This window comes from Rhinoraja longicauda, chromosome 21 (genome assembly GCF_053455715.1).
Source record: "Rhinoraja longicauda isolate Sanriku21f chromosome 21, sRhiLon1.1, whole genome shotgun sequence".
Taxonomy (NCBI): domain Eukaryota; kingdom Metazoa; phylum Chordata; class Chondrichthyes; order Rajiformes; family Arhynchobatidae; genus Rhinoraja; species Rhinoraja longicauda.
Window position 1 is genome coordinate 20,700,823 of NC_135973.1, and position 68,933 is coordinate 20,769,755.

General features: G+C 51.4%; 4 protein-coding genes across 5 annotated transcripts in view; 3 read left to right on the forward strand and 1 right to left on the reverse strand.

Moving 5' to 3' along the window:
• The first annotated feature begins 6,225 nt into the window (after window positions 1-6,225).
• On the forward strand, window positions 6,226-21,008 carry mfsd13al (major facilitator superfamily domain containing 13a-like). Its single transcript, XM_078418076.1, has 7 exons — window positions 6,226-6,274; window positions 10,851-11,110; window positions 13,775-14,503; window positions 14,834-14,988; window positions 16,397-16,480; window positions 17,304-17,447; window positions 20,039-21,008. Exons 2-7 carry the CDS (start codon window positions 10,949-10,951, stop codon window positions 20,181-20,183), a joined length of 1,419 nt encoding a protein of 472 aa, XP_078274202.1. The 5' UTR covers window positions 6,226-6,274; window positions 10,851-10,948; the 3' UTR covers window positions 20,184-21,008.
• An 8,120-nt stretch (window positions 21,009-29,128) lies between these two features.
• Window positions 29,129-46,205, forward strand: mettl9 (methyltransferase 9, His-X-His N1-histidine). The gene is made up of 5 exons (XM_078418047.1): window positions 29,129-29,327; window positions 31,043-31,233; window positions 32,289-32,498; window positions 33,328-33,512; window positions 45,031-46,205. Exons 1-5 carry the CDS (start codon window positions 29,235-29,237, stop codon window positions 45,231-45,233), a joined length of 882 nt encoding a protein of 293 aa, XP_078274173.1. The 5' UTR covers window positions 29,129-29,234; the 3' UTR covers window positions 45,234-46,205.
• Window positions 36,407-44,228, reverse strand: LOC144604028 (immunoglobulin superfamily member 6). Of its 2 annotated transcripts, none has more exons than XM_078418049.1 (6): window positions 44,108-44,228; window positions 40,782-41,144; window positions 39,725-39,810; window positions 38,664-38,720; window positions 37,652-37,738; window positions 36,407-36,670 (listed from the first exon to the last, which is right to left on the reverse strand). In XM_078418049.1, exons 1-6 carry the CDS (start codon window positions 44,217-44,219, stop codon window positions 36,611-36,613), a joined length of 765 nt encoding a protein of 254 aa, XP_078274175.1. In that variant the 5' UTR covers window positions 44,220-44,228; the 3' UTR covers window positions 36,407-36,610. The 2 variants fall into 2 exon arrangements, with proteins under 2 accessions (XP_078274175.1, XP_078274174.1); XM_078418048.1 differs by having other exon boundaries at window positions 37,652-37,741.
• Window positions 46,206-47,242: 1,037 nt separating the features above from the next.
• The window catches only part of LOC144604026 (otoancorin-like), a 40,028-nt gene continuing 18,337 nt past the window's right edge, over window positions 47,243-68,933 (forward strand). Inside the window, exons 1-15 of the mRNA XM_078418046.1 lie at window positions 47,243-47,365; window positions 49,304-49,416; window positions 51,222-51,250; window positions 51,336-51,366; window positions 51,758-51,785; window positions 52,636-52,714; window positions 57,078-57,215; window positions 58,929-59,161; window positions 62,583-62,686; window positions 62,787-62,896; window positions 63,729-63,868; window positions 64,902-65,025; window positions 65,734-65,949; window positions 67,083-67,250; window positions 68,482-68,622. Of these exons, the coding sequence (XP_078274172.1) occupies window positions 49,335-49,416; window positions 51,222-51,250; window positions 51,336-51,366; window positions 51,758-51,785; window positions 52,636-52,714; window positions 57,078-57,215; window positions 58,929-59,161; window positions 62,583-62,686; window positions 62,787-62,896; window positions 63,729-63,868; window positions 64,902-65,025; window positions 65,734-65,949; window positions 67,083-67,250; window positions 68,482-68,622 (1,623 nt within the window). The 5' untranslated portion in view covers window positions 47,243-47,365; window positions 49,304-49,334. The remainder of the gene's footprint in view (window positions 47,366-49,303; window positions 49,417-51,221; window positions 51,251-51,335; window positions 51,367-51,757; window positions 51,786-52,635; window positions 52,715-57,077; window positions 57,216-58,928; window positions 59,162-62,582; window positions 62,687-62,786; window positions 62,897-63,728; window positions 63,869-64,901; window positions 65,026-65,733; window positions 65,950-67,082; window positions 67,251-68,481; window positions 68,623-68,933) is intronic.

Below are 68,933 nucleotides of genomic sequence, written 5' to 3' on the forward strand. Positions count from 1 at the left end.
GGGAGGGGCAGGGGGTAGAGAGAGGGACAGAGAGAGAGAGGGGCAGGGGTAGAGACAGGGAGGGGCAGGGGGTAGAGAGAGGGACAGAGAGAGAGAGGGGCAGGGGTAGAGACAGGGAGGGGCAGGGGGTAGAGAGGGAGGGGCAGGGGGTAGAGAGAGGGACAGAGAGAGAGAAAGAGAGGGGCAGGGGGTAGAGAAAGGGAGAGAATGGCAGGGGGGTAGAGAGAGGGAGAGAGAGAGGCAGAGGCTTGAGAGAGAGAGGGGAAGAGGGTAGAGAGAGAGGGGCAGGGGTGAGAGAGAGGGGGGCAGGGGGCAAAAAAGTGAGCCGAAGAGCCTAATCGATAATCCCGATTCTCTCAGTTGCTGAATCCTTGTAGAATAAGAAAGAATTTCTATCACAAACACCAGAAATTCTATCACAAACAAACACAGAAAAATTCTACTCATGGAACCATTATCAGGCAATTGAACCATCCTATCAACAACTAGAGAACAGTCCTGAGATACCATCTACCTCTTTGGGGACTCTTGGACTATTTCTAATCAGGCTTTACTGGACTTTATCCTGCATTAAACGTTATTTCCTTTACGCTGTATCTGTACACTGTGGATGGATCGATTGTAATCATGTATAGTCTTTCCACTGACTGGATAGCACGCAACAAAAAAGCTTTTCACCATGTAGGAAGGAACTGAAGATGCTAGTTTATACTGAAGATAGACACAAAATGCTGGAGTAACTCAACAGGTCAGGCAACATCTCTGGAGAAAATGAATAGGTGACTTTTCGGGTCAGAAGCCTTCTTCAGACCCTACGTTTTTCACTGTACTTTAGTACACGTGACAATAAACTAAACTAAACATTAGTTTTTTTCCCACAGAACCTTTGGGATGATGTTTTTCCAGGGATAAATAGCAAGTAGTATGAATTTCAAAGCTTATTTTGCTTGATTCAGCAGAACTAGGGCTGACCTCTGCATGATCTGACGTGTCCTGGTGAAAGTCCTTCCCTCTATCGCCAGCTGCTTACTGTTGCTCAGCAGTCCACCGAGATATTGTCTGATTCAAGGTGTGGCAGAAACACTGCCAGGAGCAAGCTCCAAAACCCAGTAACCCGCAATGAAAATCAGCTGGTCAAAGGTGAAGGTAGATGGTTGGACAAAGGCCAGAGATTTAAAAAAACAAGTGTGAGATAAGGATAGAAAAGATGTGAATTGTTAAAACAAGAAAGGAGTAAAGGTGGGAGGGGAGAAATCGATGTGAATCCAGGTGGGAGGGGAGAGATCGATGTGAATCCAGGTGGGACACAGGGAAGGCAGCCTCAATCAGGCTAAAAAAGGGTCTCAAAACGAAACCTCACCTGTCCATGTTCTCCAGAGATGTTGCCTGATCCACTGAGTTACTCCCAACACTTTTTTTGTAAACCAACATCTGCAGTTTATGTTTCTATGCTTGACTGTTGACAAGAGTGCTGGCTTGGATTGGGCACCCAGCCTCATTGATCAATTCAGGTACGAACACAAACAGTTCTGCTGTACTACCATGGTCAGATAGACCCTCCACCCACATCGAGCGGCAGGAGGCGATCTCAACAATCTCTGTTTTTTGGTGCCTGGCATTCAATAGATCTGTTATCCTGGCATTCATAGGATGGCATGGAATAGGGCCTGGGTCTGTGTTGCATAACTCTATGTCACACGGGGGTGATGAATACAGGGATTGTGAGACCTTGTACACAGAGCTGAGAATTGTAGACACAAAGAACAGCTTGTGCTGATTTACAAAAAAAAGAAAGTACTGGAGTAACTCAGCAGGTCACGCAGCATCTCTGGAGAACATGGACAGGTAACATTTTGGGTCAGGGTTCAACAGACCAATTATGCTGGTGGGGGGGGGGGGGGGGAGGACAAAGCCTGGCAAGTGGTACAAGCAGAGATTTGTGTTGTCAAAAAACATTTCCTTTCACACTTTATTGGTTTGTTTGTCTCCAGCGTCCTTTCCTTGGTTTAGAGATAGACTGAAGGGGAAATTTGTACATTACTGTACATGAATCCTGATGTGTAAGAAGGAACTGCATTTGCTGGTTTAAACCAAAGATAGACACAAAAAGCTGGAGTAACACAGCGGGACAGACAGCATCTCTGGAGAGAAGGAATGGGTGGTGTTTCAGGTCATAGATAGAAAATAGGTGCAGGAGGAGGCCATTTGATCCTTCGAGCCAGCACCGCCATTCATTGTAATCATGACTGGTCATCCACTGTGCTTGCCCTCCCCATATCCCTTGACTTCACTAGCCCATAGAGCTCTATCTAACTCTTTTAAATTCATCCAGTGAATTGGTCTCCACAGCCTTCTGTGGCAGAGAATTCCACAAATTCACAACTCTCTGGGTGATTGTAGCCCCTGGTTCTGGACTCCCCCAACATTCGGAACATTTTTCCTGCATCTGGCTTGTCCAGTCCTTTTATAATTTTATACGTCACTATAAGATCCTCTCTCATCCTTCTAAACTCCAGTGAATACAAGCCCAGTCTTTCCAGTCTTTCCTCATATGATTAATCCCGGGGATTAACCTCGTGAACCAATGCTGCACTGCCTCAATAGCAAGGATGTCCTTAGGAGACCAAATTAGGGGACCAAAACTGCACACAATACAATAGACAATAGACAATAGACAATAGGTGCAGGAGTAGGCCATTCAGCCTTTCGAGCCAGCACCGCCATTCAATGCGATCATGGCTGATCACTCTCAATCAGTACCCCGTTCCTGCCTTCTCCCCATACCCCCTCACTCCGCTATCCTTAAGAGCTCTATCCAGCTCTCTCTTGAAAGCATCCAACGAACTGGCCTCCACTGCCTTCTGAGGCAGAGAATTCCACACCTTCACCATTCTCTGACTGAAAAAGTTCTTCCTCATCTCCGTTCTAAATGGCCTACCCCTTATTCTTAAACTGTGGCCCCTTGTTCTGGAGTCCCCCAACATTGGGAACATGTTTCCTGCCTCTAATGTGTCCAATCCCCTAATTATCTTATATGTTTCAATAAGATCCCCCCTCATCCTTCTAAATTCCAGTGTATACAAGCCCAATCGCTCCAGCCTTTCAACATACGACAGTCCCGCCATTCCGGGAATTAACCTAGTGAACCTACGCTGCACGCCCTCCATAGCAAGAATATCCTTCCTCAAATTTGGAGACCAAAACTGCACACAGTATTCCAGGTGCGGTCTCACCAGGGCCCGGTACAACTGTAGAAGGACCTCTTTGCTCCTATACTCAACTCCTCTTGTTACGAAGGCCAACATTCCATTGGCTTTCTTCACTGCCTGCTGTACCTGCATGCTTCCTTTCATTGACTGATGCACTAGGACACCCAGATCTCGTTGAACTCCCCCTCCTCCTAACTTGACACCATTCAGATAATAATCTGCCTTTCTATTCTTACTTCCAAAGTGAATAACCTCACACTTATCTACATTAAACTGCATCTGCCATGTATCCGCCCACTCACATAACCTGTCCAAGTCACCCTGCAGCCTTATTGCATCTTCCTCACAATTCACACTACCCCCCAGCTTAGTATCATCTGCAAATTTGCTAATGGTACTTTTAATCCCTTCGTCTAAGTCATTAATGTATATCGTAAATAGCTGGGGTCCCAGCACCGAACCTTGCGGTACCCCACTGGTCACTGCCTGCCATTCCGAAAGGGACCCATTTATCCCCACTCTTTGCTTTCTGTCTGTCAACCAATTTTCTATCCATGTCAGTACCCTACCCCCAATACCATGTGCCCTAATTTTGCCCACTAATCTCCTATGTGGGACCTTGTCGAAGGCTTTCTGAAAGTCAAGGTACACCACATCCACTGACTCTCTCTCCCCTGTCAATTTTCCTAGTTACATCCTAGTTACAATACTCCAGATGTGGTCTCACCAGGGCCCTATAAAACTTCAGAAATACCTCTTTACTCCTACACACAAATCCTCTCGTTGTGAAGGCCAACATGCCATTCATTAGACCCTTCTTCATGAATCATGATACAGGGTTGGACTAAATAAGCATCCCAAATCGCTGCTGTAAACCTCACTGATTAAATGTGCAGAGGCTGACACCTCCTGGCTCCACGTTGATACTGCACCCTAAAGTGGGTCAAAACACGACGTGTTTATGGCCAAAAGAATGCTGGAGCAACTCAGCTAGTCAGGCAGCATCTCTGGAAGAAAGTTTCGGGTCCGATGGGAGTTCTGCAACACCCTCTCACTGTTCTCCCTCTGTGATTCTGATTTGTTCTATACCTTTTTGTACCTCTAGTTTCCCTTTCCCCTGACTCTTGGTCCGAAGAAGGGTCTCAACCCAAAACGTCACCCATTCCTTCTCTCCCGCTGAGTTACTCCAGCATTTTGTGTCTCTCTTCTGAGTAAACCAGCATCTGCAGTTCCTTCCTACACACAAATTGTTTTGTTTCGTTTAGAGATACAGCAATGAAATAGGCCCTTTGGCCCACTGAGTCCATGCCAACCATCGATTGCCTGTTCATACTAGTTCTATGTTATCCCAATTTCTCATCCACTCCCTACACACTAGGGAAATTTAAAGAGGCCAATTAAAGTACAAACTTGCATGTCTTTGGGATGTCGAAGGAAACCGGAGAGCCCGGGGGATGAGTCAAGTGTCTTATATCCTGAAACAAAACAATGAAATTCTAACTTGCAGCAGCACAACAGATATGCGAACAGAGTACTCTATACATATATATAACACCAACAATAACAGTGCAAAAACACAAACAATGCCCCCAAGTCTATGTAGTTTGGTGCTTATTTGGAGGTTGTAGTGTTTAATAGCCTGATGGTAGTTGGGAAGAAACTGCTCCTGAAACTGGACATCACAAGTTATAGGAGTAGAATTAGGCCATTTGGCCCATCGAGTCTACTCCAACATTCAATGGCCAATTCACTGGATGTTTTCAAGAGTGAGTTAGATTTAGCTCTCAGGGCTAACGGAATCAAGAGATATGGGGAGAAAGGAGGAATGGAGTAGTGATTTTGGATGATCAGCCATGATCATATTGAATGGTGGTGCTGGCTCAAAGGGCCAAATGGCCTCCTCCTGCACCTATTTTCTATGTTTCCATCTCTGCATTTTATAATCCCGTTTTCCTGCCTTCTCCCTTAACCCTTGACACCCGTTGTAATCAAGAATTTGTCTATCCTTGCCTTAAAAATATCCACTGACTTGGCCTCCACAGCCCTCTGTTGTTATGAGTTCCACAGATTAGCTACCACTAAAGAAGTTCCTCTTTAAAAGGGTAGTCAGTTCCACTACCTTCCTCCCGATGGGAGGAGTGAAATGAGAGTGTGGCCAGGGTGGTGTGGGCCTCTGATGATACTGGCTGCCTGCATGCCTGCCTTTCTGAGGCAGTGACTACAACAGATCCATTGGATCTACACCCACACGGTCCAGGGAGAACATGCAAACTCCGGCGAGATCCTTCAGCGCTTTTTCTTTTGCTGGGAAATGAAGTGTGTGTGTGTGGGAGGTGGGGTGGAGAGGGGGTCGGCTGGGGAGGGAGGAGCGGGGAGGAGTGGAGAGGAAGGAGTGGGGAGGAGAGGGGTGGAGGAGTGGAGAGGGAGGAGAGGGGGAGGAGTGGGGAGGAGGAGTGGGGAGGAGTGGAGAGGAAGGAGGGGAGGAGGAGGAGTGGGGAGGAGGAGTGGGGGGGAGGAGGAGGAGTGGGGAGGGAGGAGGAGGGAGGAAGAGTGGAGAGGAAGGAGGGGAGGAGAGGGGAGGAAGGAGGAGTGGAGGAGTGGGGAGGAGGAAGGGTGGAGGAGGGGAGGAGGAGTGGGGAGGGAGGAGGAGTGGGGAGGGAGGAGGAGGGAGGAAGAGTGGAGAGGAAGGAGGGGAGGAGAGGGGAGGAAGGAGGAGTGGAGGAGTGGGGAGGAGGAAGGGTGGAGGAGTGGGTGGAGGAGGGGAGGAGGAGTGGGGAGGGAGGAGGAGGAGGAGTGGAGAGGAAGGAAGGGAGGAGAGGGGAGGAGGGAGGAGAGGGGAGGAGTGGAGAGGAAGGAGGGGAGGAGAGGGGAGGAGGGAGGAGAGGGGGAGGAGTGGCGAGGAAGGAGGGGAGGAGGGAGGAGAGGGGAGGAGAGGGGGAGGAGTGGCGAGGAAGGAGGGGAGGAGAGGGGAGGAAGGAGGGAGGGAGTCACGGTGTGCGCTGCACTTCCGGCTCCGGGAAGAGTTTGTGGAGACGGAGCCGCGGGAGGTTGGAGAGGGAGAGAGTGTGAGTGAGTGGATGGATGGGGGCAGAGTGGTGGGGGTGGGGGGGGGGGAGAGAGTGGGGGGGGGAGAGATGGGGGGGGAGAGAGAGTGGGGGGGAGAGAGAGTGGGGGGGGAGAGAGAGTGGGGGGGGGCGAGAGAGTGGGGGGGGAGAGAGTGGGCGGGGGGGGAGAGAGTTGTGGGGGGAGAGTGGGGGGGGGAAGAGAGTTGGGGGGGAGAGAGTGGGGGGGGGAGAGAGTGGGGGGGGGAGAGTGGGGGGGGAAGAGAGTTGGGGGGGGAGAGAGTGGGGGGGGAGAGAGTGGGGGGGGGGAGAGTTGGGGGGAGAGAGTTGGGGGGGAGAGAGTGGGGGGGGGAGAGTTGGGGGGGAGAGAGTGGGGGGGGGGGGGGGGGGGGAGAGTTGGAGGGGGGGGAGAGATGGCGCGGTCCAGTCCAGTCCAGTCCAGTAGCCGTCGTGGTAGCTCTGCGGGAACTGTGCATTTTTTTTAACTAGTATGATTATTTTAAGATGATCTCTAAGTGCTAACACGCTAGCACTAGCATTAAACAATGTACGACCGGGAAACGCTCGTAAAATTAAACTCGATTAAATTAAAATAGTACCAGAGGACTATTATACTCACCGATTCAACGTGGCCGATAGCGATCATCAAAGGAGCGCACGGCGGCGGCGGCAGCAGTGGGAGCGCGGGTCCGTGGGAAAGTCGGAGAAAAAACATCGAGGGAAGCGAGGGGGGATTGGGAACAGGCTGAGAACCCAAGCCCTACGTCCACCTCTGCCCAGCATACTTCTGGCCAATGTCCAGTCCCTGGAGAACAAGCTGGGTGACCTGAGGGCGAGGATCAGATTCCAGAGGGACATAAGGAACTGTAACATCCTTTGTCTGTCTGACTGAGACATGGCTGACCCCGCTGGTGCCTGACCAGGTGATCTGCCCAGACCCCGCTGGTGCCTGACCAGGTGATCTGCCCAGACCCCGCTGGTGCCTGACCAGGTGATCTGCCCAGACCCCGCTGGTGCCTGACCAGGTGATCTGCCCAGACCCTGCTGGTGCCTGACCAGGTGATCTGCCCAGACCCTGCTGGTGCTTGACCAGGTGATCTGCCCATCCAAGTCCTTCACTGTTTTCCGGGCGGACAGAACGGAAGAATCCTGGAAATCCAAGGGCGGAGGAGTCTGTTTCTTGACCAATAATAACTGGTGCAATCCTGGAAATATTAAGACGCTTTCCTGTTCCTGCTCGCCGGACCTGGACCATCTAACTATCTCATGCCGACCATTCTACCTACCCCGGGAGTTCAGCTCGGTGATCATCACAGCCGTCTATATCCCACCGCATGCGGACACCGACGTGGCACTGTCGACCCTGCACGATGTGTTGTGTCGACACCAAAATAAGAACCCTGATGCGGCTGTGCTGGTGGCTGGAGATTTCAATAGGGGAAATCTCAAAAAGGTCATGCCCAACTTCTACCAACACATCACGTGTGTCACCAGGGAGGAAAGAACTTTGGACCACTGCTACACGCCGTTCAGGAAAGGCTACAAGGCCGTTTCTCTCCCTCCTTTTGGAAAATCTGACCACGCTGCCATTTTCCTGTTGCCAGAGTATAAACAACGGATAGTACGGGAAGCGACCGTGACAAGGGACGTAAAGCGGTGGGCTGACCATTCAGAGGCCATGCTGCAAGATGCACTGGGCGATGTTGACTGGAATATGTTCCAAGCAAGTTCCAGAGACGTCAATGAGTTTGCGGAAGCGGTTACGGACTTCATTGCCACAATAGCCGATACCATCATCCTCACGGTAAGGGTCGGTATCTTTCCTAACCAAAAACCCTGGGTGGACAGGTCTATTCGCGTGGCCTTGAATGCTCGCACCGCTGCTTACAACTCTGGCCTGGCATCCGGCAACATGGACGACTACAAGGTAGAGTCCTACCGACTGTGAAGGGCAGTGAAGGAAGCAAAAAGGAGGTACCGGGACAGGATGGAGTCACAGATGGAGCAGCAGGACACCAGGCGCCTTTGGCAGGGGCTACGGACTATAACTAGCTACCGGTGCAGCCTCCCCTCAACCGGAAGTGCCGGCTCCTTCTTAGCTGATGACCTGAACTCTTTTTATGCACGGTTTAAGACGGGTAACACCCCCAGCTTGCCGTCTAAAAACAGCACTGAAGGGGCGCTGGTTAGCGAGGCTGGAAGGGGATCCACCGCCGGGGATGTGCACACATTCTCGGTGTCCGAGCATGAGGTGAGGTGGGCTCTGACGCACGTGAACACGAGGAAAGCTGGAGGCCCAGATGGTATATCTGGGCGAGTATTAAAGTCTTGTGCTACTCAGCTTGCTCCAGTGCTCCCCACAATATTCAACCTCTCCTTGGCCAAGTCCGTGGTCCCTGCATGCTTCAAAAGATCCATCATTGTTCCGGTGCCAAAGAATGCCTCTCCAGCGTGTTTAAATGACTTCCGACCGGTGGTCCCCACCTCGGTTGTCATGAAATGCTTCGAGAGGCTAATCAAGAAGCACATCTGTGCCCTCCTTCCTCGCAACATGGACCCACTACAATTCGCATACCATCCGAACAGGTCCACGGATGATGCGGTCTCCCAGGTTCTGCACACCGCTCTCTCTCATCTGGACAGCCAGGGGAGCTATGTGAGGATGCTGTTCATTGACTTTAGTTCAGCATTCAACACAATAGTCCCCAGCAGACTGGTTGAGAAGCTGCTGGAATTGGGGCTTAGCACCCCTCTGTGTGCCTGGGTCCTGGACTTTCTCACCGCCAGGCCCCAAGTGGTCAGGATGGGAGAACACACATCTAGCCAACTCACCCTGAACATAGGATCCCCCCAGCCCCCTACTGTACTCCCTGTACACACATGACTGTGGGGCCAGGTTCAGCTCAAACTCCATCATCAAGTTTGCTGATGGCACTGTGGTGGTGGGCCAAATCTCCGACAACGATGAGAAGGCCTACCGGGAGGAGGTGGCTGATTTGGCACTCTGGTGTCAGGACAATAGCCTCCTCTTGAATGTCACTAAAACTAAGCTGATTGTGGACTTTAGAAGGGCTCAACATCCAAGGACGTACACGCCACTGGAGATAAATGGGTCTACTGTGGATAGGGTGAGCAGTTTTAAATACTTGGGAGTCCGCATCACAGAGGATCTGACATGAGCAACGCACATTGCCCCACTGGTGGGTAAGGCTAAGCAGCGCCTTTACCACCTTAGACAGCTGAGGAAATTCAGAGTGTCTCTGAGGATCCTTCATTGCTTCTACTCTGGGGCTGTAGAGAGCATCCTGTCCGGCAACATTACAGTCTGGTTTGGGAACAGCTCTGCCCAGGACAGGATGGCCCTGCAGAGAGTAGTGCATTTGGCAGAACGCACCATGGGAACTACACTCGTCCCCCTGCAGGACCTATACATCAGGAGGTGCAGATCCAGAGCAAGTAAGATTATGAGGGACCCCTGCCACCCCAGTAATGGACTGTTCCAGATGCTACGATCAGGCAAACGCCTCCGCTGTCACGCTGTGTAAACGGAGAGGATGAGACGGAGTTTCTTCCCACAGGCCATCAGGACTGTCAACTTTTATAACTCCAGAGACAAAATTTTGTCTACACTATAGTAACTTTATTAACTTTATTTATATGCTGTAAATGTAATTCTTTTTTGTGCACAATCCGCAGGCATTGCCACTTTCATTTCACTGCACATCGTGTATGTGTATGTGACAAATAAACTTGACTTGACTTGAGAGTGGGGGGGGGGGGAGTGGGGTGGGGGGGGGGGAGTGGGTGGGGTGGGGTGGTGTAGGCTGGGCTGGGGTGGGTGGGTGTAGGCTGGGGGAGTGGGATGGGAGGGGGTGTGATGGAGCAGAAGAAAGGTGGGGGATGGGGAGAGAAGGTGAGAGTGGGAGTGGCGGCTGGCTGGCAGGTGGGATAGTGAGATACAGAGTAACCACTCATGAGGGGATACAGTGTGAACGTTGACCAAATGCAATGTAACCAGTAGTGAGGGGATACAGTGCCAGTGTCACCAGGGGTGGGGATAGAGTGTGATCTGCGGACACATTCGGGAGGTTGTGGGGCGTCCTGATAGAAGTATATAAAATTATGAGAGGCATAGATCGTGTAAACAGTGCAAACTCAGGGTGGAAATGTCAAAGAATCTTTGACATTAAGATATCAAAGGCATATCTTTTAGATGAAGGAGATATGTGGGTGAGAGGGGCGAAATGTAAAGGAGATGTGCGATGCAGGTTTTTTTTGCACAGGGTGGTGGGGGCCTGGAACCTGCGGCCTCTGGTGGTTTGATCACAGTGTTCAAGATTTTTTTATTTAGGAATGTGGATATGCAGGGATTGGATTTGAGAAGGATCAAGTGCAGCCTGACGAGAACAATTTAACTTGGCATCATGTTCGGTAAACACATTTGCATAGGTACATGAACAGGACTTGGCATCATGTTCAGCACAGACACGTCATGCTGTTCCTGTACCTGCAAAACATATTTGGCTAATAAAGTATGATTATGGCTGTGATCACCGTTCGGTGTTCTGTTCTTTCACAGAGCGGTCGGTGGATGTGGAACAGATAGTGCTGGTACCGTCTCGGGTGGATGTGGAGACACGGAGTGATCTTCGCCAGTAACTGGGAAAGGCTTCAGTGATGCAGCTGAAGATGGGCTGGCTGGGCATTAATCAGAATGCGCTGGCCTACTCCTTCACCACACTGGCTGCTGGCCTCATGAACAACCTCCTCAGCTTCTACTACGTCAAGCTCTTCTTAAACCACTACAAGGTTTCCGAGAGAGATTTTCAGCAGGCGCAGGTGAGTTGTACAGTTCCTGACTCCGCTGTTAAATGAGATGCAGGGAACTTCAGGTGCAGCGGATAGAGCCGCAGCCTCACAGCACCAGAGACTTGGGTTCAATCCTGACCTCGGGTGCTGTGTGTGTGTGGAGTTTGCACGTTCTACCTGTGACCACGTGGATTTATTCCGTGTGCTCTGGTTTCCACCCACATCCCAAAGACGTGCGGGTTTGTAGGTTTGTTGTGTAGGGAGTGGATGAGAAAGTGGGATAACATAGAGTTAGTATGAAAGGGCGATTAATGGCGGCACAAACTCGGTAGGCTGAAGGGCCTGTTTCCATGCTGTATCTCTAACCAGAATGATGACAAAGATTATAAATTGCTGGAGAAACTCAGCGGGTCAGGTGGCATCTGTGGAGGGAATGGACAGGTGACGTTTCTGGAAGGGACAGGTGACGTTTCGGGTCGGGACCCTTTTTACATCGCTCCAGCAATTAGAAATAAAAGGGTCCAGAGATGGTAGAAGGCTGGCAGGGGGAGTGTAGGAGGATTCTAAGGAAGGGTCCTGACTCCACGCTGACCATCGGTAGCCTATTTACACCCAGTTCTATGTTATCCCATTTTCTCATCCACTCCCTACACACTTTAACCTACAAACCTGGATGTCTTTAGGAGGTGGGAGGAAACCGGAACACTTGGAGGAAATCCATACTGTCACAGGGAGAACGTGCAAACTCCACACAGCCAGCACCTGAGGTCAGGATCAAACCTGGGTCTCTGGCGCTGTGAGCCTGGGTCTCTGGCGCTGTGGGCCTGTGGTCTCTGGCGCTGTGAGGCTGGGGTCTGGTGCTGTGAGCCTGGGTCTCTGGCGCTGTGAGCCTGGGGTCTGGCACTGAGCCTGGGGTCTGGCACTGAGCCTGGGGTCTGGCGCTGTGAGGCTGGGGTCTGGTGCTGTGAGGCTGGGGTCTGGCGCTGTGAGGCTGGGGTCTGGTGCTGTGGGCCTGGGGTCTGGTGCTGTGAGGCTTGGTCTCTGGTGCTGTGAGGCTGGGGTCTGGTGCTGTGAGGCTGGGGTCTGGTGCTGTGAGGCTGGGGTCTGGTGCTGTGAGGCTTGGTCTCTGGTGCTGTGAGGCTGGGGTCTGGCGCTGTGGGCCTGGGGTCTGGCGCTGTGAGGCTGGGGTCTGGTGCTGTGAGGCTGGGGTCTGGCGCTGTGAGGCTGGGGTCTAGCGCTGTGAGGCTGGGGTCTAGCGCTGTGAGCCTGGGTCTCTGGCGCTGTGAGGCTGGGGTCTGGTGCTGTGAGGCTGGGGTCTGGTGCTGTGAGGCTGGGGTCTGGCGCTGTGAGGCTGGGGTCTGGCGCTGTGAGGCTGGGGTCTGGTGCTGTGAGGCTGGGGTCTGGTGCTGTGAGGCTGGGGTCTAGCGCTATGAGCCTGGGTCTCTGGCGCTGTGAGGCTGGGGTCTGGTGCTGTGAGGCTGGGGTCTGGCGCTGTGGGCCTGGGTCTGGTGCTGTGAGGCTGGGGTCTGGTGCTGTGAGGCTGGGGTCTGGTGCTGTGAGGCTTGGTCTCTGGGGCTGTGAGGCTGGGGTCTGGCGCTGTGAGGCTGGGGTCTGGTGCTGTGAGGCTGGGGTCTGGCGCTGTGAGGCTGGGGTCTGGCGCTGTGAGGCTGGGTCTCTAGCGCTGTGAGGCTGCGGCTCTACCTTAAATTCTGGGGGATGAGATGTACGGCAAGAAGCAGCATAAAGTGGTTCAGAAAGACAGGAGGAAAGTGCTTGGGTTTTGTGTGGATCAGAATGTGGTTGTTCAGGCTGGGTCATTTACTTGGGCTCGATAGGGAGTGAACCTGCAGATTTTTGCATAGTGATTTGTGGTTTTAATGTGATTCTTGAGATTGTTTTTGACAGAGGAGATTAAACCTCGTGCTGTTTTGCACCTTGAGGTTGTTGTGTCTGTGTTCTGAGGTGAAAATCAGTCTGAAGAAGGGTGGCTTGTTCCATCCATCAAGTTTGACTTGATTGTATTTATGTATAATATTATCTGTTCTGTGAGGATATCATGCAGAACAAAGTTTTTCACTGTACCTCTGTGCACGTGACAATAATAAGTATAAAGCTTAAATTCCTACTGTGGTAGTTAGAAATCTAAATTAAGGTAAATAAGTAAAACACGAATAAAAAAGCTTGTATCATTGGTGATCGTGTTCTTGTGCAAAGATAGAGAATTGGAGCAGGATTAGGCCACTCGGCCTTTCACAGCCTGTTCCACCTATCCCACACTGAACACTCTGACTTCAGACTCGCTCCTCGATCATCTGTCAAGCTCACAGTTCCGAGTCATTGCAATCCCCCAGGCCGATCCCACACTGGATTTGGATAGAACCCAAAACGAAGCAACAAAGCTTTTCACTGTACCGGTTTGGGTTTAGTGATACAGCACGGAAACAGACCCACTGAGTCCACGCTGACCATGATTACCTGCACACTACTATCCTATACACTAGGGGCAATTTACAGAAGCCAATTAACCTCCAAACCCACATGTTTTTAGAGTGTGGGAGGATACCGGGGCAAACCCTTGCGGTCACAGGGAGAATGTGCAAACTCCACACAGACGGGACCTGAGGTTGGGATTGGTGCACGTGACTAATAAACCTGCCGCGGTGATGATGACTGACTGCCACCTTGTCTCTACAGGTGGTCTTCATGCTGTGGAACGCCTTCAACGATCCGCTCTTTGGCTACTTGCAGGACAACTCCCGGCTGCCGTGCTGCTCCCAGCGCCGCCTCTCCATCCTGTACGGCGCCCCGTTGTACGCCGCCACCTTCCTGCTGCCGTGGTTCCCCTGGCGGGCGTACACGGAGGGTGACTGGCTGTGCGGGCTGCACCTGCTGGTGTCTCTGTGTGCCTTTGACGGGATGCTCACCTTCGTGCTCCTGGCCCAGTGTGCGCTCTTCGCCGAGATCTCCGGCCGGCACGAGAGCCGGCTCCAGCTCATCAAATACAACCAGGTGGCCTCCATTGTTGGCTCCTCCAGTGTCCTCTTCTGCGGCCTCCTCTCCAACAACATGGAGAACATCCCCCACTTCCAGCTGGTCGTCATCTCTGTGGCCGTGCTGGCCCTTGCCTGCATGATCTACACCGGGCGGCACTGCGTCAGTCAGTACGAGCAGGGCCAGAAGTCAGCCAGGGACATGGTGGACAACACCTCCAACCTCTCCTGGTCCTCCATCTTCCACCTCACCAAACAGATTGTCAGCCAGAGGGACTTCCTCCTCTTCGTCCTCATGAACTTCTGCCAGGTCTTCCACCTAGCCTTCCTCAACAACTTCATGATGATTTTCGCCGACCAGCTCATCCCCCGCAATCTGCTGCCGACCGTGGTGAAGAGCATCATGTACGGAGCTGGCTTCATCTGTCCTCAGGTCAGCCATCCTGTCGCAAATCTTCACAACTCCCGTTCCTCAATCCCGGTCCCCCCCCCATCCCCCCCCCCCCCCCCCATCTGATCCCGTGTCTCCCCCCCCATCCGGGGCCCCCCCTATCCAGTTCCCGTCCCCCAGCCTATGTCTCCCCTCCCCCATCCGGTCTCCCCCCCCCCCGTCTCTAGTCCGAAGCCCTGAAACGTCGCCTATCCATGTTCTCCAGAGATGCCGCCTGACCCGCTGAGTTCCTCCAGCGCTTTCTGTTATTTTTGTAAACCAGCACTTGCAGTTCCCAGTATCTCCATTGAACGTGTTCTCTTCTCTTCCCAGCTCTTGGTTCTTGGCAGCCAGTCACTGTTGAAGAAGTATGGTTATTACAAAATCATCCTCTCTGTCTTCTATCTGGAGTTGGGCAGTGCTGTAGTCATGCTGATTTTGGGTCCAACTCATTACTGCCTGTTGTCTTTCTTCCTCATTGGGAACATGTAAGTGTTACGTCTCTCCAGTGTTCAGTGGTGCTTCTAATGTCACACGTGCCAAGTGCAAATGCACAGTGAAACTCTTTACTTACAAACAGTTCAGTAGAGTATTGCTACAGCATTACTCCCCGATCCCAAGCGCATCCCCAATTAGCAAGTGAATAAAAATAGTCTGTTGATCCCGCACGCCATGTTTTGGCACCATTTTCAATGCTCTAGTTGTTATGAGCGGCTCCCGGCCCAGACAAGCCCCAGGCTGCTGTGGGGCCTCCAGCCATTGCCTTCCTTGGACGAGCGGGTTGAACTGTGAACCGACGTCCCTCTCCTCGCCCGTCCACCTTTGTTCCCTGGGGGTGCCTCCCGCAGCCGACCTCGAGGGCTCGGTAGGCCAGACTCGGGTGCCCTCCGTCAACATCACCGGCTCCATCCTCCCAGTCTCTTGTCTTCAGGGTCGAGCAGGGGCCGGCTCGGCGGCTCCCCCTGCAGGGGGGAGGGGGCAGGCTCGGTGGTTCCCCTTACAGGGGGGGGGGGCGGGCTCAGTGGCTCCCCCTACAGGGGGGTAGGTTCGTCGGCTCCCCCTACAAGGGGGAGGGGGCAGGTTCGTCGGCTCCCCCTACAGGGGGGAGGGGGCAGGCTCAGCGGCTCCCCCTACAGGGGGAGGGATGGGCTCAGTGGCTCCCCCTACAGGGGGATGGGTGGGCTCGGTGGCTCCCCCAACAGGAGGGAGGGGGTGGGCAAGGGCGACCTCCTCCTGGAGACCATGGCCATCTGGGAGCTTCAGTCATGCACGGCCCTCCAGCAGCTTCCCCTCATTGTAGTGACGTGATCGTATCAAATCACTAAGCACTGGAAGAACTCAGCAGGTCAGGTAGCATCTGTGGAGGGAATGGACAGATGAAAGATTAAAGATGCATGGATCTTTTGGACCAGAGGGCACAGCCTCTGAATCGATGGACCATCCTTTTAGAATGGAGATGAGGAGGGATTTCTATAACCAGAAGGTGGTGAATCTGTCGAATTGATTGCCCCAGCGAGCTGTGGAGGCCAAGTCATTGGATATTTTTAAAGCAGAGATTAACAGATCAGTAAGGGTGTCATAAATTACATGGAGAAAGCAGGAGAATAGGGCTGGGAGAGAAAGATAGATCAGCCATGATTGAATGGTGGAACAGGCTAGATAGGCTGAATGGCCTAGTTCTGCGCCTATGTCTTATGGACACTTGGGTCTGAATCTGACAGCCTTCCTGCTTTGACCTAGAAAGATCCGACCCAGTTTGTCGCCTATCCATGTTCTGCAATTGCTGCCTGGCCCGCTGAGTTACTCCAGCACTGTGTGTCTACCTTCCTGCTCTGAGTGCCGTGAGTGGCTTTTGTTGACGTGAATCTTCTGATCCTTGTCCTTGTTGCCTCTCAGGGTGATGGTATCGGCCACGTTCAGCCTCTTTAACCTACCTCTGGCCGATATTATTGACGTCGACCTTCAGAAATATAAACGCAGGTACGTCATAGAGAGAAATACAGCAAGGAAACACGTCCTTCAGCCCACTGAGTCCATGCTGACCATCGAGCAACTATTTCCACTCGTCCTACGCTAATCTTATCCAACTTTATTCTCTTCATTTTGTCATCAACTCACCTGCATACTTGGAGCAAGGAGGGTCCAAACCTAAAACGTCACCTCTCCATGTCCTCCACTGATGCTGTCAGTCCCATTGAGTCACTCCAGCACTTTGTGTCTTTTTTTTGTAAACCAGTGTCTGCAGTTCTTTGTGACTCCATGCCAGTTCTATGTTATCCCACTGTCTCATCCACTCCCTACACACTAAGGACATTTTACAATTAAATTACAAACTTGCGCTGGAGTTGCTGCCTTGCAACGTCACAGACCCGGGTTTGATCCTACGGGTGCCATCTCTGCAAAGTTTGTACGTTCTCCCTGTGACCACGTGGGTTTTCTCCAGATGCTCCAGTTTCCTCCCACACTCCAAAGACGGACAGGTTTGTAGGTGAATTGGCTTCGGTAAATTGTAAATTGTCCCTACGGTGAATTAGCTTCGGTAAAATCGTAAATTGTCCCTAGTGTTAGTGTACGGGGATTGCTGGTCGGCGCGGACTCGGTGGGACAAAAGGCCAGTTTCCGCACTGTATCTCCAGAGTCCAAGGATTCAATGAAGGAGTAGACTCGATGGACTGAATGGCCTAAATCTGCTCCTGTGTTTGGTTTTATGAAAGGCATGTGGAAGTTGCTATAGAAATGCAAGCTCTATGTACATCAGTAGATGATGGCAAGTTAATTGAATGGGTTGTGTTGACTCTGCCAGCTTCCCGCTGTCCTCCATGGTGTTCGGAACCAACGCCCTGTTTACAAAGCCGGCCCAGTCTCTGGCACCCATGCTGGTTGTGTCCATACTTAATCAGTTTGACTACGAGAGACTGAAGGACATCTCTACACTGACTGACCAAAGGTAAGAACACATCAGGGCAACAGAATCGGTCGCCAGTGTTATTACTGCAAGCAAACACTAACAATGGTAGAAATGATCTCCACTTCACACTGACTCAGGAAGGCAGCCAACATCATCAAAGACTTGTCCCACCCCGCTCATTCCTTCTTCTCCCCACTCCCATCTGGCAGAAGGTACAAAATCTTGAAATGTGTATCACCAGACGCAGGAACAGCTTCTTCCCCTCTGTTAGCAGGCTTATGAACGGTCCTCCTATAAGCCAGGCTACTGTCTGATTCACCTCTACCCCATTGCGGACATTGGACTTTGTCTGTGGAACTGATGCGCTACAATGCTGACAACTATATTCTGCACTCTGTATCTTTCCCTTTGCTCTTCCCATTGTACTTGAGTTTGACTTGATTGTATTTAAGCATTGTACTTGATTGGATAGCGTGCCAGACAATTTTTTTCATTGTACATCAGTACACATGATAATAAAACATCCCTCAACCTGGTCAGCCAGTCAGGCTGCTTATGTGGAGCAAAAATTAGAATGAATGTTTTAGATATTCTGGGCCCCATCTAAGGGAAGTTAAAATGATTTATCTTCGACATTCCACCCTGGGAAAAAGGTTCTGACTGTCTACCCTATCTGTGCCTCCCATACTTTTATATACTTCTATCAGGGCTCCCTGCAACCTCCAGTATTCTAGAGAAAAAAATCAAGTTTGTCCAACCTCTCCCCGTAGCTAATATCCTCTAATCCAGGTAGCGTTCCAGTAAACCTCCTCTGCACCCTCTCCAAAACCTCCACATCCTTCCTGCCATGGTGCGATCACAACTGCACACAAAACTCAATTGGGCGGCACGGTGGCGTAACGGTAGAGCCACTGCCTTACAGCGCCAGAGGCCCGGGTTCGATCCTGACTACGGTGCTTGTCAAGTCAAGTCAAGTCAAGTATATTTGTCACATACACATACATGATGTGCAGTGAAATGAAAGTGGCAATGCCTGCGGATTGTGCACAAAAAAGAATTACAGTTACAGCCTATAAATAAAGTTAATAAAGTTACTATAGTGTAGACAAAATTTAGTCTCTGGAGTTATAAAAGTTGACAGTCCTGATGGCCAGTGAGAAGAAACTCCGTCTCATCCTCTCCGTTTTCACAGCATGGCTGTGGAGGCGTTTGCCTGACTAGCATCTGGAACAGTCCGTTACTGGGGTGGCAGGGGTCCCTCATAATCTTACTTGCTCTGGATCTGCACCTCCTGATGTATAGGTCCTGCAGGGGGCGAGTGTAGTTCCCATGGTGCGTTCTGCCGAATGCACTACTCTCTGCAGGGCCATCCTGTCCTGGGCAGAGCTGTTCCCAAACCAGACTGTAATGTTGCCGGACAGGATGCTCTCTACAGCCCCAGAGTAGAAGCAATGAAGGATCCTCAGAGACACTCTGAATTTCCTCAGCTGTCTAAGGTGGTAAACGCGCTGCTTTGCCTTACCCACCAGTGCGGCAATGTGCGTTGCCCATGTCAGATCCTCTGTGCTGTGGACTCCCAAGTATTTAAAACTGCTCACCCTATCCACAATAGACCTATTTATCTCCAGTGGCGTGTACGTCCTTGGATGTTTAGCCCTTCTAAAGTCCACAATCAGCTCCTTAGTTTTAGTGACATTCAAATGGAGGCTATTGTCCTGACACCAGAGTGCCAAATCAACCACCTCCTCCCGGTAGGCCTTCTCATCGTTGTCGGAGATCCGGCCCACCACCACAGTGTCATCAGCAAACTTGATGATGGAGTTTGAGCTGAACCTGGCCCCACATAGTTTGTACATTCTCCATTGACCTGCATGGGTTTTCTTGGAGATCTTCGGGTTTCCTCCCTTATACCAAAGATGTACAGGTTGGGAGATTAATTGGTATAAATGTAAATTGTCCCTAGTATGTGTAGGATAGTGTTAGTGTGTGTAGGCCAGTGTGGCTTGGTGGGCCAAAGGTGCTGTATCTCTAAACTAAACTAAATTAAACTCCAAAGGCGGCCATACCAGAGACCTCGTACTCGGTAGGCCAAAGATCCTGTTTCCATGTTGTATATCAAATCTAAATTAACCTACAAAACTATTTGTTTGCTGTTGGCCATGTTTTTAATTGGTTTGGCCCCAACTTCTCCCTTTGCCAAACATTTTAACGCCGCTTCCCATTCCCATACTGACCTTTTTGTCCTGGGCCTCCTCCACTGACATCCGTCCCTCCCCTGCCCTGGTCATCCTGCTAGATTCACTGTTCGTATCCCTTCGTTATCACCTCTTCCACAGCCAACAATGGACCATTGTGGGCTCCACCTTTCCTTGGTCATTGGTGACGGCTCTGATTTGTTCTGAACCTTTCCATCCCTTTAGTTTCCCTCTCCTCTGACTCTCAGTCTGAAGAAGGGTCTCAATCCAAAACGTCACCAATTCCTTCTCTCCGGAGATGCTGTCTCGCTGAGTGACTCCAGCATTTTGTGGCTGTCTTCCTATGCTTTGCTCCCTGGAACATTTAGCTCTGCAGAAGTAGAGGTTGCTGGTGTGCTCTTTGAGAAGATAACTGTCCCGTTTGTTTCTTCCTAGCGGTGGCCTGGCGGATCTTCACCGCGTCATGTTTGGGCTCGTCTGCCTGACCCCAATCTGCATCACGCTCCTGCAGATCCTCGCCTGGACTCCTTTCTCTATCCGGGAGAGCCACACCGAAGTGCCCAAGTACCTCGACTCCTAAAAACCACCCAGCCTGGATGGGAAGATCCCGTCTCCCTCAAGCTGGGGTCCTGGGGTTCATTATTGTAGCGGTGATAGAGCGGATGAGGTGGGGATATTTTAAATTTGGTTTTCTTTCTTGAGACTTGGGGATCGCGATACTCCCCGTCCGTTGTCTCTGGCAATGCGGTGTCTTCGGTGAAGCCACTTTGTGCGTTGGTGATACGAGGAACTGCAGGTGCTCGAATCTTGATCAAAGAGCAAAGTCTGGAGGAACTCAGTGGGCGGGGCAGCATTGGTGGAGGGAGCGGACAGGCGACGGTTCGGGTCGGGACCTTGAACGAACTGGTTGTTGGGAGGAGAGGTCCAGGGTTTTGAAGCGATGACAATGGTGGAAGAGGGATAAATGGGCCCCGTGCGGAGGATGTGATGGTGTGGCAGTGGATGGAAAGGCTGTGTCGCAGTCGTGGATGATGCGGGTGGTGACTGCACTGCGGATCATGCGAGGATCTTTGTCCTGGATAATATTCTCTGTTGCTCTCCATACGCCAGACCTAGGCACATATCTTTGGATCAGTCCGTGTACTGAGTACAAAGAAGAGTCAAGTCATGACTATTTTTAATTGTCAAATATACTGACAACGGAACAATGAAATTCTTACTTGCAGCAGCTTATCAGGTTTCTAAACACAACACACATAAGTAATATATAATAAACAAAAATTCAATAAATTAATAACCATAAAACTAGTGCCAAAACTACCCCAAAAGTCTTTAGTGCAACCAAAGACAGTCCATAGAAGTTCATAGTTGTGGTTAGTGTTCTGCAGGTATTTATTCACAAGATGCTGGAGTAACTCAGCAGGTCAGGCAGCATCTCAGGAGAGAAGGAATGGGTGACGATTCGGGTCGAGATCCTTATGTCTCGACCCGAAATGTCACCCATTCCTTCTCTCCTGAGATGCTGCCCGACCTGCTGAGTTACTCCAGCATTTTGTGAATAAATACCTTAGATTTGTACCAGCATCTGCAGTTATTTTCTTACACTTAGTGTTCTGCAGTGTTCAAGAGCCTGATGGTTGTTGGGAAGAAGCTGTTCTTGGTTTTCAGGCTCCTGTTCCTTCCTCCCGATGGTAGGAGTGAAATGAGAGCATGGCCAAGATGCTGCTGGCTGCCTTATTAAGCCAGCGACTCCTGTGGATCGTTTCGATGGCGGGGAGGTCAGTACCTGTGAAAGACCAGGCAGTGTTCACCTGTTTTTGCAGTCTTCTTCATTCCTAGCCACCCCAACCAGGCACCTGTAGAAGTTCAAGAGTATCCATCGACATACAGACTCTCCTCAAGCTTCTAAGGAAGTAGAGGCGTTGATGGGTTTTCTTCATGAATGCATCATTGTGCTGGGTCCAGGGCAGAACTTCAGAGATATGTCCAACCGGGAAATTGAAATTGTTGACTGTGTCCACCACCATCCCGTCAGTGAAGACAGGTTTGTGGATCCTTTTCGTTCCTCCTCCAAAGTCCACAATCAGTTCCTTGGTTTTACTGATGTGAAGAGCAAGGTGGTTGTTCTGGCACCAGCAAGGTGGTTCTTCTGTTGTTTGGTCAATCGATCGATCTCCCTCCTGTACTCTGACTCTTCCTCAACTGTAATTCGTCCAAAAACGGTGCTGTTGTTGGCAGTTGTGGCAGTTGTAACTGTGTGCGGCTACACCATCATGAATGTAGGGTGAGGAGAGCAGGGGCTCAGCAGGCAGCCTTGAGATGCTCCTGTGCTGATGGTTATTGAGGAGGAAGTGTTGCTGCCAACTCGTACTGATTGATGAGGAAATTGAGGATCAAAAAAACATGCCATACTGTGGTAACATTTTGCAAACAACACCTCACCCAGGCATACTTCCCTGAATTGGTCAGTGTATTGAGTACAGGCAAGAGTCGAGAGTGTTTAATTGTCAAATGTACTGACAACAGAACAATTACATTCTTACTAGCAGCAGCATGGTGCCAAAACATGGCGTCTCTAGCATGTGGGCTCAGTGGACTATTTCTGTGCACTTGCTAATCGGGGATGTGCTTAGCTATGCCAATACTCAACTGAACTGTTTGTAAGGAAAGAATTTCAGTGTGCATTTGCACTTCACGCATGTGACGATAAAAGAACCATTGATAACAGGTATGTAAATACAATACACATAGGTAATAAACAAATTAATTACCACAAAACTCGTGCAAAAAAAAAACAAAGTCCTTAATGCAAGCAAAGACAGTCCATCGAAGTTCATAGTTAAGGTTAGTGTTGTGCAGTGTTCAGTGTTGGGAAGAAGCTGTTCTTGAACCCTGTGGTCAGGGTTTTTGGGCTCCTGTACCTTCTTGCTGATGATAGGAGTGAGATGAATGCGTGGCCAGAGTGGGGTGGGTCTTTGATGATACTGGCCGCCTTTTTGAGCCACAGTTACGCGATTCTTCCATTATCACTGGGGGCCAAACAAACGTCCCACCTGCTGGGTGTGTGAAAATGACGGATTTCTGATGTGGAAAACATGAATTATTTTACAAAGGATGGGGCGGAGATTATGGTGAGCGAGAGATGGAATGTGAGCACAACACCTGAGGGCAGGGCTGAGGCCCAAGGTTGTGGTGTCTCTCCGCTGCTTTCTTTGTGACCGTATCTCCATGGCAACAAACACAAATCCCCCGATGAATTGGGAAATAATATTTATTTTTCTAAGATACAGCGCAGAAACAGGCCCTTCGGCCCACCAGGACACTGCCTACCAGCAATCACCCTATATATTAGCACAATCCTACACACTAGGGACTATTTACCAAAATCAATCAACCTACAAACCTGCACGTCTTTGGAGTGTGGGAGAAAACCGGAGCACCTGGAGAAAATAGGGAGAACGTGTAACACCCAGCGGTCACAGGGAGAAGTGTAAACTCCATACAGACAGCAACCGTAGTTTGGATCGAACCCGGGTCTCTGGTGCTGTAAGACAGCAGCTCTACCGCTGCACCTCTGTGCCACCTTACATTGTTGAATGTCCTGTGGGGGTTGCCTGAGTCTGACCTGCCAATTAGGCTGTGAGAGAACTGACCGCATTGGCCACAACTGGGTCCAATCTTCCTTTAGCTTTGTGCCAAAACTTCCACTCTGGGGTCTGAGGAGGGGTGTCTTCACTCATTCGCATCTCACTCTCCACTGAACTAAATAGTAACAGGGTCAAAGATAGACACAAAGTGCTGGAGTAACCCGAAGAAGTCTGAAGAAGGATCCTCACCTGAAACATTTTCTCCAGAGATGTCTGACCCACTCAATGACTAATCCAGCACTTTGTGTCTATCTTTGGTATAAACCGGCATCTGCAGTTCCTTCTGATCACAGCATCAGGGTTATACTACCAAATGCAACATTTACAGTGAAATACTGCAACTGCTTCATTCCAATGTTGCAAAAGTGTGAGCCTTCCAGCTGAAGAAGAGAAGTGAACCGACTTTGCTACAAAGAAACACTATCTGTGGTATATTTGCATGAGAACATAGAACAAATTACGACAAGGGAGAAGGCAGGAGAATGGGGTTGAGAGGGAAAGATAGATCAGCCATGATTAAATGGCAGAAAGCCTCGATGGACCGAATGGCCTAATTCTGCTCCTATAACTAATGAACAGCTCAGGAACAGGCCCTTTGGCCCTCAATGTCTGTGCCAAACATGATGCCACGTTAAACTATTCTCCTCTGCCATATCCCTCCATTCCCTTCATATCTAAAAGCCTCTTAAACACCACTATCCCGTCTACCTCCACCACCACTCCTAGCAGCATGTTCCAGGCACCCACCACTCTCTGACAAAAACACTTGCACATTTCTTTTAAACTTTAGACAGAAGGAACTGCAGATGCTGGTTTACAAAAACAAAATAACACAGCCGGTCAGGCATCATCTCTGGAGGACATGAATAGGCAATGCTATGGGTGTGAAGAAGGGTTCTGACCCGAAACATCACCTATCCTTGTTCTTCAGAGAAGCTGCCTGACCTGCTGAGTTACTCTGGCACTTTGTGTCCTTTAAACTTTGTTCCTCTCACCTTAACACAGTGCCTTCTAGTCATTGCCATTACAAAGAACAGTGCCTCTTTCATCCTAGTGTTTGTGTGGCAGTGACGAATGTTGGAAATCCTGTCATGTGACAACAGAGTAAGCTGCTGGGAACAGCAAAGACGCATAACCCAATCCTCAGATGCAGCAGTGTTGGTTGGGACCTTTGGGGAAGTCACCAGTACTCTTTACAATAACTTAACTGCTTTCTGTACAATACAATATAATATATTTTTATTGTCATTGTACAGGGGTACAATGAGATTGGGAATACGCCTTCCATACGACGCAATAAATTAATTAGTTAATCAGTATAAATTTAGACAACCCAGTGAAACAAAATTAGAAACAGTTTTAAAACAGAATAAAGTTCAAGTAGGTCTGTGCCAGTTTGCTGTGCGATGTAACCATCCGGCTCAACAGGACCGGTACATAGCAGCTATAGCCCTGGGGATGAAGCTGTTCCTGAGTCTGGAGGTGCGGGCGTAGAAGGCCTTGTATTGTCTGCCCGATGGTAGAATTATTTCAAACAGATTATTGCAGGGGTGTGAGGAGTCTTTGTGAATGCTGGTGGCTTTTCTGAGGCATCGTGTGTTGTAGATGCCCTCCAAGGCTGGTAGCTGTGTTCCGATGGTCTTCTGAGCTCTATGGACTACCCGCTAAAGAGCTCTCCTCTCTGCCTCCTGCCTCCACACAGGGATGCCATGCGTTAGGATGCTCTCTATGGTGCAGCGGTAGAAGGTCGTCAGCAGCTGTTGTGGCAGACCAGACTTTTTCAGTGTTCTCAGGTAGAACAGTCGTTGCCGTGCCTTCTTGACCAGCGCAGCGGTGTTAGTGGACCATGTGAGGTCCTCCGAAATGTGAGTGCCCAGAAACTTGAAGCTGGACACTCTCCACATTGTCCCCGTTGATAAAGATTGGAGCGTATTCCCCGTTGTGTGACCTATGGAAGTTGATGATCAGCTCCTTGGTCTTGCAGGTGTTTAGGGACAGGTTGTTATCTGAGCACCAGATTTAGTGAATTAGTAATTTAGAGTAAATGCCAGGAATTAAACATCATAGTCTTTAAAAAACAAAATCAGAATTTTCAATGCAATAAAAACACATTCCTTCTGACCTTGGCATCTGGATGTCTTTATTTGTTATAAACAAGAAAGTAAACTTATCTTGTCCTCCGACTTTAAGTTGGGTGTCGGGTGTTGTCTATGTGAAGTTTGCATGTTCGTCCTGTGACTGCATTGGTTTCTTCCAGCTGCTGTTGTTTCCTCCCACATCCCAAAGACGTGCAGGTTTGTAGGTTCATTGGCCCTTTGTAAATTGGCCCCTAGTGTGTAGGGAGTGGATGAGAAAGTGGGATAACATAGAACTAGTGTGAACTGGCGATTAATGGTTGGTGTGAACAAAGGCCCAGTTTCCGTGCTGTATCTCTAAACTAAAGCCTCATCGGCACTGAGTCGGCTGCAGTAATTAAACCTTAAGATGTTTCCTCACCTTAAGATGTTTACCATTTGAACATATCTTCTAGTGTGCCTCAGTGTAGACGTCCAACATTTAGGCTTTAGCTTTTTGTCACGTGTTCCACTGTGCAGTGAAAAGCTTTCTTGTTGCGTGCTATCCAGTCAGCGGAAAGACTGCATGATTACGATTAAGCCATCTACAGATACAGGGTAATTTCACTCCCAGCCTGCTTTCACCCAGAGCGTGGGTGGAGGTCTGAAAGTCACTGTCTGCACAGCAGGCAGGGGCAGCAAAGTTCATCATGATCAAAATAACACTTGGACGTGGATTCGAAGAACCGTACCAGAGTAAGGGGTGACAATAGACAATAGGTGCAGGAGTAGGCCATTCGGCCCTTTGAGCCAGCACCGCCATTCAATGTGATCATGGCTGATCATTCTCAATCAGTACCCCGTTCCTGCTTTCTCCCCATACCCCCTGACTCCACTATCCTTAAGAGCTCTATCTAGCTCTCTCTTGAATGCATTCAGAGAATTGGCCTCCACTGCCTTCTGAGGCAGAGAATTCCACAGATTCACAACTGACTGAAAAAGTTTTTCCTCATCTCAGTTCTAAATGGCCTACCCCTTATTCTTAAACTGTGGTGGGGTGGGGTGAGACAAGGGAGCTTTACTTATCCACATTGCTGGAGTAACTCTGACTGCAGAATGTACTACTGATGGTAGTAGGGAGTAGAAAGCGGGTAAAGAAAGGTTGGGGGTGGGACAAAACCTGACAAGTCTGGAGTGACTCAGCAGGTTAGGCAGCATTTCTGGAGAACATGGATAGGTCACATTTCGAGTCGGAACCCTTCCTCAGACTAATGCTGTCTGACCCGCTGAGTTACTCCGAACTTTATGTTTCTCTTTGTTATAAACCAGCAACGGAAGTTCCTTGTTTCTGCAAGTGATGGGTGGATACAGGGGAGGGGAAGATTGAGTGGCAGGTGGGTGGAGTAAGTGACAAAGGACGGAGGTGGAAAGGAGACAAGAGTATGTCAGATCAGGAGAGAAGCGGCGGCGTGAAATGTAAAACCAGAGGGAGGGATAGAGCTGGTGGGGGGTGAGACACAGGATAGTGCCTGTCCACCCCCCTCCCCCCACACACACACACACAGCTGTTGTCGGACCCAATTAGATGCTCCAGCACTTTGCACCTTTTTTTTGTAAACCAGCACCTGCAGTTCCTTGTTTCTACACAAGGCTGATCGACTTGTGGATGTTTTTAAATGTACTTGGAATAATCTGCCGGAGGAAGGTGTATTTGGTCTTTTTGGTAAAGCAGCACCTGCTGTTCCTAGTTTCCACACTATGAACGTCATTGTCCCGTTTTCTCACACATGACAATTAAATACTCTTAACTGTTGTCTGCACAACACGAACGGCCTGTCCCACTTTAGGCGAATTTAAGGCGACTGCCGGCGACTAGGCTGTCGCCGACAGTTCGCCGGGTGTACGGGCATGATCGTGAGGAGTCTTCCAAGAATCGTAGTGGATCTCAGCGCGTCGCTGAGAAATCATCCGGAGTGAAATTTCCCGGGGACAGCTGCCATGTCACCAGGTATCGTTGCTTAATGCGGGCGTTGTCGCCTGCTGTCCCCAGGTTTGCCAGGTTGTCTTAGGTGCATTTAGAAGCACATTATATTAAAATAAGTAAAGTCATTTTATGTTTGACCAATATATTTACCGTCAGGACATTTGACAGGTAGATTGGAGGCGACAGTTTGACGGTCAGGTAAGCGTGGGAATTCTCGCAATGTTTATGGCCATGAGCCATTACATTTAAAGTGGGCTCCCAACCCAGATATGCAACCCAGAAACCAGATATGCATCTCCCTTACATTTTCAGAGAATGCCCACACACTTTTCACAAAAATCCACTGAACCACTTTTTAAATTATTTTTTTAATACAGCTGTTAGTAAACTGTAAGTAAATCCAGTTTATTCCTTGTTACAGTGAAGCTTGGTTTTTAAGTAACCCATACAAGTGCTATAGTTCAAAACTCTCAAGTACTGACCGACTTGTCAGTGATTTCAGCGAAAACCAGGACGCCGGAGAAGCATTGACAGCGTGGGAATTTGGCGATGTTTCAGAAGACGCTGTAATCTCGACCTGACGCGGCATTGTCGTGGTCATTGTCGTCGGGTAAAAGAAAAGTTCGGCGATCTGCTACGACTTTGACAGTCGCCGGCAGTCGCCTTAAAATCGCCTAGTGGGATAAGCCCTTACTCTTTCTGCGCGTTGTATGTGTCTGCGCGTTGCATGTGTCTGCGCGTTGCATGTGTCTGCGCGTTGCATGTGTCTGCGCGTTGCATGTGTCTGCGCGTTGCATGTGTCTGCGCGTTGCATGTGTCTGCGCGTTGCATGTGTCTGCGCGTTGCATGTGTCTGCGCGTTGCATGTGTCTGCGCGTTGCATGTGTCTGCGATGCCGCTGTAACAAGATTGTCCCGGGACTTGCACCGCAACTCACTGGCGCGGCTCCGGCGGAGCTGGGTAGTTACCGAGGGCGGGTCAGGGAGGAGGGGGGGAGGGGACAAGGGCAGTGGGAAGGGAGGGGGTAAAAGAGGTGGGCGAGGGCAGAGTAGAGAAGGGGAGGAGGGAATAGATGGGGGGCTTAAGAGGGATAGGAAATGAGAGGGGTAGAGGGAGTGGGAAGGGGTCAGGAGAAGTGGGAGAGAGGGAGAAGTGGGAGTGGGAAGGGAGGGGATTAGATGTGGGGGGGGGGGTCGGATGTGGGAGTGGGAGTGGGAAGGTGGGGGGGGGGGCGGGGCTGGGGCCGCAGACACGTTGCAGCAGCGAGCAGCTACCGGCCGCCTATCAGCAGCCGCAGGAAGGGGAAGTTACATGAGATGGGGGGGTTGGTGCTAGTGCCGGAAGTCCGCGGGGAGCGCTGGCCGGGCGGGCGGGGTCGAGGAGGGGGGGGAGAGAGGGAGCGCGGGGAGGGGGCGGGGGGGGAGAGAGGGAGCGCGGGGAGGGGGAGAGAGGGAGCGCGGGGAGGGGGAGGGGGCGGGGGGAGAGAGGGAGCGCGGGGCGGGGGAGGGTTCCCCGGAATCCCCAGGCTCGTGCACGAAGTGGGGAGGGAAATCCCATCGCGCGTGCCCGAGGAGGGGTTTCCCGGGGCTCGCGCACGAGACCGGGAGGGGGCTTCCCCCTGCGCGCGTGCCCGAGGAGGGAGGGGTTTCCCCGGGATTCCCAAGCTCGTGCACGAGTGGACAGGCGGGAGAATCCCCGCTCGCGCCCGGGACAGGGGGGGTTAGTTACCCCGGGTAGTGTGGGGGGGTTAGTTACCCCGGGATTCCCACGGGTCGGGTAGGGGGGGGGGGGTAGTCACCCCGGGTCGGGTAGTGGTGGGGGTGGGGGGTAGTTACCCCGGGTCGGATAGGGGGGGTAGTTACCCCTGCCCTGGCTTCCCCCGGGACGGCGCGGGTTCGCGCGGCGCTGCTCCTCTGCTACTTCGTGGCGCTGCTGCAGCTGCGGAGGATGTGGGGCGCCCGGTATCTGCGGAACCCCATCGCCCGCTCGCTACTGCTCGACCCGCCGCCCTCGCACCGCCACGACTCCGGCCGCCTGCAGGTACGCGGCGCGGAGAGGCTGCAGCGGGTCGACCGGCCGAGCAGCCTCGGGGGGGGGGGGGGGAGAAGAAGGAGGGACCGTCTGCGTTTCGGGTGTGGGATTTGGGAGTAGAGAGGGGTGACAGTTCACACGGGGGATGTGGGTGCACGGAATGAGCTGCCAGAGGAGGTAGTTGAGGCAGGTACTTACTATAATAGTATTTAAGAGACACTTGGACAAGTGCATGGATTGGAATGTTTCCGAGGGATTTGGACCAAATCCGGGCAAGAGGGCAGAGAAGATTTACAAGGATATTGCCTGGAGATTATAATAATTATATTATAATACAAATAAATTATCCAAGACTGCAAAAACACAATTGGAAACCAGGTCCATGGCTGTGCAAGAGGTGGTCTGTAGTGGTCTGTTGCTGAGTTAGGGTTGGGGTAGAGTTAGGGTTGGGGTAGGGTTGGGGTAGGGTTAGGGTTAGGGTTGGGGTAGCGCTAGGGTTGGGTTGGGGTAGGGTTAGGGTTGTGGTAGGGTTGGGGTAGGGTAGGGTTGGGGTAGAGGTGGGGTTGGGGTAGAGTTGGGGTAGAGTTAGGGTTGGGGTAGAGTTAGGGTAGGGGTAGGGGTAGGAATTGGGTTGGGATAGGGGTAGGGGTTGGGTAGGGTTAGGGTTGTGCAGTTGGTTCAAGAACCTGATGGTTGTAGGAAAGTAGCTGTTTGTGAACGTGGTGGTGTGGGACTTGAGGCCCACACTATCTCCTGTCCAACGGGAGCAGTGAGAAGAGGGCACTGCCCGGATGGTGGAGATCCTCGATGATAGGTGATGCCTTCCTGAGGCAGCGTCTGGTGTGGGTGCTTTCGATGGAGGGGAGGGCTGATGGTCCTTTTGCGTTACTGTGCTTGGAATTGCCATCCCAGGTGCAACTAGTCAGGACACAGTGCATCTGTATCCGATGACATGCCAAATCTCTTTAAACCTGGAAGTCATCACCCTCAGCCCCGAGCTGGAGGAGGTTGCTGGGGGCAGTGAGGTTATGAGAGGGTGGGTTTAGGTTTATATTGTCACATGTACCAAGGTACAGTGTGAAGGTTGTTTTGCATGCTATCTAATCGGATCAGATAATGCGATCCATGAATACAATCAAGTCAAACTCGAGTACAATAGGTAGAGCAAAGAGGAAGATACAGAGTACAAAATATAATTCTCAACATTGTAGCGCATCAGTTCCAGAGAAAATGTCCAATGTCCGCAATGAAGTAGAGGTGGATTGGACAGTACCCCAGCTTATCATAGGACCGAAGAGGGGGAGCAACAGGGGAGGGGAGGAGGGTAGTGGGGGACAGCAAGGGGGAGAGTGGGGGAGGGGAGCAGGGAGACAGGGGGCGGGGAGTGGGCGGCAGTGGGGAGGGGAGGAGGGCAGTGGGGGAGGGGAAGGGAGACAGTGGAGGATGGCAAGGGGTACAGTAGGGGGGGGGAGGGGAGATGGAGGGAGGGGAGCGGGCAGTGGGGAGGGGAGTAGGCAGTGGGGAGGGGAGCAAGGAGGCAGTGGGGGGAAGGGGAGAGGGCGGCAGAGGGGAGATGGCGGCAGTGGGGGCGGGGAGATGGAGGCGGTGGGGGGAGGGGAGAGGAGCGGGCAGTGGGAGGAGGGGAGCGGGCAGTGGCGACTGGGCCTGTTGCATGTTAGTGCGGTGCTGGCACCTGATGCTCTTTGCCCTGTGCCCTGCTGCAGTGGTACTCGTGTGACTCGGACTTGCTGCCAGACCACCTGCGGCTGCTCTTCGTGCAGAGCCACCTGGACGGGGCGACGATGGCGTTCCTCCGGCAGAGTTCGGAGAAGTCCGGCTGGCTCCTGGTCCAGATCTACTACTCCCTCCTCACCTCCGTCTTTGGATTCTTCATGTCCAGGACCTCAATCAACGGGTAAGGGGGCTGCGGTTCTCTCCACTACACTTGTTCCTGCGTCGTTAGGATCACAGTATTCAGAGATGGCACAGTGGCGCAGCGGGTAGAGCCGCTGCCTCTCAGTGCCACATACCCAGGTTGGATCCCGACCTCGGGTGCTGTCTGTATGGAGTTTGCACGTTCTCCCTGTGACCGCGTGGGTTTTGCCCGAGGTTTCCTCCCACATCCCAAAGGCGTGTGGGTTTGTTGGTTAATTGGCCTCTGTAACATTGCTCCGAGCGTGGACGGAGTGGATGAGCAAGTGGGATAACAGAGAACTAGTCTGAATGGGTGATCAATGGTCGGCACGGAATCAGTGGGCCGAAGGGCCTGATTCCGTGCTGTATCTCTGACCACCTCTTGCACCACCGTGGGCTTGTTTTGTAGGTGTGTATTTTTGCACTCGCCTTCTTTGCGGTTTCTTCATTTCACTCTCCTGTGGAATTTGTGCAACAAATTAATAAACGTTTTCTGTAATCGGTTCTCCAGGCGTGCTGCTTGCCTGACCCGCTGAGTCACTTCAGCACTTTCATAAGTTCAAGGAGCGGAATTAGGCCATTCGGCCCATCAGGTCTACTCTGCCATTCAATCATAGCTGATCTATCTTTCCCTCTCAACCCCATTCTCCTGCCGTCTCCCCCTAACTCCTGACACCCTTACTAATCTAAAATCTGTCAATCTAAATATCAAATGACTTGGCCTCCACTGCCATCTGTAGCGATGAATTCCACAGATTCACTATCCTCTGACTATAGAAATTCCTCCTCTTTAAAGATATGTCCTTTTCCTCTGAGGCTGTGCCCTCTGGTCCTAGACTCTGCCACCAGTGGGAACACCCTCCCCACATCCACTCTATTCACTATTTGGTAAGTTTCAATGAGGCCCCTCATCATCGCCACTCTGTGGCTAGATGGATGTTCCAGTGGGTGAAGACAGAGAGGTGGAGGGAGGTTGGCATTGGGTATGAACAGCAGGGGGCAGTTGGGCCGAGCGGCCTGTGTCCAGGCGGTAACCCGGTGTCTCTCTCCCTGCAGGTTGCTGGGGCGGGGGTCGATGTTTGTCTTCTCTGAGGAGCAGTTGCTGGGCCTGCTGAGGGTGGGGCCGGAGTGGAGGACAGGCAGAGCCCTGGACCTGGGGGCTGGGGATGGGGAGGTCACCAAGATCATCGGCTCCCACGTGGAGGAGGTCTACGTCACTGAGGTCTCCCCCACCATGAAGTGGCAGCTGAGGAAGAAACACTACAGGTAAACATGGTCGCCCGTGTGCACTTGCCCAGTGACACCGCCCCTGCCTTCTGACCGGTCACACCAAAACAGGACTGAGAACCTTCTAGAAACTCTCGACATTGTTTGAGATTGAAGACCTTTCCTCTCTGCACAGATGCTGCCTGACCCACTGACTCATTTCATAGAATCGTACAACGTGAAAACAGCCACTTCAGCCCAACTTGCCCACGCCGACCAACATGTTCCATCTACACTAGTTCCACCTGCTCGTGTTTGGCCCACATCCCTCTAAACCTGACCTATTCATGTACCTGTATAAATGTCTCTTAAACATTGTGATAATACCTGCCTCAACTACCTCCTCCGGCAGCTCGTGGCACACACCATCGCCCTTTGTGTGAAAAGGTTACCCCTCAGGTTCCAATTAAACCTTCCCCCCCCCCCCACCACCATAAACCAATGTCCTCTGGTTCTTGATTCCCTTACTCAGGGTAAAAGACTGTGAATCCACCCTATCTATTCCCTTCAAGATTTTGTACACCTCTATAAGATCACCCCTCATCTTCTTGCGCTCCAAGGAATAAAGTCCAAGATGCCCAGGCTCTATAAGTCCCTCAAATCCTGGCAACATCCTTATAAATCTTCTCTGCGACCTTCCCAGCTTGACAACACTGAGACTGTTCCTGAGATTTATATTCTAAAATGTGCCATAGCAAGCCTAGCATTTAGCGCAGTGTGTACTCGTGTTGGCACTGTCATGGAGCAGTGGCGTGCTGAGGTCCCTGTGTACACAGATGCTGTTGAGGGTGGTGGCAGTAACTGTAGGCTCTCCCGGTGGGTGCTGCAGGGTGCTGGAGGTGGATGAGTGGCAGAGCGGCAGGCTGCAGTACGACGTGATCAGCTGCCTCAACCTGCTGGACCGCTGTGACCAACCGCTCACCCTGCTGCGGGACATCCGGAACGTTCTGGAACCGTGGCGTGGGCTCCTGATCCTTGCGGTGGTGCTGCCCTTCCAGCCCTACGTGGAGAAAGGTGAGTGCTGGCACGGTGGGGAGGGTGTGGGCTGTGACCCAGGACAGACACACAGTGCTGGAGTAACTCAGCGGGTCAGGCAGCATCTCTGGAGAACGTGGACAGGTGACCTTTCAGGTCGAGACCCTTCTCTACACTGAACAAGGGTCCCAACACGTTAGACTTCACTTTACTTTAGACTTCAGAGATAGTGTGGAAACAGGCTCTTCGGCCCACCGAGTCCACGCCGATCCCCACACACCAGCACTATCCTACACGCTAGGGACCATTTATAATTTTACCGAAGCAAATTAACCTACAAACCTGTACATCTTTGGAGTGTGGGAGGAAACCCAGGCACCCGGAGAAAACCCACAGGGAGAACGTACAAAATCTGTAGAGACAGCACCTGAAGTCAGGATCGAACCCGGGTCTCTGGCGGCGTAAGTCAGCAACTCTACCGCTGCGCCACTGTGCCGCCCTAATGTCACAATCCATGCTCCAAACCATCACAATCCATGTTCTCCAGAGATGCTGCCTGGCCCACTGGGTTACTCCAACACTTTGTGTCTGTTTGTATACAGTATAAACCAGCCTGTGATGTTTTGGGTCAGGACCCTTTTTCAAACTGGAAAGTCTGGAAGGTTTAGGTTTATTATTGTCATGTGTACCGAGGTGCAGTGACAAGCTTTGTTGTGCATGCTGTCCAAACTGATCAGATAATACCATAAATAAATACAATCAATTCAATCCCGAGCACAATAGGTTGGGCAAAGGGGAAGATACAGAGTGCAGAATATAGTTCTCAGCATTGTAGCGCATCAGTTCCAGAGACAAAGTCCAATGAACGCAATGGGATAGAGATGAATCAGACAGTACAGTTTACAGAAGGACTGTTCAGCCTGATAACAGAGGGGAAGAACTTGCTCCCTAGTCTGTTCCTGTCTCCTGGAACCTGACATGGACAGCACACATTGTCTTCTGACAAGGACAACACACATTGCCGTACTGGTGAGTGAGGCAAGGCAGTGCCTTTACCACCTCAGACAGTTGAGGAAATTTAGAGTCTCTCTGAGAATCCTTCAGTGCTTTTACTCTGGGGCTGTAGAAAGCATCTTGTCTGGGAACATCACAATCTGGTTTGGGAACAGCTCTGCCCAGGACAGGAAGGCTCTGCGGAGAGTAGTGCGTTTGGCTGAATGCACTATGGGAACTACACTCGCCCCCCTGCAGGACCTATACATCAGGAGGTGCAGATCCAGAGCCAGCAACATTATGGGGGACCCCTCTCACCCCAGCAACGGACTGTTCCAGCTGCTACGGTCAGGCAAACGCCTCCGCTGTCATGCTTTGAAAACAGAGAGGATGAGACGGAGTTTCTTCCCACAGGCCATCAGGACTGTTTATTCTCATATCACCAGGGACTAATTTAATTTACTATATTATTTAATTTTTTGTGTTAAATTTTTTTTTTTCTATTCTGTTTTGTAGTTTAGCACAATCCGCAGGCATTGCCACTTTCATTTCACTGCACATCTTGTATATGTATGTGACAAATAAACTTGACTTGACTTGACTTGACTGAGAGACACAGAATTCAGTATCGACCTGAATATAAAAATATTTTTTCCAGTCTGAAGAAGAGTCACAACTAAAAATATCAAACATCACATATTCCTCTTCTCCAGAGATGCCGCCTAACCCACTGAGTTACTCCAGCTTTTTGTATCCCTCTAAACCGGCATCTGCAGTTCCTATAAAAATAGGTTTATATACTTCTATCATATCTCCTCTCAACCTGCAATGTTCCAGAGAAAATAATCCAAGTTTGTCCATCTTCTCCCTGTAGCTAATCTAATCCCTCTAATCCAGGCAGCATTCTGGTAAACTTCTTCTACACCCTCTCCAAAGCCTCCAAGTCCTTGTAATGGGTGACCAAAACCTATTGCAATACTCCAACTGCAACCTGGCCACAGTCCTATAAAGCTGCAACATGACTTCCTGCCAAGGAATTGCAGATACTGGAATTTTGCGAAGAACACAAAGTGCTGGAGTAACTCAGCGGGTCAGGCAGAATCTCTGGAGAACGTGGATAGGTGACGTTTTGGGCTGGGACTCTTCATCTGTGCCTGATCTGAAATGTCACCTATCCACGATCTCCAGAGATGCTGCCTGACCCGCTGAGTTACTCCAGCATTTTGAGCCTTTTTTTTGTAAAGCGGCATCTGCAGTTCCTTGTTTCTGCAGAAATTATAACTCTTGGGAGAGCTTCCAAGAAGCTTTGTTAAACAATTTCCGTTGAAAAGTTTTAGAGTTTTAAGTTCCTAAGTTCTTAATTTTTAATTTTTTTGTTGAGTCTCAGGGAGGTTTTTATGTCACTGGCAGACCATCATTGAGTGTCGGCTTTGGGGGATGGGGGGGAGGCGGTGAGTTTGGGATGGGGGGAAGGTTGTACAACCGCTGCCCGAGATGTTTAGCGGCTGTGAGCTGGGGTGTTCCTTCCGAGGTCCTGGCATTCCGTGCCGGCGTTCCGGATGCAGTACTCTGGACGCAGGGGATGAGCTCAGCGAAGATGTGCGCCAGTTACCCAGTGCCGGAGACGTGATGAGGCCTCTCCTTGGGGCAGCTTTCCTGGGGGGCAGGGCACCGGCAGGAGATGCCACATGCAGCCGGCTGCCCCCCAGGATATCAAGCCTTGAAATGTTGGTTCCTGCCCATCCCGTATTAGCCCCACACCTTTGTTTAGTTTATTGTCACATGCAGTGAAAAGCATTTTTATCGCCTGCTATTCAGTCAGCAGAAAGACTATACGGGTCCACCATTGTTATTCCAGCATCTCCTTTAATGTGGACAAAATTACTTGAAATTCCACCCCCCACTAGCGCCCCCCCCCCCCCCCTCCCCCAGCAGCCGAGGTGGATCATTCTGACACCGTTGGACTCCTCTCGGAGGCCGTGACCTCTGTTTCTCCGGCAAAACGGATAATCCAGCAAGGCTCCGGAACCGAGGATGCCGGAGAATCGATGGTGGACCTGAACATGCAGGGGCGGTGGGGAGGAGGTGGATGCTGCTGATGGGTGGCGGACCGTTTCTAGACCCGTCCCTTCATCTCCTGCTGGTCACTGCACGTTCTGGTAGATGGAATCAACAACGGGACCAGCCGTGTGTTGCTGCGGTGTCTGTGTGAGAAGATGCGAGACGTGTTACTGGCAATGTCTGGCCCAGAGGGAACCTTAGACTTTAGCGAAACAGCGCGAAACCAGGCCCTTCTGCCCACCAAGTCCGTGCCGACCAACACTAGCACTATCCTTCACACTAGGGACAATTTGCAATTTACTTATTAACCTACAAACCTGTACGACTTTGGAGCATGGGAGGAAATCGGAGAAAACCTAGGAGTTCACGGGGAGACCCCGTACAGACAGCACCCAAGATCAGGATTGAACCCATGTCTTTGTTGCTGTAAGGCAGCCACTGAGCCGCCCACAGGAGGATAGCTTTATTAATGTTGCGTGTCATGAGGTACAGTGAAAGACTTTGTTTTGTATGCTGGAAAGAAGCAACGTGCTGGAGTAACTCAGTGGATCAAGCTGCATCTCTGGAGAACATGGAGAGGTGACGTCGCAGGTCAGGGTTCTTGTTTTGTGTGCTATCCAGTCACGTCACACCAAACACAAGGAGTGCAATAGAGAATGTAAACCGTGCAGAATATACTGCTGCAGACAATGCAGAGAATAAAAGTGCAAGGGTTGCTATGAGGTAGATTGGAAGATTGGGTATTCAACATGTGAGAAAGTTGTTCAGGTTTTGGGGTGTATGCCAGGGAAGGCAGTTATAATCCTGACCCGCCTGCCAGTGAGAGGGGAACTCAGCAGGTCAGGCAGCATCTGTGGAGGGGCAAAATTTAAAGGAAAAGTGCGAGGCTATTTTTGTCTACACAGAGGGTGCTGGGGGCCTGGAACCCGCTGCCAGGGGTGGTGGTGTAGGTGGATACGGTAGGGGTGTTTTGTTTAAGAGGCTCTTTGATAAGCACGTGAATATGCAGGGATAGGGTCCAGTGCAGGCAGAGAAGGTTACTTTAACTTGGCATTGTGTTCAGCTCGGACGTTGTGGGCTGAAGGGCCTGTTCCTGTGCTGGATCGTTCCGTGTTCTCACTTACCGAGAGCGAGGAGCGGCTCCCCTTCCGGAACTTGCTGTGGAGCTCGTAGGCCATTGCCTGGAGCGCAAGGCTCCCTGCCTCCTCAACCTGCTGTGGGTAGGGGGGAGACTGTCAGTGGGGGAGGGGAGAGAGGGCAGGGGGGAGACTGTCAGTGGGGGAGGGGAGAGAGGGCAGGGGGAGACTGTCAGTGGGGGAGGGGAGAGAGGGCAGGGGGGAGACTGTCAGTGGGGGAGGGGAGAGAGGGCAGGGGGGAGACTGTCAGTGGGGAGGGGAGAGAGGGCAGGGGGGAGACTGTCAGTGGGGGAGGGGAGAGAGGGCAGGGGGGAGACTGTCAGTGGGGGAGGGGAGAGAGGGTAGGGGGAGACTGTCAGTGGGGGAGGGGAGAGAGGGCAGGGGGGAGGGGAGAGATGGCAGGGGGGAGACTGTCAGTGGGGGAGGGGAGAGAGGGCAGGGGGGAGACTGGCAGTGGGGGAGGGGAGAGATGGCAGGGGGGAGACTGTCAGTGGGGGAGGGGAGTGGAAAGAGGGGGGCAGGGTTTTGATGGGGAGGGGGCAGGTGGGGGGGTTGGGAGTGGGGAGAAGCAGGAGGGAGACTGTCAGTGGGGGAGGGGAGAGAGGGCAGGGGGGAGACTGTCTGGGGGAAGGGAGGGCAGGTGGGGGGACTGGTGGGTTGTGAGGGGGAAGGTGGGGGGTGGAGAGAGGGGGACAGGGTTGGGAGGGGGAGTGGCAGGAGGGAGACTGTCAGTGGGGGGAGGGGGGTGGGGGGGCAGGAGACGGTGTAGGCGGTGGTGATGAAGGGGGAGGGGCAGGATGGGAGGCAGTGGAGGGGAAGAGTGGAGGGTGGGTGGGAGACTGTCAGTGGGCACTGGGGGAGAGGGGTACGGGGAGGGGGTGTTGAGCTGCCCACTATCTCTCCAGGGGCTGGGATCGGGAGCTTCGGAGGGGATTGGGTGGGGGGGATGGACAGGGAGGGGTAGTGTTACAAACAGAGGAGGTGCGCACGGCTCACTCACATTGCTGTTGGAGCTCCTGTGCTGGAGGTCGACCTTCCTGCGGGGTCTGAGGGTTTGCTGCAGGAAAGGTAAAGAGCCGGTGAAGGGGAAGCTGCAACAATGACCCTCCCCATCCTCAAACAGCTTCCGCCCCCTGCCCCCCTCCGCCCCCTGCCCCCCTCCGCCCCCCCTGCCCCCCTCCGCCCCCCTCTGCCCCCCTCCGCCCCCCCTGCCCCCCTCCGCCCCCCCTGCCCCCCTCCGCCCCCTGCCCCCCTCCGCCCCCTGCCCCCCTCCGCCCCCTGCCCCCCTCCGCCCCATGCCCCCCCTCCGCCCCCTGCCCCCCCTCCGCCCCCTGCCCCCCTCCGCCCCCTGCCCCCCTCCGCCCCCTGCCCCCCTCCACCTCCTGCCCCCACCGCTCCACTCTCCAATTTGTTTGTACCACAGCCTCTGGCGTTTGCTCAGGCAAGTGGTTGATGGGTTTTGGGACCAAGATGAAAGGAACTGCAGATACCAGTTTACAAAAAAGTCATCAAGTGATGGAGTAACTCCAGCATCTCTGGAGAACGTGGTTGGGTGACGTGTCTGGTCTGGACCCTTCTTCAGACTGAAGTAAAACGTCGCCTATCCATGTCCTCCAGAGATGCTGAGTTAGTCCAGCGCGTTTTTGTCCAGCGCGGAACAGGAACAGCAGATGCTGGTTTATATGGAAGATAGACACTAAATGCTGGAGTATTTCGGCGGGTCAGGCAGCATCACTGCAGAAAAAGAATGGGTGATGTTTGGGGTCTGGAGAAGTGTCCCGACTGGAAACATCACCCATCTATGTTCTCCAGAGATGCTGCCTGACCCGCTCAATTACTCCAGCACTTTGTGCCTATCTTACTCCAGCTCTGTGTTGCTTTAGGAGAGTTGCTCTTGTGGGCCTGGGTTATTGGCCTTGCTGGAGGCAAGAGGGGACAGCTAGGCGAGGGTTCTCCATGGTAGATCTGCCAACACACCTGGGGGAAATCCCCCCCCCCCTCACAATTTCTCTGGCACTCCCACGTGGTGCACCCTCCTCCTCCTTCATGACCGCTACTCACCAGGAAGTTGATGGTGATGCAGAGAGCGTAGAGAGAGAGGACGGCGATCAGGGTTGGCTCGAGCCACAGATTGATGCCCCCGTCACCTGCAATAGAAAGATGTCCCCTGTGGAACACTCGGTAGAACTCGCCAGTCATCGGGCACAACTGCAGGTGCTGGTTTGCACTGGAGGTAGGCACAAAAAGCTGGAGTAACTCAGCTGGTCAGACAGCATCTCTGGGGAAAAGGAATAGGTGACGTTTCAGATCGAGAGTCTGAAGAAGGGTCACCTATTCCTTTCCTCCAGCTTCTGCCTGACCCACTGAGTTACTCCAGCTTTTTGTGTCTATCCACCTATCACTTGCCAGGCTTTGTCCAACCCCCAACTCTCTTTACCAGCTCTACCCCCCCCCCACCAATCCATCAGCCTGAATAAGGGTACTGACCCGATAACATTCTTTGTCCATTCCCTCCACAGATGCTGCCTGACCCACTGAGTTCCTCCAGCACTTTGTGTTTTGCACAAGTTTCCAGCATCTGGGGTCTCCAATTAATCTCCAGTTAAGGGGTGATCTTGTGGAGGTGTATAAGCTCATGAGAGGAATAGATGGGGGCAAATGCACAGAGACTTTTACCCAGAGTAGGGGAATCAAGAACCAGAGGGCATAGCTTTAAGGTGAGAGGGGAAAGATTTAATAGGGACCTGAGGGGCAACTTTGTCACACAGAGGGTGGTGGGTTTATGGAGCTGCCAGAGGAGGTAGTTGAAGCACGTAATATCACAACATTTAAAAGACATTTGGATAAGTACATGGATAGGAACAGTTTAGAGGGATATGTGCCAAACGCAGGCATGTTGGAGTCATGCAGATTGGGCATGTTGGTCGGCATGGGCAAGTTGGGCCGAAGGATCTGTTTCGGCACCGCATGACTCTATATGTCTTGAAATTGCTCTCCACATCCGCCCCCCCCCCCTCCCTCTCCACACTCTTCCCTCTCCACACACCCCCTATTCCCCCCCCCCACCCGCCCTCTCACCCCACCCCACCCCGCTCCACGATGAGATGATGTGACTGACCTGTGACTTTGAGGGTGGTGCCGTTGCCGGCTTGCCGGGCAGTTTGTACGGGGGTGTCCAGGAATGCCACGGTGCAGACGTAGACCCCGCTGTCCTCCCCTGTTACCTGCTCGATGCGCAGGTTGGCCACCCCCTTCCCGACAGATCCTTGCAGCTGGAACCTGCTGCCGTCCTCCTCGCCCTGGCACTCTCCCATACACAGCTGCCGGGACCTGTGGCCGTGGATACTGTACCAGGTGACCTGTGGGATGCTGTTGCAGTGGCTGGCCGTGAAGTTGCAGGTGATGGTCACGTTGTTGGCCGGCTGCTCGACCACTAGAGGGTTCTGTTGGACGACCACGACACACTTGGCAGCAACTACCCCTGTGGGGAGAAACACCCGCTCTTTGATTCCGCTCTTGGTGCTGAGCTGAAGATGTTACCGCGCCACAAATAAAAGGCCATTCGGCCCAAAGTCTCGGCCTAAGATAGTAAGTGCCAAGCAAGATCCATGCTACCACATGGCCAGATGCCACCATCTCCATCTAGTCTTGAGGTTCAGTGGGAATATCATCAAACTCTTAGAAAAGGAGCAGAGGTAGAGTTGCTGCCTCGCAACACCAGAGACCTGGGTTCGATCCTGACTACACGTGCTGTCTGGACAGAGTTTGTACGTTCTCCCTGTGATCGCGTGGGTTTTCACCGGCAACTCTGGATTCCTCCCACATTCCAAAGATGTGTGGGTTTGTAGGTTAATTGGCTTCTGTAAATTGTCCCTAGTGTCGTAGGATAGTGCCTGTGTAAAGGGCAATCGCTGGTCAGCGCGGGCTTGGTGGGCCGAAGGGCCAGTTTCTGTGCCATATCTCTGTGTGACACTCTCCCACCACCCCTAGTGCTACAGTTGGTGAAGGAGAGGATTGGTTTTGTCCCTGGATAGTGTGGCCACTGAAGATGGCTGTGTCTTGTGATCAGACCCACACACGTGGGGATGGGGGGGGAAAGGAGATCTTTTTATTGCCGTGTTTATTTGTCAGGAAGCGAGCGGCTTTATAAGAGCAGGAAGTTATGCAATGCAGTGCAGAGTTACTGGCAGTGAATGTTGTTGGTAAATTGATGCCGTGGTCTTGAGCAATTGAGGAACAATGATAAATCTGCAGAAGCAATAACTTCAAGAAGACACAAGGAACTGCAGATACTGGTTTACAAAAAAAACCCGCAAACGCTGGAGTAACTCAGCGGGTCAGGCAGCATCTCAGGAGAACATGGATAGGTAACATTTCAGGTCGGAACCCTTCAGTTTTAATTTTAAGTGTTATCGCAACCATTTAGCGCAAGGTTTTGCACCAAAGATCAATTAACAGCTGGACGGCACAGTGGCGCAGCGGGTAGAGCTGCTGCCTCACAGTGCCAGACACCCAGGTTTGAACCTGACTTTGGGTGCTGTCTGTGTGGTGTTTGCATGTTCTCGCTGTGACTGCATGACTCCCAAAGACGTGCGGGTTTGCAGGTTAACTGGCCTCCATAATTGCCCTTAGTGTGTAGGGAGTGGATGAGTAAATGGGATAACATAGAACTAGTGTGAACAGGTGATGATGGTCAGTGTGGACTCGGCGGGACAAAAGGCCTGTTTCCATGCTGCATCTCACAATCGTATCATTTCCTGGGCCAAATCCACGCACAGTCTCCCCATCATCTCCCATTTTTAATTCCAATCTTCCTAAATATTGTGTCTAGTTTTAACAATGCCGCAACCACACAGCTTCCTACTTTCATCACTGAAGGATTAAAACTGGCTGTTTGAGAGCGATGAGAAAAACCACAAGAGAGGTCAATACTGTTCATTCCTGTCAATAGAAAACTGAAATATTTTTTCCTAGTTTAAAGGAGCAGAATTAGGCCATTTGGCCCACAGTCTACTCCACTGTTCAATCATGGCTGATCTATCTTTCCCTCTCAACCCCATTTTCCTGCCTTCACCCCATAACCCCAGGCACCCGTACTAATCAAGAACCTGTCAACCTCCGCCTTAAAAATACCCAATGACTTGGCCTCCACCGCTGTCTGTAGCAATGAATTCTACAGATTCATCACCCTCTGGCTAAAAAAAGTCCTCTCATCGTTCTAAAGGTATGTCCTTTAATTCTGAGGCTGTGCCCTCTGGTCCTAGACTCTCCCACTAGTGGAAACATCCTCTCCACATCCAGTCTATCCATTTCCTGCCAGATTTTGCAAGAAAGATTATTTGGATTTTGAACATTATTTTTCCTAATTACAATCAATCCTACAAACTCTCTCTGAAATCCTGCCACTGCTGTGATTACTGTTAACGGCGCCAACAGTTCACAGTAAGCCTCACACGGTCACACAGTTGGTTTCATTATCAGTAAGAAGTGTTGCTGTGAGAATGCTTGTCCCAAGGTACCATCAAAAGAACTTTCTTTAATTCAGTATTGCCCGGATTTGAACAGGATATCCTTTAACATCCCAGTGATTGATCCAGGAATTCAAGTCAATTGCCCCAATGGTTGGGGGCAGAGTGAAGCACCCTCTGCACTGTCCCATCACACACACACCCAGGGTCAGATACGGACTGAAGTTCCCTCCACACCGTCCCATCAAACACACCCAGGGTCAGATACGGTCCCATCACACACTCCTGGGATCGGACCCAGAGTGAGGCTCCCACCACACTGTCCCATCACACCCTCCTAGGTCACAGGTTAGACACAGAGTGAAGCTCCCTCCACTCTGTCCCGTCACACACTCAGGTTAGACACAGAGTAATGTCTTGTTGGTTCTGGGGTTTGTCTGTGCCCTATGTTTCTGTTCCTGAGCTGGAAACTATCAACAGGGGACTGACTTAGACAGGCAAGTTGTATAAGAAAATAACTGCAGATGTTAGTACAAATCGAAGGTATTTATTCACAAAATGCTGGAGTAACTCAGCAGGTCAGGCAGCATCTCAGGAGCGAAGGAATGGGTGACGTTTCGGGTCGAGACCCTTCTTCAGACTGACCCGAAACGTCCCCCTTTCCTTCTCTCCTGAGATGCTGCCTGACCTGCTGAGTTACTCCAGCATTTTGTGAATAAATAGACAGGCAAGTTGGTCAACATGGACGAGTAGGGCTGAAGGGCCTGTTCCATGTTGTATTACACGGTGACTATAACATCACTCTAGCCCCCACTGCCTCTCGCTGACGGGGAGCTCTCCGCTGCCTCTCACTGACCTCACAAATCACACCGTCCCGATCGCCCTCCATCAGTGCAGGGATCCAAAGGGTGTCACCGACTGCCCTGGACCCTCCCACCGAGGGGAGATGAGGGGCAGTGAGTGAACGAGTTCTCACCTGCTGTGCGGAGATCCATGACCAGGAGTAACAGGGAGAGCGGGGTTGTAAATCGCACTCCCAGCCCCATGGCCCCAGCCCACCACGAGAGCTCTGCACACAGGTTCCTCATTGCGAAATGATTTCCTTCTGGCTTGGAGTGGAATCCACCCCCGGCGATGATTTGTGCACATGATGGCTCGTCACGGGGCCCGACACGCTGAGTCAGCGTCTGCAGCCTCCAGGGGCTGGTCAACGTTTATTATTGCCACTTGCACCGCGGTACGGTGAAAGGCCTTTGTATTGCATGCAATCCAAACAGGTCAGATAATACTAGCCATCTGATCCGTTCTCTCACCAACTCGAGAGCGGTCCTGGTCTCCCATCTACTTCATTGGAGACCCTTGGACTGCCTTGAATCGGGTTTTATCTTGCACTAAATGTTATTCTCCTTATCCTGTGTCTGTACACTGTGGCCTGATTGTAATCATGAACAGGGGTTCGTGCGCACTGCGCTGTCTCTCCCCCTGCACACGGGCAGAGGGAGGGGAAGCGGGTGTGGGGAAAGAGTTAGGATGGGGTCGGGGAGGGGACGTGGGACCACCTGCTGACTGCACTCTCTCTCCCCCACAGATGGGTGGTGGGAGGTGGGGCGAGGATGTTGGGGTAAGGGAGGGGCGAGGAGATGGGGGAGGGGTGATGAGGTGGGGGAGGGGTGATGAGGTGGGGGAGGGGGAGTGGGGCTACCTGCTGTCTCTCCCCCACAGGTGGGAGGTGGGGGAGGGTGAAGCTGAGGTGGGGGTGGGGGGGCGGAACCACCTACTACTGACTGCGGTCTCTCCCCTGCAGGCTGGTGTTGGGAGGGGTAGGGGAGGTTGAAGCCGAGGTGGGAAAGGGCGAGGGGGAGCGGGGCCACTTGCTGACTGCGGTCTCTCCCCCTGCAGGCGGGCGCTGGGAGCGACCGGCGGAGTGGCTGCATGTGACTGGGCAGACGTGGGAGGAACAAGCGTGCAGCCTGAGCGAGGCTCTGGCTGGGGCCGGCTTCACCGTGGTCTCCTTCAGCCGCCTGCCCTACCTGTGCGAGGGGGACCTGTACCGCGAGCACTACGTCCTGGACGACGTCGTCTTCGTGCTCACCCCCGCCTGACGGGGGAGGGGAGGGGGGCACGGGTTCCCCGCCTGTGGCTCGGACCTGACCTGAAATGTCGACCGTCCCTCTGCCTCCACAGATGCTGCCCAAATGGCCGCTGTGTTCCTGAGAATGAGGCAGTTTGTCTCATTCGCCAGGTTCCAGCACCTGTAGCCTCTGTATACACCTGCAACTGTGTGTGTGCAGATGGGCACTGCCATTATATGCATGCAGATGTGCACAACGTCTGCAATCGTGTGTGTGTAGGTGTGCACACTATGCAATTGAGTGTGTGTGTGCACACTATGTCTGCAATTGTGTGTGTGCAGGTGTGGACAATTTGTGCAATTGTGAATGCGAACATGTACAAATATCTGTAAATGTGTGCACAACATATCTGTGTGATTGTGATGATGTGCATATGCACGCGTCAGTGCAATTGTGAGTGGAAATGTGCACAATGTTTGCAATTGTGAGCATGCTCATTTGTACGTTTACAATTGCACGGACATATTGTGCACATTTGGTGCAAGAGTGCGTGTGTACTTGTGTACCTGTGTGCATTGTGCACAGTGAGTGAGTGGGAAGTGGGACTGGGATGGAGCAGCCCAGCGGCCATTGCCAGCCCGGGAGGAGCTGGAGACTGCAGGGGATGAGGGTGGAGACAGGGCGGTGCCTCCCCTCCACCGCTTGCTTCCGTACAGTCGTCACTGTCACCCGGCCGCTGGCTGAAGGTGGTTTCCACCCTGTCCCAGCTGCTGCTCTGCCGCCGGTCTCAGCTGCGGAGTGTGATCCCACCGGCCTCATGTTGGTGATGAACTGTGAACGTCACCATTGAAACCACCTCCATGCAGACTGCACAATTACATCAATGGGAGCAAAATTGATATTTTACATTCCAAACATGCAATGTTTTAATTTTGTAGATTGTTGATTTTAACTTGGAGAAGACGTCGGGTGCGTTTTCTTAATCAGTGTTACAGGGCTTACCATGACTGAAATTAAATAAATAAACTTTCCTTACATTTATTTGATTGCTGTGCATATTGATTTTCTTACGATAATCTCTGTCAATTTTAACACAAAATGATCTTTATGTTCAGATCTCCCAGCCCTCTACTATCTGTATACATACCTAAAACATAGAACAGTATAGCACAAGAACAGGCCCTTCGGCCCACAATGACAGCCGAGCATGATGCCAATACCATCTCTGATCTACCTGCACATGATCCATATCCCTCCATTCCCTGTAAATCCATGCGTCTATGTAATAGCAACTACCGTATCTGCCTCAACCACAGCACAGTGGTGCAGCAGGTAGTGCTACTGCCTCACAGCGTCAGAGATCTGGGTTCCATCCTGACTATGGGTGCGGTCAGTGTGGAGTTTGTATGTCCTCTCTGTGACCGCATGAGTTTTCTCCCGATGACCCGGTTTCCTTCCACAATTTCACATCAGATTAGTTTAGTTTATAGTCATGTGTACCGAGGTACAATGAAAAGCTTTTTTGTTGAGTGCTAGCAGGTCAGTGAAAAGACTACACATGATTACAATCGAGCCGTCGAATGTACAGATAGAGGATAAAGGGAATAATGTTTAGTGTAAGATAAAGTCCAGTAAAGTCCAATTAAAGATACTGAGAGTCTCCAATGAGGTAGATGGTAGCTCAGGACGGCTCTCTAGTTGTTGATAGGATGGTTCAGTTACCTGATAACAGCTGGGAAGAAACTGTCCCTGAATCAATGCTTTTGTGCAAAGTTTTGGGACTTGTGGTCCCAAGCCAACGGTGCTATACAAATGCAAATCTCTTCCAAAGGCAGGGTCAACTTGATACCTGCTGACGTCAGCAAAGAAGAGATGGAGACAGAAAGTTCCTTGTTCCCTGTCTGGGGTTGTGAGCCAGGACCGGCAGGTAGGAGGTACCTGATGTCTCACCTGAGTCCTTGTGTCGCCCCTCACCCCCTCCTCCTGGCCCATGTTAAGTAGTGGAAGCATCTCACTTACACCTGAGAGCGGGCTACAACACTCTGCACTGTTCCCCCGACTAACCTGCCGCTTTCAGGGTAAAGGAAGGAGCTGCAGAAAGCTACCGGGGATTCCTGGGTCACTTGCCCTCACAGAGAGACCACTCCTCGCATTAACAAGACGTAAGTGCTCGCTCTTTCTAACGGCTCCCTCTCCTCAGTCGCCACAACCCGAGAACATCGCAGACACAGGGGGAATGTTGGGTAGTTGGCTTCAGGGCAGGGGTTTCGTTTAGTGTAGTCATACACTCTGTAAATAGGACCTTAGATCCACTGAGTCCGCACCGACCAGCGATCACTAGTTCTATCCTACACACTAGGGACAATTCACAAACGTGTACGTTCTTTCCTGTGATGTTAGGGGAAATAGGAGCACCTGGAGAAAACCCACAAGGTCACAGGGTACAAACTCAGTACAGGCAGCACCCGTGGTCAGGATCGAACCCGGGTCTCGTTTAGAAGGATGAGGGGGGATCTTATTGAAACATATAAGATAATTAGGGGATTGGACACATTAGAGGCAGATAACATGTTCCCAATGTTGGGGGAGTCCAGAACAAGGGGCCACAGTTTGAGAATAAGGGGTAGGCCATTTAGAACGGAGATGAGGAAGAACTTTTTCAGTCAGAGGGTGGTGAAGGTGTGGAATTCTCTGCCTCAGAAGGCAGTGGGGGCCAGTTCGTTGGATGCTTTCAAGAGAGAGCTGGATAGAGCTCTTGAGGATAGCGGAGTGAGGGGGTATGGGGAGAAGGCAGGAACGGGGTACTGATTGATAGTGATCAGCCATGATCGCATTGAATGGCGGTGCTGGCTCGAAGGGCTGAATGGCCTACTCCTGCACCTATTGTCTATTGTCTATTGTCTCTGGTGCTGTGAGGCAGAAACTCACTGTGCCACCCCATTGTGCAGAGTTGTGAACTGGTATGCAAATTTTGATAATTCGCAGGGGTTTTGCATTTTAAAAACTTGTTTACCACTTCCGTAGCTTACATCCCTATAATATGACGGTTGAATTCTCCAATTTCAAGTCATATCCCACCTCTCTCATTCCCCTCATTCCTCACCTTCTCAGCACACATTCCTCCCAGAAATTTTAAAAAAAAACAAAGAAGCAGAATATAGTGTTACAGTTTACAGGGAAAGTGCAGATTAAAAAATGCAAAGGTCGCATTGGGATAGATTGGAAGATCGTGAATTCATCCTTAGCGTATCAGAGGTTTGATAACAGTGGGGAAGAAGCTGTTCCGGAATCTGGTGGAACGTGCTTTCAAGCTTTTAGACAATAGACAATAGGTGCAGGAGTAGGCCATACGGCCCTTCGAGCCAGCACTGCCATTCAATGTGATAATTCACAATCAGTACCCCATTCCTGCCCTCTCCCCATACCCTCTGACTCCGTTATCATTAAGAGCTCTATCTGGCTCTCTCTTGAAAGCATCCAGAGAATTGGCCTCCACTGCCTTCTGAGGCAGAGAATTCCACAGATTTACAACTCTCTGACTGAAAATGTTTTTCCTCCTCGTTCTAAATGACCTACCCCTTATTCTTAAACTGTGTCCGCTGGTTCTGGACTCCCCCAACTTTTGTATCTTCTGCCCAAAGGGAGAGGGGAGAAGAGGGAATAACCGGGGTGTGAGTGGTCCTTGATTATGTTGGCTGTTTTCCTGAGTCAACGTGAAGTGTAGATGGAGTTGATATGGGGGTGAACAAGGAACTGACTATACATGATAACAATCATGTAACGTGAACAAAGACGATACATGATTACAATCGAGCCATCCATAGTGTTCAGATATGGGATAAAGGGAATAATGTTTAGTGCAAGGTAAACTCCAGAAAGATAGATCAGCCATGATTGAATGGCAGAGTAGACTTGATGGGCCGAGTGGTCTACTTCTGCTCCTTTGACTTAAACTCAGGAACTTTGTGTCCTTTTGTGTTTTAACCAGCATCTGCAGTTTCTTGTTTTTATACCTTTAGATTTTGTGGATTATTTTCACAGTGAACTTGCAATTAGCCGAGATGTTTTCGGTTTCTGACGACTTGTTGCTGTGTCCACAGTGACAGCGGCTTCAGTCACATCTGGGGACAGATGCAGCCACATCTGTGCAGCTGCTGGTGGATCTGGTGTGTCTGGTGGAACAGTGTTGCCGTGGGTGACGATCCAGGAGAAAGTGAGAAAGATTTTTTTCCAAAATACCTCTGGCTGTGACGTCTGCTCTTCAGATAATTTCACGGAACATAGAACTGGACAGGCCCTTCGGCCCACAATGCCTGTGCTGAACATGATGCCAATTTAAATTAATCTCTGCCTGCACGTGATCCATATCCCTCCATTCTCTGCTTATTCATGTGCCTATCTAAAAGACTCTTAAACACACCACTATCATATCTACCTCCACCACCACCACCCCCCAGAGTGTGTTCGAGGCACCCACCACTCTCTGTGTTTAAATAAACTTGCCCTGCGATCTCCTTTAAACTTTGCCCCTCTTACCTCAAAGCTCCACCTTTGAATCTGTGACATTTCCACCCTGAAGTTCTGATCTATTGCTTTCATAATTTTATAAACTTACTACACCAAGTGGACCCAAACCTCTCCTGCATTGGTGCAGCACCCTCTCCTCCCCCCTCCCCTCCTCTCCTCCCCTCTGTCCTCTTCCCCCCTCCACCCAGCCCTCCTCCCCTCCCTCCCTCCCTCCACCCCCTCCCTCCCTCCCTAGGAGATAGATTTAAACTTTAAAATGTGAATAACTAAAAATATAACACCGATTTCAATGAAACATCTTCCATTAGCACCAAAGGGACGACGGGTGAGTCAGGTGGGCCTAAAATTGTTGCACTATCGTGTACCGTTATGGCTGTAGTTCAGGAACAAACAAACAGACGAGTTTTAGTATATAGATATCAGCCCCCGATGCTCCTGAGAAAACAATCCAAGTCTGTTCAACCTCTCCGTACAGCTAATACTCTTTAATCCAGGCAGCATTCTGATAAATGTCTTTTGCACCCTCTCCAAAGCCTCTACATCCTTACTTTAATGGACGACCATAGCTGCACAATACTCCAAATGTGGCCAAACCAACAAGCTGCAACATGATTTTGTGAACCTCTACTCTGTACCCAACCGATGAAAGTCCCAACCCGAAATGTCACCTATTCATGTTCTCCAGAGATGCTGCCTGACATACTCCAGCATTTTGTGTTTTTCAATGAAGGCAAGCAGACCATACACCTTCTTTCTCTATCTACCTGTGTTATTTTCAGGGAGCAATGGACCTGGACTCAAGATTACTCTGTAAATCAACACTGTTAAGGGACCTACCATTAATTGTATAGTTTCCCTTTCATTTGCACGTTCACATGTTATAGGAGTAGATTTAGGCCATTCGGTCCATCGAGTCTACTCCTCCATTCAATCATGGCTGATCTCTGCCACTGAATCCCATTTTCCTGCCTTCTCCCCATAACCCTTGACACTCGTTCTAATCAAGAACTTGTCTATCTCTGCCTTAAAAATATCCATTGACTTGCCCTCCACAGCCCTCTGTGGTAATGAGTTCCACAGATTAACTCCCCTCTGACTAAAGAAGTTCCTCCTCACCTCCTTTTTAAAAGACCGTCCTTTAATTCTGAGGCTATGACCGCTGGTCCGAGACTCTCCCACCAGTGGAAACATCCTTTCCACATACACTCTATCTATGCCTTTCATTATTCTGTAAGTTTCAATGAGGTCCCCCCTCAACCTTCTAAAATCCAGTGAGCAGAGACCCAGTGCTGTCAGACGCTCCTAAAGTGCAACATCGCACGTCTCTCGGATTAAAATCCATCTACCATTCCTCTGCCCCTTGCTGCAACTACACAGAACATTGATGAATAAAGATATTGCAATACTATGCAACAAAATCATAACATGAAAACGCTGAGGAACTATTTGCTGCTTGTGGGTCTCTGTTTTAACTCACCGTTCCTCTTACAGACCTACCGGCAGAAGTACGGCAGATTCTGGTTAGTGATGGAATTTCATTTAGATCTCATCTTCCACCCTGATTTTGTGACCGTCAGCATTTTAAACCTGTCTCTTACGATTTAGGATCAACTCTTGGATGGGAAATACATCGAAGGTGAGATCTTTGTTCAGTTTAGTTTAGAGATACAGCGCGGAAACAGGCCCTTCAACCCACCAAATCCGCACCGACCATAGGTCGCCCATTCACATTAGTGCTGTGCTATCCCATTTTCCCATCCACTCCCTACGCTCTGGGGGAAATTTGCAGAGGGCCAATTAACCTACAAACCCGCATGTCTTTGGGATGTGGTAGGAAACCTTAGCACCCGGAGGAAATCCACGCGATCACATGGAGAGCATGCAAACTCCACACAGACAGCACCTGAGGTCAGGAATGAACCCGGGATGCTGGTGCTGTGAGGCACTGCCTCTACCAGCTGCGCCACTGTGACCGCCGTATAAAACTTTGTTAAACTCCTCAAAGAATCTTTCTCTTTATTCCTCAGGAACTGTTCACGCCATCGAATACCTCAGGTACGATGTTCATCAAGAACCAACCTGCATTATTTTAGAGCCTTCCTCTGCCCCCAGGATATCCTTAGAACCCTCTCCAGACAATGACGCAGCCGCTATCATCCCGAGGGGAAAGAAGGCGGCCATTTTCTGCATAGGGAAATTCCACAGCCAGCCTGAACCTGTTTTTGACTGAACTGACTAAGGGGTGAGGGCAAGCGAAGTGGCTTCTTCCCACTGTGATGAGACCCTGTTCTTAGTTTAGGTTACTTTAGAGTTATATAGCGTGGAAACAGACCCAGCGGCCCAACTTGCCCACATTGACCAAATGTCCCAGCGGATGGAGTGGGGCACATGTGCCGGCTGTGTGGGGTATTACTGCCTGCCTTCTCTTCTTCACCACCCCAGAGGGCAAGGGTGGTGCCGAACAGACTCATTCACTCACAACCCATCTCAGTCATTCCTTCTTCTTCCCTCTCCCGTCAGGCAGAAGGTACAGAAGTTTGAAAGCGCACACCACCAGACTCAGGAACAGCTTCTTCCCCTCCGTTATCAGGCTTCTGAACGGTCCTTCCCTAAGCTAGGGTACTGTGCGATTCACCTCTACCCCATTGCGGACATTGGACTTTGTCTCTGGAACTGATGTGCTACAATGCTGAGAACTATATTCTGCACTCTGTATCTTCCCCTTTACTCTACTTATCGTACTTGAGTTTGACCTGAAGATTGCATTATCTGATAAAATAAAACTTTTGGGAGAATGGAAATTGAATTGAGGTCACCATTTGGAGTGTAGACACCACTGCCCCACTGAAGGCATCTTCCCAACTGTGGGCCTTTCTGAATCACACGTGTGTTCTCTGGGTTCTAGGAAACACCCTATTGAAGACCATCAGGCAGCCATGCTGAGATACCTTCATTCCAAAGGCTCGAGCCTGCACAGCCTCCAGGTTTGGAATAACTGGGCAACTGTGTGCCGCGGCGTGTGGGTGCCTTGGATCGGCCGTGACAGATTACGGGGGGGGGGGGGGGGGGGGGAGCTGTAAGGAGTTGTTTCCGTTATCTCGGGTGGAGATTGGGATTGGGGTTGGGCAGGAAGGACTCGGAATGAATCCTGGATACTCTGCTGGGAATTCCTTTCGTGGCCGGTGATCCCATTAGCTGTGGTGTAGCCAAATGGACCCAATAGGGAGGGGTATTCTGTGGAGGTTGATGGAAAGTCTTTGGTTTGAGGCTGTGGCAAAAGCCCAGGGCAAGGGCGGTGGGGAGGGCGGGCACTGTGGGTGGGACAGAGGTGGGACCATGGAGGGGGTGGCTTGTGTTGGGTGGGGGACGGTCTGTGGTTGGGCAACAAGAAGGAGAACTTTGGAAGTGACCACACTTGGGCAGTGCCTTCTGGTGAAGGTGAGATGGGTGGGGATTGACGTGTAGAGGTGGGGGCTTGGGAGGTGTGGGTGATGCTGAACTCTGGGGGTAGGGTCAGGCTGCGATGGGGAGGGGCCTCTGTGAGTGGGCAGAGCTGGTCAAGATGGGGCGTGGCCTGTTTGTGGGAGGGGTCCGGCTTTTTGAAAGGCGTGGCCCTTGGGGGGGGGGCCGTGTGCAATGGGGGCGTGGTCTGTGGGAGGAGTCCGGCTTGTGAAAGGCGACGCCGACCTCCACCGCCTCCCCGGGGCCGCTGCTGCCAACGCCGACCTCCACCGCCTCCCCGGGGCCGCTGCCGCCGCCGCCGACCACCGCCTCCCCGGGGCCGCTGCTGCCGCCGCCGACCTCCACCGCCTCCCCGGGGCCGCTGCTGCCAACGCCGACCTCCACCGCCTCCCCGGGGCCGCTGATTGCCGAGGCTCACCTGAGGCTGCCGCCGCCGACCTCCACCGCCTCCCCGGGGCCGTTGCCGCCGACGAGCGAGGCCTATGCACCGCCGCTGCCGCCCACGACCTTCCCGACCCCTTCACCGCCGCCCATGCCCTCCCCGGCCATCCGCTGACCGAGCCGACCGTCACTCACCCGGACTCCAGGTCCCCGCGGGCCTCCCCCAGCGACCGTGCTGACCCGCGCCGCTCCACCGCCCAGCAGCAGGTCACAGCCGTCGCTGTACCCGGCCCCCGGGACCAACAACAGGCTGCAGCTCCACCCGGCCCACACACACCGCGCTGGGCCCACAGCCCCCACCAGGCAGAGCCCTTCAGCACTGCTGGGTCCTACTGCCCACCCCCTACTACAGGTAACTGCAGCAGGGGTTCCACTGGGTCTCCCCCTTCCCCCTCCAGCCAGGCGACCCCCAGTACTCCCCACATCGGTCCTCATGCCCCCCTCTGCCCAGCTAACCCACCACCCCCCCACCATATATCCCCTCCACCTGCCCCCCTGCCTCCATCCGACCCCAACCCCCACCATTGCCGGGTGTTCACCATCCCCCCTGACCTCCCCCTTTCAGACACCGAACGGTCTGTCCTCAGCAGAGGCCTCACCTTTGTTCCCCTCCGCCCCCACATCAACGAGTTCCACGTCCGCCATGACGTGGAGCTCTTCTTCCGCCGCCTCCGCCTCCGAGCCTTTTTCCATGGTAAGGAGTCCCGACCCCGCACTGATGACCCCTTCTCCCGTCTCCAACGGACCCCCTCCACTTTTACCCCCCAGTATGGCCTACTACCCCCACTAGAACTTTTTATTTCAAACTGCCGGCGTGACATCGGCCGCCTCAAATTTTCCACCCCCCTGACTAACTCTAACCTCTCCCCTCCTGAACGTGCAGCCCTCAACTCACTCCGTAACAACCCGGACTTAATAATTAAACCCGCTGACAAGGGAGGGGCTGTGGTAGTCTGGCGTGCTGACCTCTACCGCACCGAGGCCAGACGACAACTATCAGACACCTCTTCCTACCTATCCCTGGACCATGACCCCACCGATGAACACCAGACCTTCATCAGCAGCACCATCACCGACCTCACCAACTCCGGCGAACTACCCCTCAGTGCCTCCAATCTCATAGTTCCCCAGCCCCGCACGGCCCGATTCTACCTCCTACCCAAAATCCACAAACACAATTGTCCCGGCAGACCCATTGTCTCTGCCTGCTCATGCCCCACCGAACTTATCTCTACCTACCTCGACTCCATCCTATCCCCCCTGGTCAAATCCCTCCCCACCTACGTCCAAGACACCTCACACGCTCTCCATCTCCTGGATAACTTCCGGTTCCCAGGCCCCCACTCCCTCATTTTCACCATGGATGTCCAGTCACTCTACACTTCCATCCCCCACAAGGATGGTCTCGAAGCCCTCCGTTTCTTCCTCGACCGTAGAACCAGCCAATCCCCATCGACCAACACTCTCCTCCGCCTAGCAGAGCTGGTTCTTACCCTCAACAACTTCTCCTTTGACTCCTCCCACTTCCTCCAAACCAGAGGCGTAGCTATGGGCACTCGCATGGGCCCTAGCTACGCCTGCCTCTTTGTCGGGTACGTCGAACAATCCCTGTTCCAGACGTACACTGGCCCCATCCCCGAACTCTACCTCCGCTACATCGACGACTGCATTGGTGCTACCTCTTGCACCCATGCAGAACTCACTGACTTTATACACTTCACCTCCAATTTCCATCCTGCCCTTAAATATACCTGGACTATCTCTGACATCTCCCTCCCGTTTCTGGACCTCACCATCTCCATCACAGGAGAAAAATTAGTGACGGACATTTATTACAAGCCCACCGACTCGCACAGCTATCTGGACTACACTTCTTCCCACCCGGTCCCCTGCAAAAAGTCTATCCCCTACTCCCAATTCCTCCGTCTACGCCGCATCTGTGCCCGGGATGAGGTGTTTCAGACTAGGGCTTCCGAGATGTCCTCGTTTTTCAGAAAACGGGGCTTCCCCTCCTCCATTATAGATGAGGCTCTCACTAGGGTCTCTTCTACATCCCGCAGCTCCGCTCTTGCTCCCCATCCCCCCACTCGCAACAAGGACAGGATCCCCCTCGTTCTCACCTTCCACCCCACCAGCCAGCGGATCCAACATATCATCCACCAACATTTCCGTCACCTACAACAGGACCCCACCACTGGCCATATCTTCCCATCCCCTCCCCTCTCTGCATTCCGCAGAGACCGTTCCCTCCGCAACTCCCTGGTCCACTCGTCCCTTCCTACCCAAACCACCCTAACCCCGGGCACTTTCCCTTGCAACCGCACGAGATGCAACACCTGTCCCTTTACCTCCCCCCTCAACTCCATCAAAGGACCCAAACATTCTTTCCAGGTGAGACAGAGGTTCACCTGCACCTCCTCCAACCTCATCTATTGCATCCGCTGCTCTAGATGTCAACTCATCTATATCGGCGAAACCAAGCGCAGGCTCGGCGATCGCTTCGCTGAACACCTGCGCTCGGTCCGCATTAACGCCACTGATCTCCCGGTGGCCCAGCACTTCAACTCCCCCTCCCATTCCCAGTCTGACCTCTCTGTCATGGGCCTCCTCCAGTGCCATAGTGAGGCCCGCCGGAAATTGGAGGAGCAGCACCTCATATTTCGCCTGGGCAGTTTGCGGCCCGGTGGTATGAACGTTGACTTCTCCAACTTCAGATAGCTCCTCTGTCCCTCCCTTCCCCTCCTCCTTCCCAGATCTCCCTCTATCTTCCTGTCTCCACCTATATCCTTCCTTTGTCCCACCCTCGACATCAGTCTGAAGAAGGGTCTCGACCCGAAACGTCACCCATTCCTTCTCTCCCGAGATGCTGCCTGACCTGCTGAGTTACTCCAGCATTTTGTGAATAAATCGATTTGTACCAGCATCTGCAGTTATTTTCTTATACTTGTGAAAGGCGTGGCCTGTGTGGGGGCGTGGTCTGTGTGTGGGGGCAGGTGCGAAGGGGGGCGTGGTCAAAGATACTAGAGGAACAAGATAGACCACTCGACCCTAAAAACCGGAGAACGTAATGGCGCCATTTTAGTGGGCAGAAACGTTTAAAATTAAAAATAACAAAAATCTGTGAATTGATAGATGAAATATATTCTGAATTTTAATGGTATAACAAATACTGTTTTTTTAATGGTATTAACAAATACTGTTCCCCCAAAACTGATTACACTGCGAGAGGCATAACGAACGGCTGGTTTTGCTTACTAAAATGGCTCCTTTGCGTACTTCATTTCAGCGGAGTGGTCCATCTTGTTCCTCTAGTATCTTTGGGCGTGGTCTCTCCATGTGGGCCGCGCTGCGTTTCCCGGGTAACGGGGCCTAGCCGCGGGACCGGACCGGACAGCGGCAGCCGGTCGCTGACCATGTTCCCCACTCCGTCCTACTCCCACACAGGCGTCCTACACCGACTACTTCGCGGGCATCGGGCGCCGACCCCGGCAACTGGCCGCCGACCTGCGGCACCTGGACACCCGCGTCTTCCTGCTCGGCGTCAACCTGCTGTACGGCGGCGGCGGCGGCAGCGGCGACCAGGTCGGTGCGGGGGTAGAGAGGGAGCAGAGCATACCATGGCATGGGGATGGGAGGGAGGTAAAGGTGGAGGGGGTGGAAGGAGGGAGGGAGGGTGGATGGGGAAAGAGTGGGGAAGTGACAGATGGAGGGAGGATGGGGAAGGATGGAGGGAGAGAGGGCATGGATGAAGGGGGCTGGGGAAGGTTGAAGGAGTGGAGGGACATAAAGTGAATGTGGAGGAGCTTGAATAGGGATGAGGGAGTTCACATGTTATAGTAGAATTAGACCATTCGGCCCATCGAGTCCACTCCGCCATTCGATCATGTCTGATCTCTACCTCCTGATCACAATTCCTGCCTTCTCCCCTTAACACCCGTTCAAATCAAGAATGTGTCTATCTCTGCCTTTAAAATGTCCACTGACCAGGCCTCCATAGCCCACTGTGGCAATGAGTTCCGCAGATTAACTGCCCCCTGACTAAAGCAGTTCCTCCTCACCACCTTTCTAAAAGAACACCTTTTAATTCTGAGGCTATAACCTCTGGTCCTAGACTCTCCCACCAGTGGAAACATCCTTTCCACATCCACTCTGTGGGAGGACGAAGGAAGGAAGGAAGGAGGGAGGGAGATTTGGGAAAGATAGGGGAGGAGGAGTAGGAGGAAGGATGGGGAAGGGAAGGGAAGGGAAGGTGGTGAAGGATGGGGAGAGTGAGTTTGGACTGGAATGGAGGGATGGGGAGGGTAATGTGGCGGGGAGTGGAGAGTATGGAGGGAGATGGATGGGGTCTGTGACTGCCAAGAACTGGGATAATATTGTTGGTAAATACTGAGGATGTTCAAAGGGCCGACTGCCTTTTGCATTCCCTGTGGGAGGGAGAGTGTCTCACAATGTGACTGCTCTTCCTCCCCATTCCTGGTGTTGCTGGGCTGCTACTACTCACACAATGACTCTCTGTTCCTCTGCCTCTCTGCTATTCATCCCATCTCTCTCTCTGCTTTTCTCTCTTTTGCTTTCCTTCTCTATATCTCTTTATTTTTAAATCTTTTTCCCCATTTCTTTGTTCTCTTCCTGTTCATCTCTGTTCCCTTTCTCTATTTCTCATTACTTTTCTCTCTTTCTGTTTCTCTTTCCCTCCCGCCCGTTCCCTCCTTCCCTCCCGCACGTTCCCTCCTTCCCTCCCGCCCGTTCCCTCCTTCCCACCCACCCGTTCCCTCCTTCCCACCCACCCGTTCCCTCTTTCCCACCCGCCCTTCCCCTCTTTCCCACCCGCCCTTCCCCTCTTTCCCACCCGCCCTTCCCCTCTTTCCCACCCGCCCTTCCCCTCTTTCCCACCCGCCCTTCCCCTCTTTCCCACCCGCCCTTCCCCTCTTTCCCACCCGCCCGCCCCCTCTTTCCCACCCGCCCGCCCCCTCTTTCCCACCCGCCCCCTCTTTCCCACCCGCCCCCTCTTTCCCACCCGCCCCCTCTTTCCCACCCGCCCCCTCTTTCCCACCCGCCCCCTCTTTCCCCCTCCCCCCCTTTCCCCCTCTCCCCTTTTCCCCCTCTCCCCCTTTCCCCCTCTCCCCCTTTCCCCTCTCCCCCTTTCCCCTCTCCCCCTTTCCCCCTCTCCCCCTTTCCCCCTCTCCCTCTCTTTCCCCCTCTCCCTCTCTTTCCCCCTCTCCCTCTCTTTCGCCCTTTCCCTCTTGCCCGCCCTCCCCTTTTTTATTTCCCTCCCTCCCTGTCCTGTTTGCACAGCTGCCGTTCACCACTGTGCGGTTCGGTGATGTCCGGGATTTGATCTTGCGGACTCCGGGCGGGAACCGTAGCCTGTTTGTCACGGCCTGGGAGAGATGCTTGCCCCAGGTCGCCACATCCCCGTGCCTGGAGCTCCTCACCAAGGCCCTGAGACTGTCGTCAGTTGCCTACCTGCGGCCGGAGATGATTGCCCACCTACCTCTGGACCTTCCTGAGGAGATCTTCAGGAACATGTGAGTCTGCCCACAGAAAACAATCCACGTTTCTCCAAGTTGAAAGAAGAAGTGTTCTGACTCAAAATATCACACATTCTTTTTCTCCAGAGATGCTGCCTGACCCGCTGAGTTACTCCAGAACTTTGTGTTTAATCAAAGTTTCTTCAAACTCTCCTAGGTAATAAAAAGGAACTGCAGATGCTGGTTAAAACAAAGATAGACACAAAATGCTGGAGTAACTCAACATGTCCGAAGAAAGGCTCAGACCAGAAACGTCACTTGTCCATTTCCTCCAGAGATGCTGCCTGACCTGCTGAGTTACTCCAGCACTTGTGTCTATCTCTGCTGGGTGATACCCTGTAATCCCGGCCTATCAGCCACTGAGTCCAAGCTGACCATCGATCACCCGTTCACACTAGTTCAATGTTATCCCATTTACTCATCCACTCCCGACACACTAAGCCTCCCTACAGAGGCCAATTTACCAACAAACCCGCATGTTTTTTAGATGTGGGAGGAAACTGGAGCATCCGGAGGAAACTTACATGGTCACAAGGAGACCGTGCAAACTCCACAGAAAACTCCTCAGAGAAAACACACGAGGTCAAGATCAACCCGAATTCTCTGGTGCTGTGAGGCAGCGGCTCTACCAGCTGCACACCTAGGCTTTGCACATGTCTTATTCTTTTTAATGTCTTGAAGGATTTGTGTGTGATTTATGTTTTTGTGTGTTGTCTCAGTCTATCTGCCTGTGATGCTGCTGCAAGCAAGATTTTCATTGCACCTGTACCTCACTGTACTTGTACACATGGCAATAAACTACTTTTTCTTTTTCTTCTGAAAGTCTTTCTCTTGACTACAAACTAAAGCTGTTCACTGTATCTTGATCAGCACATGGCTGGATGGTTTGGAGTTTGTAAAATGTGTGCAGGATAGTTTTTTGCAGCAATACGTAGAGGTGCCTACCAGAGAAGGGGCAGTGTTGGACCTCCTGTTAGGAAATGAGATGGGTCAGGTGACGGAGGTATGTGTTGAGGAGCACTTTGGGTCTAGTGATCATAATGCCATTAGTTTTAATATCATTATGGAGAAGGTCAAATCTGGACCAAGGGTTGAGATTTTGGATTGGAGAAAGGCTAATTTTGAGGAGATGAGAAAGGATTTAAAAGGTGTGAAATGGAAATTGTTGTTTTATGAAAAGGATATAATAGAGAAATGGAGGATATTTAAAGGTGAAATTTTGAGAGTACAGAGTCTTTATGTCCCTGTTCGGTGGAAAGGAAAGAATAATAATTTGAAAGAGCCGTGGTTTTCCAGGGAAATTGGACACTTGGTTCGGAAAAAGAGGGAGGTTCTTGAGGAATATAAAGAATGTAAAAGGAATCTTAAAAAGGAAATTAGAAAAGCGAAAAAAAGATATGAGGCTGCTTTGGCAAGTAATGTAAAAGTAAACCCCAAGGGGTTCTACAGATATGTCAATAGCAAAAGGATAGTGAGGGATAAAATTGGTCCATTAGAGAGTCAGAGTGGACAGCTATGTGCTGAGCCGGAAGAAATGGGGGAGATATTAAACAATTTCTTTTCTTCGGTATTTACCGAGGAGAAGGATATTGAATTATGTGAGGTAAGCGAAACAAGTAGAGTAGTGATGGAAATTAGGAGGATTAAAGAAGAGGAGGTACGGACACTTTTGAAGAATATAAAAGTGGATAAGTCTCCAGGTCCTGATAGGATATTCCCTAGGACATTGAGGGAAGTTAGTGCAGAAATAGCAGGGGCTATGACGGAAATATTTCAAACGTCATTAGAAACAGGGATGGTGCCGGAAGATTGGCGCATTGCGCATGTTGTGCCTTTGTTTAAAAAAGGTTCTAAAAGTAAACCTAGCAATTATAGACCTATTAGTTTGACGTCTGTGGTGGGAAAATTAATGGAAAAGATACTTAGGGACAATATATATAATTATTTGGATAATCAAGGCCTGATTAGAAACAGTCAACATGGATTTGTGCCTGGAAGATCATGTTTGACTAATCTTCTTGAATTTTTTGAAGAGGTTACCAGGGAAATTGATAAGGGCAAGGCTGTGGATGTTGTCTATATGGACTTCAGTAAGGCATTTGACAAGGTTCCACATGGAAGGTTGATTAAGAAGGTTAAATCGTTGGGTATTAATAGTGAGGTTGCAAGATGGATTCAACAATGGCTGAATGGGAGATACCAGAGGGTAACGGTTGACAATTGTATGTCAGGTTGGAGGCCAGTGTCTAGTGGAGTGCCCCAAGGATCTGTGTTGGGTCCACTGTTGTTTGTCATTTACATTAATGATCTGGATGATGGTGTGGCAAATTGGATTAGTAAATATGCAGATGATACTAAGATAGGTGGAGTAGTTGATAGTGAGGTAGATTTTCAAAGTCTACAGAGAGACTTGGGCCTTTTGGAAGGGTGGGCTGAAAGATGGCAGATGGAGTTTAATGCTGATAAGTGTGAGGTGCTGCATTTTGGTAGGACAAATCAAAATAGGACGTACAGGGTAAATGGTAGGGAATTGAGGAATGCAGTGGAACAGAGGGATCTGGGAATAACTGTGCATTGTTCCCTGAAGGTGGAATCTCATGTGGATAGGGTGGTGAAGAAGGCGTTTGGTATGCTTGCCTTTATAAATCAGAGCATCGAGTATAGAAGTTGGGATGTAATGTTGAAATTGTACAGGGCATTGGTGAGGCCGAATCTGGAGTATGGTGTGCAGTTCTGGTCGCCAAATTATAGGAAGGATGTCGACAAAATGGAGAGGGTACAGAGGAGATTTACTAGAATGTTGCCTGGGTTTCAGCACTTGGGCTACAGAGAGAGGTTGAACAGGTTGGGTCTTTATTCTTTGGAGCGTAGAAGGTTGAGGGGGGACTTGATAGAGGTTTTTAAAATTTTGGGAGGGACGGACAGAGTTGACGTGGGTAGGCTTTTCCCTTTGAGAGTGGGGAAGATTCCAACAAGGGGACATAGCTTCAGAATTGAGGGACAAAGGTTTAGGGGTAACATGAGGGGGAACTTCTTTACTCAGAGGGTTGTGGCTGTATGGAATGGGCTTCCGGTGGAAGTGGTGGAGGCTGGCTCGATTTTATTATTTAAGAGTAAATTGGATAGGTATATGGATAGGAGGGGATTGGAGGGTTATGGTCTGGGTGCAGGTAGATGAGACCAGGTCAGGAAGAATGGTCGGCGTGGACTGGTAGGGCCGGACATGCCTGTTTCCATGCTGTAGTTGTTATATGTTATATGTTATATGTTAATAATAAATTAAACTAAGGGTCGAGACCCGAAACGTCACCTTTTCCTTTTCTCCAGGGATGCTGCCTGACCCGCTGAGTTACTCCAGCACTGTGTGTCTGTCTAAACTAAACTTGACTCCCTTGACTTGATCTCTCGACTCTTTCAGCACAACGGTGTTTAAGGAACTGTACGATGAGATGACTGCTCGCAGCCAAAGGGCCATCTATGAGTGGATCCGACAGATCCTTCAGAGACCCTACAGGCAGCCTGGTAAGCGGAGCAAGACATCCACTCCCCACTCCTTCCATGCCCACTCCCTCAGACCACCATCGTTAGGTGGAGGTCCAGCAACACCTTCATCACTGTCCAGTTTTCCCCAAAGCAGGAGCGCCGTGGATTGTGGCAGAGAACCTGTGGTTTCTGGGGAGATTCGTGGTCCACCTCCCTCCTGAGGAGATCCAGAAGATCAGCCTCAATGAGGTGAGTCAAGGGAGTCTGCTGCGCACGCCATCCCCCTTCCAATGTGGTTGGTCCAGATAGAGACGATGTTTCCACTAGTGGGAGACTAGGATCAGAGGGCACAGCCTCGGAACAAAAGGACGTACCCTTTAGAATGGAGATGAGAAACAACTAGAGCACGGACTGGACTTTGAAAATGGCGCCTTTTGCACACGAGATCAGTAGACTATTTCTATACAATTTGCTAATTGGGGATGTGCTTCGGTATGACAATACTGGACTGTTTGTTAGAAAATAATTTTACTGTGTTTGTACTTCGCACATGTGATAGTAAAAGTACCTTTGAACCATTGAATTTCTTTAGCCAGAGGGTGGGGAAACTGTGAAATTCATTGCCACAGAGGCCAGTCATTGGGTATTTTTAAATTGGAGATTGATAGGTTCTTGATCAGCAAGGATGTCAAAGGTTAAGGGGAGAAGGTAGGAGAATGGGGTTGAGAAGGGAAGATAGATCAGCCATGTTTGAATGGTGGAGCAGGCTCAATGAGCCGAATGGCCTAATTCTGCCCCAATCTCTTACGACCTGATCTCCCTCCAACCTAATGGGAGCCAAGAAGTCCCAAAGTATCCCGTAGGGTAGCCAATTGAGTGGAAGAAATTCACAATGTATAAGCCATTGACTGGGACCTTCCCTTGGGTGACACGATGCTGGGATTGGAGATGACTCCAGAGATGGGGAGGATGACATGTCCCGGGGAAACATTTGAAGGTTGTGCCCAGCCCATTGTAACAGTCCAATCCCCACTCCCTTCCCCCTCCCCCTGTTAAGCTTACATGTCGTCTCCAACCCCAGATTCGACTCTTCATCAATTATGACAACGCCACCAAGCAGCTGGACTCAGTGTACGACATCACCCCGACCACTGCCAGAGCCTTCCAGGAGAGAATCAACGCCAGCGGCTTCGATATGGCCAACACCTCGACCGTCTACAGGTGGACTGCAGCCCACCCCCGGGATGTGCCCCTCTTCCCACCCACCTCTCCTGCACTCGACGGCACCGCTGACAACACACTGGCATTTAAACAGTCCGCCACCTTGAATACATAGATCAATTGATTGAAAGACACAAAATGGAAACAGGCAGCACAGAGACACAGCGGTAGAGTTGCCACCTTACTGCACCAGAGAACCGGGTTCGATCCTGATTACGGGTGCTGTCTGTTTGAATTTTGCATATTCTTCCTGTGACCGCATGGGTTTTCTTTGGGTGATCCAGTTTCCTCCCACATTCCAAAGACGTACAGGTTTGTAAGTTAATTGGCGTGTGCAAATTGTCCCTAGTGTGTAGGATAGTGCTAGTGTATGGGGTGATCACTGGTCAGTGAGGACTCGGCAGGGCCAAAGTGACAGTTTCCGTGCTGTATCTCTAAAGTCCAAAGGCCCTTCGGCCCACTGAGCCCATGCTGACCATCAATCACCTGGATATATAAATGCAAGCAGTTTTTGCATCTCTCAGAAATAACTGAGATGTTATTAGGTGTGTAACAAGGAGAGAGACACGGGTTCAATAGCAACCCTTCCTGTGTGAGCGGCAAGGGCCAGAGTGACATAATGATTGCTTCTTTCAAAGGTTCATTATAGGCACAATTGACCAAATTGCCCATTTCCTAATGGCTTTAAACGGCAGAGATTTAGAACATACAACAACACAGTACAAATCTCCTCTGCCTGCATGTGATCCTTCTCCCTCCATTCCTTGCATATTTATGTGCTCACCCACAAGCCTCTTGAAAGCCACTATCGTATCTGCTTCCGTCAGTCTGAAGAAGGGTCCCAACCCAAAACGTTGCCCATCCATTTCTTCCACAGATGGGGCCTCACCCACTGAGTTCCTACAGCATTTTGTGTTTTCGTTGGTCATGGGGAAAGCAGTGCCTTGGTACGTTATCACACTCTGGAGGATGGTATAAGCTGGCTCCCTGTTGTTCTCTCAATCTCGCCATCTGTTCCCAACCCCCCTTGCAGACTTGGTCTCCTGGTCTGTTTCTTTGACAACGTGCAAGAGTTGGACACGGGGGAAGCTCGCAGTCTCCTCCACCAGATGATCAAGTGCAGCCGTCTCAAGGGCTTCCAGGCCGACGTGAAGAAGGTAGAGTTACGGGATGCAGACCCCCCTCCTTCAGACACTCTGAGCCTGTAAATGGAGGACACATTAACGCAGAGAATATTACAAAATATCAACAGGTCAGGCAGCTTTCATGGAGAAAGAAACAGAGTTAATGTTTCAAATTCTGACTAAGGATTTAAAAAATTTCAAAATATACGGCACAGTGGTGAAGCTGGTAGAGCCACTGCCTCATTGCCCCATAGATCCCGGTTTGATCCTGGTCTCGGCGGCTTTATGTGTGGAGTTTGCACGTTCTCCCTGTGACCACGTGGGTTTTCTGTGGGTGCTCCAGTTTCCTCCCACATCCCAAAGATGTGTGTGTCTGTAGGTTAATTGTCCTCTGTAAATCACCCCTAGTGTGTAGGGAATGGATGAGAAAGTGGGATAACATAGAACTAATGTAAATGGTTGATGGATGGTTGGTATGGACTCGGTGGGCCATCTCTAAAAAACAAAATGAAGGTCAGGTTCCAGTGAAGCGTTGACCAGTCCCCTCTCCACAGACCCTGCCCGACCCGGCTTGGGCTTGCAGTGGCCGCAGTTTATTTGAGGACGGACCGGAGCAGGTGAGGGTGTGGGGAGGGGTCGGGGATTTGAACATAAGGACATGGGTCTGCTCTGAAGCTAGGGCGGACCTTCGCCCTCTGACCTATGACACTGGCCTGAACACGGTCCCCCGCTCTCTTGCAGCTGAAGGCGCAGTTGCTGGGGCTGGTGCTGAGCAGCCAGCGGCTGAATGAGACTTTGGACTCCATCTCGGATGCCATCGCCTGCCTGTCCTTCCCCCAGCTGGACTCGCTGCCCACGGAGTCGGTGCGGAGTGCTGCAGCCGTCCTCGGCACCGTCCACGGCTGGACACCCGGCCAGACCCTCATTCTGGCCGACAAGTTCATGGGGGGCAACAAGGTGAGAGGTCGTGGCACGCGATCGGGGTCATGCACGGCTCTGGTCACCCCTCGGCAGGGAGGACGGGGCTGCGATGGGGCGTTTAGAAAGATGAGAGGGGATCTCATCGAAACTTACTGAATAGTGAAAGGCCTGGATAGAGTGGATTTGGAGAGGATATTTCCACTAGTGGGAGTCTAGGACCAGAGGCAATCGCCTCAGAATAAAAGGATGTACCTTTAGAAAGGAGACGAGGAGGAATTTCTTTAGTCATACGGTGGTGAATCTGGAATTTATTGCCACAGATGGCTGTGGTGGCCAAGTCAGGTCTTTCCTGTAGTGAAGGAAGCTGAGGGATGTCGTAGAATCATGGAGCCGTAGAGCACGGAAACAGGCCCTTTGGCCCAAATTGTCATTCTGGACTAGTCCCATTTGGCCATCATCCTCTAAACCATGAAAGAGTGACCAAATAGAAGGCATAAAATGATGAGAGGCATAGACAGCATAGATAGTCCAAATCTTTCTTCCCATGGCAGGGTATCAAAAGCAAGGGTATGGGTTTAGGGACAGAGGGTGGCATTTAAAAAAAAGATTTGAAATACTCAAACGGAGGGTGGTTGATATTTGGAACTCACTGGCAAAGGAGGTGGAGAAATCAGATGCAGTGACGCATTTAGACGCACACTTACACAGAAGTGGCACAGAAGTGGTACTAATGCTGGCAAATGGAATTAGTGTGGAAGATTGTCATGTTGGCATAGACATGATGGGTCAAAAGGGCCATTGCTGTGCTGTACAACTGTATGATTCTATGACTCTATGGGGAACCGGGGGACAGGCGCTGTGGAGTAAATCCTTTAGCGAGGTCACTGATCACCTGAACAGGTTGAACAGCCCAGTGGCACAGCTGCTAGAGCTGCTACCTTGCAGCACCAGGGACCCAGGTTTGATCTTGACTTTGGGTGCTGTCTTTGTAGAGTTTGCATGTTCTCCCTGTGACCACGTTGGTTTTCTCCAGGTGCATCTGGTTTCCTTGAATTGTTCCACCAGGAGTCGGCATAGATTCAGTGGGCTGAATAGCCTCCTGTAGGGATGCCGTGTGATGTTTGTCGTGGCCCGGACTGGTTTTAACGGCTTGTGGTTCCCTCCTGCAGCAACTGTCGCTGTTTAACCTGAGTCGGCTGGGGGTCCTGGTGCCGGGGGTCAGTGCGGACATTTTGTACAACACCAGCCCCCAGGACCTGGTGCAGGCTCTCCAACGGCCCCTGTCCCAGCATGGGGCCCGTCTCTCTCCTGCACAGCGACTGGCCGTGGTCACCCAGGTAACCGGCCCCCTCCCTCTGGGGGCCTGGGAGGGAGGAATGGCTGGGGAGAGTTAAGGGGAGGGGGGTAGGGAGAGTGGGGTTGGGTTAGAGCAAGGATGGGGAAGAAGAGGGGGAGCGAGGGGGGTGGGGTGGGAGAGTAGAAATTGGATATGGACCGGGGAGTGGCAGGAGAAGGGGAGAATATGGTGAGAGCGGGGGAGAGAATGGGAGGGGGGGGGGCAATGGGAGGGAGTGGGGGAGTGGAAGGATGTGGAGGGTTGGAATAGGGAGAAAGGGGAGTGGAGAATAGGAGAATGTGGAGAGAGGGGGAATGGGAAGGAGATGTGTGATTAAATAGTTGGGGGGGGTGGGGCGAGGTAGGGGGAATAGGGAGAGAAAAAAGGAGTGGGTAGGGTAGTGAATGGGAGGGTGTAGAGAGAGGGGGATGGGAAAAGAGGGGATGGGGAGAGAAGATTCATTGACAAGAAGCCTGAGTAGAATTGAAGGGCACAGTTGGCAGAACCAGTGCCTCTCAGCGCCAGAGACCCAGTTCAATCCTGACCTGGAGTGCTGTCTGTGTGGAGATTGCATGTTCTCCTTGTGATTGCGAGTGTTTCTTCCGGGTGCTCTAGTTTCCTCCCACATCCAGGCATGTTGGCCGGTGTGGGCAAGTTGGGCTGAAGGGCCTATTTCCACACTGTATCACTCTAAGACTCTACCCCAAAGGCATGTGGGTTTGTAGGTTAATTGACCTCTGTAAATTGCCCCTAGTTTGTAGGGAGTGAATGAGAAAGTGGGATAACATAGAACTAATGTGAACGGTGATCAATTGTTGGCGTGGAGTCTGTGGGCCCAAGGGCCTGTTTCCATACTGCTTCTTTCAGTCAATCAATCAATCAAGCAAAGTGGAATTCAGCACAGGTCAGTGCTGAGACCTCTGATTATAATGTATATAAATTACTTGGGTATAAACGTAGATGGATTGGCTACAAGATTGCGGATGACACAAAATTTGGTGGAGTGAAGCAGACTGTCGAAGGATGCAGCAGATATAGATCAGTTACCGACATGGGCAGAGAAATGGCAGATGGACTTCAATCCAAGCGTGTGAGGTATTTCTCTTTGGGAGGTCGATTGTAACTGGAAAGTGTACAGTTAATTGCATGAGCCTTGGAGCATTGGTGTACAGAGGAATCTTGGCCATCTTGTGTCCTTGGACTGCGCCTCTGAGCATTTATTCCCTTGTCAGATTGCAGCTTCCAGGAATGTGTCCTCTGTGCTGGACCTGTTGAACAGTTCCTTCTTGAAAGAGCTGCCCCTCTACACCCTGCTTCATATGATGAGCTACAACGTCAGCCACCTGGACCAGAAGGAGCTGAGAAAAAGTCAGGTGGGCTGTCTACCATCTGGAATGGCTGTTAACTCCTGCAGAAACCTGCCAAAACAAATCCAACCGCTTGTTTAAAAACACAACGTACCGAGCCATTTGTTTAAAACTTTGGTTTATTAGTTATAGAAATAGTGCTCATGTGACTCAATACCTTTTCAATGCCACTATCGTATCTACCTCCACCACCACCAGCGCAGCGTTTTCTAGCCACCCACCACTCTCTGTGGGGGAAAAAAAGCTCTGTATATCTTTGCCCTCCTCACTTTAGAGCCTCTAGCCAATCACCAATAAATCACCAATCATCTTAAAGC

Coding starts and splice junctions, on each gene's coding strand:
- LOC144604028 (XM_078418048.1), bottom strand. CDS start 44,219: ATGAGGAACCTGTGTGCAGAGCTCTCGTGGTGGGCTGGGGCCATGGGG. Junction 41,145..44,107: donor CATGGATCTCCGCACAGCAG/GTGAGAACTCGT, acceptor TTCTCCCCACAG/GGGTAGTTGCTGCCAAGTGT. Junction 37,742..38,663: donor ACAGGAGCTCCAACAGCAAT/GTGAGTGAGCCG, acceptor CCCTACCCACAG/CAGGTTGAGGAGGCAGGGAG.
- mfsd13al (XM_078418076.1), top strand. CDS start 10,949: ATGCAGCTGAAGATGGGCTGGCTGGGCATTAATCAGAATGCGCTGGCC. Junction 11,111..13,774: donor GAGATTTTCAGCAGGCGCAG/GTGAGTTGTACA, acceptor TTGTCTCTACAG/GTGGTCTTCATGCTGTGGAA. Junction 14,989..16,396: donor TTCTTCCTCATTGGGAACAT/GTAAGTGTTACG, acceptor GTTGCCTCTCAG/GGTGATGGTATCGGCCACGT.
- mettl9 (XM_078418047.1), top strand. CDS start 29,235: ATGTGGGGCGCCCGGTATCTGCGGAACCCCATCGCCCGCTCGCTACTG. Junction 32,499..33,327: donor CTGAGGAAGAAACACTACAG/GTAAACATGGTC, acceptor TGGGTGCTGCAG/GGTGCTGGAGGTGGATGAGT. Junction 33,513..45,030: donor CCAGCCCTACGTGGAGAAAG/GTGAGTGCTGGC, acceptor CTCCCCCTGCAG/GCGGGCGCTGGGAGCGACCG.